This window comes from Suillus fuscotomentosus (genome assembly GCF_016647785.1).
Source record: "Suillus fuscotomentosus strain FC203 chromosome Unknown F5891scaffold_128, whole genome shotgun sequence".
Taxonomy (NCBI): Eukaryota; Fungi; Basidiomycota; class Agaricomycetes; order Boletales; family Suillaceae; genus Suillus; species Suillus fuscotomentosus.
This window is the reverse complement of record NW_024539640.1, coordinates 1-67,951: the sequence shown is the minus strand read 5'-3', so window position 1 is coordinate 67,951 and position 67,951 is coordinate 1. Positions and strand designations below refer to the sequence as shown.

The 67,951-nt window shown below is 46.7% G+C and overlaps 14 protein-coding genes across 14 annotated transcripts; 7 read left to right on the top strand and 7 right to left on the bottom strand.

Moving 5' to 3' along the window:
• The first annotated feature begins 6,242 nt into the window (after window positions 1-6,242).
• Window positions 6,243-7,399, top strand: F5891DRAFT_1069703 (uncharacterized protein). Its single transcript, XM_041363249.1, has 5 exons — window positions 6,243-6,496; window positions 6,551-6,771; window positions 6,823-6,949; window positions 7,001-7,064; window positions 7,118-7,399. The coding sequence occupies exons 2-5, from the start codon at window positions 6,665-6,667 to the stop codon at window positions 7,297-7,299; spliced, it is 480 nt and encodes a 159-aa protein (XP_041218081.1). The 5' UTR covers window positions 6,243-6,496; window positions 6,551-6,664; the 3' UTR covers window positions 7,300-7,399.
• Window positions 7,400-13,217: 5,818 nt separating this feature from the next.
• On the top strand, window positions 13,218-16,434 carry F5891DRAFT_90048 (Sodium/hydrogen exchanger family-domain-containing protein). Its single transcript, XM_041373454.1, has 9 exons — window positions 13,218-13,393; window positions 13,450-13,525; window positions 13,576-13,671; window positions 13,720-14,376; window positions 14,426-14,526; window positions 14,575-14,623; window positions 14,677-14,815; window positions 14,866-15,925; window positions 15,978-16,434. The coding sequence occupies exons 1-9, from the start codon at window positions 13,322-13,324 to the stop codon at window positions 16,395-16,397; spliced, it is 2,670 nt and encodes an 889-aa protein (XP_041218080.1). The 5' UTR covers window positions 13,218-13,321; the 3' UTR covers window positions 16,398-16,434.
• Window positions 16,435-17,073: 639 nt separating this feature from the next.
• On the top strand, window positions 17,074-20,466 carry F5891DRAFT_90031 (Sodium/hydrogen exchanger family-domain-containing protein). Its single transcript, XM_041373451.1, has 9 exons — window positions 17,074-17,414; window positions 17,468-17,543; window positions 17,598-17,693; window positions 17,740-18,396; window positions 18,446-18,546; window positions 18,595-18,643; window positions 18,697-18,835; window positions 18,885-19,881; window positions 19,932-20,466. Exons 1-9 carry the CDS (start codon window positions 17,355-17,357, stop codon window positions 20,343-20,345), a joined length of 2,589 nt encoding a protein of 862 aa, XP_041218079.1. The 5' UTR covers window positions 17,074-17,354; the 3' UTR covers window positions 20,346-20,466.
• A 172-nt stretch (window positions 20,467-20,638) lies between these two features.
• F5891DRAFT_1069672 (uncharacterized protein) lies at window positions 20,639-21,299 on the top strand. Its single transcript, XM_041363248.1, has 2 exons — window positions 20,639-21,049; window positions 21,102-21,299. The coding sequence occupies exons 1-2, from the start codon at window positions 20,703-20,705 to the stop codon at window positions 21,205-21,207; spliced, it is 453 nt and encodes a 150-aa protein (XP_041218078.1). The 5' UTR covers window positions 20,639-20,702; the 3' UTR covers window positions 21,208-21,299.
• Window positions 21,300-21,538: 239 nt separating this feature from the next.
• On the bottom strand, window positions 21,539-25,404 carry F5891DRAFT_1197654 (uncharacterized protein; the record flags this gene model as incomplete). Its single annotated transcript, XM_041368516.1, has 17 exons — window positions 21,539-21,629; window positions 21,681-21,850; window positions 21,909-22,103; window positions 22,165-22,314; window positions 22,365-22,769; window positions 22,822-22,863; window positions 22,927-22,992; window positions 23,047-23,112; window positions 23,167-23,232; window positions 23,287-23,325; window positions 23,399-23,542; window positions 23,599-23,795; window positions 23,849-23,902; window positions 23,954-24,053; window positions 24,758-24,979; window positions 25,036-25,271; window positions 25,323-25,404. The coding sequence occupies 17 exons, from the start codon at window positions 25,402-25,404 to the stop codon at window positions 21,539-21,541; spliced, it is 2,325 nt and encodes a 774-aa protein (XP_041218077.1).
• Window positions 25,405-25,471: 67 nt separating this feature from the next.
• Window positions 25,472-26,258, bottom strand: F5891DRAFT_1197653 (uncharacterized protein; the record flags this gene model as incomplete). Its single annotated transcript, XM_041368515.1, has 2 exons — window positions 25,472-25,869; window positions 25,922-26,258. 2 exons carry the CDS (start codon window positions 26,256-26,258, stop codon window positions 25,472-25,474), a joined length of 735 nt encoding a protein of 244 aa, XP_041218076.1.
• A 515-nt stretch (window positions 26,259-26,773) lies between these two features.
• F5891DRAFT_1197652 (uncharacterized protein) lies at window positions 26,774-27,775 on the bottom strand (the record flags this gene model as incomplete). Its single annotated transcript, XM_041368514.1, has 3 exons — window positions 26,774-27,304; window positions 27,359-27,571; window positions 27,626-27,775. The coding sequence occupies 3 exons, from the start codon at window positions 27,773-27,775 to the stop codon at window positions 26,774-26,776; spliced, it is 894 nt and encodes a 297-aa protein (XP_041218075.1).
• A 259-nt stretch (window positions 27,776-28,034) lies between these two features.
• On the top strand, window positions 28,035-30,795 carry F5891DRAFT_1131557 (uncharacterized protein; the record flags this gene model as incomplete). The annotated part of the gene is made up of 7 exons (XM_041364683.1): window positions 28,035-28,149; window positions 28,174-28,580; window positions 28,632-28,919; window positions 29,046-29,594; window positions 29,619-30,543; window positions 30,598-30,654; window positions 30,704-30,795. 7 exons carry the CDS (start codon window positions 28,035-28,037, stop codon window positions 30,793-30,795), a joined length of 2,433 nt encoding a protein of 810 aa, XP_041218074.1.
• A 7,600-nt stretch (window positions 30,796-38,395) lies between these two features.
• F5891DRAFT_986693 (uncharacterized protein) lies at window positions 38,396-39,323 on the bottom strand (the record flags this gene model as incomplete). Its single annotated transcript, XM_041377808.1, has 5 exons — window positions 38,396-38,437; window positions 38,740-38,978; window positions 39,037-39,086; window positions 39,137-39,205; window positions 39,256-39,323. The coding sequence occupies 5 exons, from the start codon at window positions 39,321-39,323 to the stop codon at window positions 38,396-38,398; spliced, it is 468 nt and encodes a 155-aa protein (XP_041218073.1).
• A 384-nt stretch (window positions 39,324-39,707) lies between these two features.
• F5891DRAFT_1131556 (uncharacterized protein) lies at window positions 39,708-41,142 on the top strand (the record flags this gene model as incomplete). Its single annotated transcript, XM_041364682.1, has 8 exons — window positions 39,708-39,796; window positions 39,853-39,996; window positions 40,062-40,170; window positions 40,220-40,413; window positions 40,461-40,593; window positions 40,649-40,777; window positions 40,826-40,971; window positions 41,025-41,142. 8 exons carry the CDS (start codon window positions 39,708-39,710, stop codon window positions 41,140-41,142), a joined length of 1,062 nt encoding a protein of 353 aa, XP_041218072.1.
• Window positions 41,143-43,815: 2,673 nt separating this feature from the next.
• Window positions 43,816-44,631, bottom strand: F5891DRAFT_964317 (uncharacterized protein; the record flags this gene model as incomplete). Its single annotated transcript, XM_041376085.1, has 1 exon — window positions 43,816-44,631. One exon carries the CDS (start codon window positions 44,629-44,631, stop codon window positions 43,816-43,818), a length of 816 nt encoding a protein of 271 aa, XP_041218071.1.
• Window positions 44,632-57,669: 13,038 nt separating this feature from the next.
• Window positions 57,670-58,694, top strand: F5891DRAFT_1069654 (uncharacterized protein). The gene is made up of 2 exons (XM_041363247.1): window positions 57,670-58,623; window positions 58,672-58,694. The coding sequence occupies exon 1, from the start codon at window positions 57,998-58,000 to the stop codon at window positions 58,325-58,327; it is 330 nt and encodes a 109-aa protein (XP_041218070.1). The 5' UTR covers window positions 57,670-57,997; the 3' UTR covers window positions 58,328-58,623; window positions 58,672-58,694.
• A 1,964-nt stretch (window positions 58,695-60,658) lies between these two features.
• On the bottom strand, window positions 60,659-63,131 carry F5891DRAFT_1069643 (major facilitator superfamily domain-containing protein). The gene is made up of 11 exons (XM_041363246.1): window positions 63,013-63,131; window positions 62,846-62,953; window positions 62,678-62,792; window positions 62,559-62,626; window positions 62,377-62,507; window positions 62,123-62,325; window positions 61,843-62,072; window positions 61,650-61,785; window positions 61,388-61,596; window positions 61,154-61,328; window positions 60,659-61,086 (listed from the first exon to the last, which is right to left on the bottom strand). The coding sequence occupies exons 1-11, from the start codon at window positions 63,022-63,024 to the stop codon at window positions 60,977-60,979; spliced, it is 1,497 nt and encodes a 498-aa protein (XP_041218069.1). The 5' UTR covers window positions 63,025-63,131; the 3' UTR covers window positions 60,659-60,976.
• Window positions 63,132-64,055: 924 nt separating this feature from the next.
• Window positions 64,056-66,932, bottom strand: F5891DRAFT_1069634 (major facilitator superfamily domain-containing protein). Its single transcript, XM_041363245.1, has 11 exons — window positions 66,472-66,932; window positions 66,314-66,421; window positions 66,147-66,261; window positions 66,026-66,093; window positions 65,847-65,977; window positions 65,585-65,787; window positions 65,305-65,534; window positions 65,111-65,246; window positions 64,851-65,059; window positions 64,617-64,791; window positions 64,056-64,553 (listed from the first exon to the last, which is right to left on the bottom strand). Exons 1-11 carry the CDS (start codon window positions 66,598-66,600, stop codon window positions 64,435-64,437), a joined length of 1,623 nt encoding a protein of 540 aa, XP_041218068.1. The 5' UTR covers window positions 66,601-66,932; the 3' UTR covers window positions 64,056-64,434.
• Window positions 66,933-67,951: the final 1,019 nt, after the last annotated feature.

Sequence of the window (67,951 nt, the reverse complement as noted above, 5' to 3'; positions counted from 1 at the left end):
AAAACTAATAAAGAAGGGGAAATAGTCAAATACAAAGCACGGTTAGTAGCCAAAGGGTACTCACAGATACCGGGAATGGACTATACAGACACCTTCTCGCCGGTGGTGCGCCTAGAGACAATAAGGTCCATGATGTCCACAGCGGCATGTCTCAATTGGGAGATACAACAAATGGATGTCAAGGGGGCGTACCTAAATGGCGTGCTAAAAGAAGAAGTCTATATGGAACAGCCCGAAGGCTACAATGATGGAACCGGCAGAGTATGTCGACTACGAAAAACCCTCTATGGGCTAAAACAGTCGGGCCGCGAATGGAACCTTGAGTTGAATAGCCGCCTAACAAACATAGGATTTAGACGATTAAAGTCAGATCCATGCACGTACATCAGAGAATCTGCGAAAGGAACAGAGATAATAACTGTATGGGTCGATGACCTATTATTATTCGCGGATACTCCGAGTCTAATGGATCAATTAAAGGAGCAACTCAAAAAGATACTAGATATTACGGACCTAGGAGAACCAAAAAAGATTGTAGGGATCGAAATCACTCGAGATCGACCAAATAGGTCAATCCGACTAACGCAAACAAAATATATAGAATCGATCCTACAAAAACAAGGTCTTCAGTCATGTAATTCAGTAGGGATGCCGCTAGATCCGAAAATTATACTCGAAAAAGAAGAGACTGACCAGGAGGGAAACCGTAATAACGGTTATGCGTCACTGATCGGATCCATGATGTACTTGGCAGTAGCTACACGCCCAGACATAGCGTATGCCATACAGCGACTTAGCACATTTACTGCAAACCCTGGATTAGCACATTGGGTAGCAGCAAAACGCGTATTAAGATACCTGTCTGGAACGCAAGAACTCGGGATAAAATATCAAGGGACCAGAGAACTTGACAAAAGCCAAATTCGATTTGTCGGATGGTCAGACGCAGACTTTGCGAACGATCCGAGAGATAGAATATCAATATCAGGATACGTCTTCAAACTTGGAGATGGAGCAATAACTTGGAGCTCTAAAAAACAAAACGCAGTTTCTCTTTCCTCGACGGAAGCAGAATATACTGCAATGGCACACGCGACGCGTGAAATAGTATGGCTCCGAAATTTATTTGAAGAGGTAAACTTACCTCAACAAGCTCCAACAATTCTCCACGGAGACAATATGTCCGCACTCGCAATAGCGCGAGACCCACAGTACCACGCGAGGTCCAAGCATTTTGATGTGAAAGACCATTACATCAGGCAAAAGATCCAAGATCGAGTGATTCAAGAACAGTACTGCCACACTGATGAGATGATCGCAGACGTATTAACAAAGCCGTTATATAAGCCGAAACATTGTAAGTTTATCAATGATTTGGGCATGAGCTCGGCTTGAGGGGGAGTGTTGAGGCTTACAAGCCGAGAACACGAGCCGAGAACGCGCGTGCTTACAAAGCACAACTAGCGGACTTGTTCTGAGTTTCGGAGAAAAACATATGATATATATTATACATAGGGAACTTCCGAAAAATAATCATCTTGCGCTCCTATTGCCAGACGCTTGCTTGTATCTAACCGTCATCGTAACTTTAATCTCGTAGCCTTGATCCTAAAAACATATACTAAACGAATGAAAAAGATAGCCGACGTTGACACGTCGTCTGGAATCTCCGTTTGGTGGCGCTCGCACCTCGAGCTGCCTTACTCTTCGGCCGTAGTCCCATTTCCTCCTTTCTCGGCCTTTCTGTCCTCGGGTTCATCGGCTCTCAACAAATACAGTGGCTCAAAAAAGTGTCCCAATGTTTGTAGCTTTTCATGTAATTGCTATATCATGTGTCGAGACATGGGAATATGACTAAGCTATAGGGAGATGTCGGAAAGGTCTGCATCTCAGCTTCATTTCGGTTCCCTATACCGTGGGAAACTAATGACATTATGTGAAGATATGAGTATTTTAATTTGATGACTCATTGGGACACTTTTTTGACTTTGAGTTTTACTAATGTAATCTCTATAATTCTAGTACTGTGTGTGACCTCCTTCTGCTCCAATCACTTCTGCCACTCTTCTAAACATATTCTCTATCAATTTTGGGTATTCCTCTTTGGTGATTCCATCATACTCTGCTATAACACTGTCTCATAGTTGGAATAGCCCCTATAGTGAATCTTGATATGCTACAAGTAATTTCTTGAGTGATTCTCAGGGGTATTCAATATGTTTGATGTCTTGGGTCTATGTTGAACATGATAGAATAGTAATATTATGGTCTTTAAGTTATTTGGTAGCCAATCTAGAAGGTTGCTCTATAAGACTTAAGATCTCTTAATCACTATATTCTAATTGGAAAGACTGCTGATGCTAATAAAGTGATTAAATTGATTATTTCCATCATTCCTATGACTATCTCTACTCAAATAGTCAGACAGACTCTCAAGACAGCCCATCTTAAAGCTATAATCAAGAAAAACAGATTCCTCTGTCTCCAACCTATAAAAATAAAAGACAAGATGCTACTTTCAAGTACAAATATCGGACTGCTAATAGCTGAAAGAGGTTTATCTAGTTAGATAAGGTTAAAATCAATAGGATGAAATCATATGGCAAGGAATTTATATTAAAATAGATAAGACAATCATTAAGATAAAGAAAAGTTAAATAAACACCTTAAGTTTCAAGACAAAACTTGATGGTATAGGACTATATGAGATAAAATGGAGTGGGAATCTTCTATGAAGCAAAGGGGAGGATGAATACAGAGTAGTGAATACTCATTTGACAGGAGTGTCTGCTAAGAAGCATGCAGAAGTTATGAGTTAATGAAGAAGATACTGTTTTGTGATAAGACAATGACCCCAAGTATACCTCTAAATAAGCCACCAATAGCTTGCAAACCATGATATTACTATTCTATCATGTTCAACATAGACCCAAGACATCAAACATATTGAATACCCCTGAGAATCACTCAAGAAATTACTTGTAGCATATCAAGATTCACTGTAGGGGCTATTCCAACTATGAGACAGTGTTACAGCAGAGTATGATGGAATCACCAAAGAGAAATACCCAAAATTGATAGAGAATATGTTTAGAAGAGTGGCAGAAGTGATTGGAGCAGAAGGAGGTCACACACAGTACTAGAATTATAGAGATTACATTAGTAAAACTCAAAGTCAAAAAAGTGTCCCAATGAGTCATCAAATTAAAATACTCATATCTTCACATAATGTCATTAGTTTCCCACGGTATAGGGAACCGAAATGAAGCTGAGATGCAGACCTTTCCGACATCTCCCTATAGCTTAGTCATATTCCCATGTCTCGACACATGATATAGCAATTACATGAAAAGCTACAAACATTGGGACACTTTTTTGAGCCACTGTATCTCATTTATTAGTATTACTCACGATAGGTTTTGAACACTTCAGAAAACTCGCTAAAGCTTGAAAACAAGCACAGCCGCATGCGGCAAATTTGGAAGTCAGGCTCGGCACCATGGCTGAGTTCGAAATATGCCTGCTGTTCGCCAACAACGCCTCCGTCGTTCTGCACGACTTGGAGGCAACCCTCCAGTGTGCTCTAGAGCGATGGATCCTGAGCCGTCGACATCTCAAATACAACCACCTCCCCCCGATCCAAAACCCAAGCTGACGATTCAGTGGCAGAGTGATGACACTCTCACTGACGTCTTGGTCACCTGGCTCACCGAACACCCTCCCGACTGTCGTATCTTATTCTACTCTGATGGCAAGAAACCACCTCCCTCTCTGGATTCAAGTTCTTCTGCTCGTCCCTCGGGAAAGGACAAGTCTCAGATCTACTCTGTTATTGCTCAGGTCATCTTCAAACATCACGCAAAATATGGGCTGGAATATGCAAACAGTCAGAAGAAATTTCGTGACTCTGTCAACAACCGTATCACAAGGTATGTCATGTTTATATTTTTTGTACTATGCGCTGATAAGATCCTTAGTCTCAAAAACAAATATAAGCCCCTTAAGGCTAAATTCAGCGCAACCGGTGCTGGTGTAGTCCCTCTTGATGACGCCTCCGCTAAAAATCTACAAGGTGAGCATTCTTATTTATTTGTTTAGCGGTTTGACCGATTCAAATTTGTAGAAGAAGTCTGTCGCGAATTTCCATGGTACAAGGAACTCGACGCCATCTGGCACTCAAATCCCTCCTTTGCAGCAAAAACTACATCGTCCAAGCCTGGCGTTGACCATGCTGGTGACATGTACGCGCTAGTACGTCCGCGTGGCAGGGCTGGCCCCTCCGCACATACCAGGGGTGCTACCAGGGCTCAGCCCCCCTCTCATGTTCTGCCTCCTCATAGCCGCCCATTTACTGATTCACAAATTGATCCTCGTCTGCTAGCACCTGCTGCTCCTGCTGCTCTCATTCCTTCGCCTGCTCCCGCTGCTCCCATTCCTTTGCCTGCTCCCGCTGCTCCCATTCCTTCACCTGCTCCCTTTCCTTCTGCTCCTCCCACTGCTCCCACTCCTGCTTTTCCTCATTTCCCTGCTCTTCCTATTCCTCCTGCTCCTCCTGCTCCTCCGGCACCTCCAAATGCCGACTTCGATACCACTATGGGCAATGTTCCTGATCTTGACGACGACGACGACGACGACGACTTATATTCCGCTGCTTTCCGTGCCCCTCTGGGCAATGCACTAGACCACTTGGATGACGACAATATGGACACTGATGCCCCGCACCCTACTTATGACCTTAACAGCCCTCCAAAGGTTGCCGGGAAAAAACGACAACTCCCATCATCGCCGTCTCCTCCTCCTAACCACCCCATCCCTTTTTCAATCACGCAGAAGTCACCCACTCCTTTCTACGACAGCCGTGCAGCATTCAGCGCTCAGGGGCCCTCTGGCTACGACGCACGACGCAGACCTTCGTCTATTGCATCGTCGTCGCCAGGGATGACTCGTAGCTCGTCGACACCTTCATCGACGACTCACAACACTTCATCATCAGATTTTCCTGCGTCTCCGACCCTCCAGACCTCAATATCAGCGCAACCGAAGACCACAGGGTCGAAGAAGAAGAAAGCAAAGTCCGACATTCAGGAGCAGGTTGAGAGGGTCAATGGTGAGATTGGGAGTATTCAATTGGACGTCACATCACGCCATAACCTCAAGCACGAGCGCTTCCTCGCGAAGCTTGATGTGAAGAAGGACTACCATCGCGAGACGAAGAAGTACGAGTATCTTCGCGAGGCGCGCGCACATGAGGCCATGCAAGCTGCCGCCAGCCATCAACGAGAGCAGGAGACCAAGGACGCGGAAATCCGCCTTCGCGAGACAGATGTCCGAGTGCACGAGGCCCAGGCCCTTGCGCTTGACAAGGAGGCAGAGATGTGGCGCCTGAAGATTCAATTTCACCAGATGACGCAGAGCGGTAGTACCGCTTCTGCGTCTGATAGCTGACATGTTTGCTGCTGTTGTTCCCCTTCCTATCATACTGTCCGCTAGCGGCTTATTTTTGTATCATCATTGCTGCTTTCTGCTGTCGCGTTTTTTTGCTGCTGTTGCTATCTAGATAATCTGACTTATGAATTTCTTTTGTAGTCTGTTGTTACCGGCTGTTGTTGTATCTCCCGGCCGGGCCAGCCCCACACACCTGTGTCCATGTTCCCGCCCTTCACACTGCTGTTGTGTCCCTCGCTGTCACGCGTCCAGCGTTCGAATGCTGGATCAAACAGAATCCCCCAACATGTTCGTTATCTCCTAGCACATGCTCCCGCCCTCTTACACTGCTTGTGTCTCCCTTGCTGTCACACATTCAGCGTTCGAACGCCGGATCAAACGGAATCCCCTAACTCTACCTCCCAGCTCATGCGCCCGCACTCTCACTCTCTCATACTTCCGTTCTGAATCTCGTGTTTCCCTCACTATCACACATTTCTTTTTTGTTATATCTCGTTCATTAGATACCTAGCTACATCTATATATTTTTGTGTAGTATACATGCCTTAAAATTTGACTAAGTGTTTCCAAGTCCGCTCTGATGCCGTGTGTGCCGTGTGTCTTGATGGCTTTCTGGCCGAGTTTGTTGAAGACTTTAGCGAGTTTGTTAAAGACTTTAGCGAGTTTTTTGAAGCTTTAGCGAGTTTTTTGAAGTGTTCAAAACTTATCGTGAGTAATACTATTGTTGGTCTGATTACGAGAAAGTAGTTGTCGCGTTCCTTTTTTGGTATTAAGACCTCAAGTTTGTTATTCATTGAGCTGCGGTTGCAAACTTAATCCATTCAATTTCGTTTCAGCTCCTTGCCAACTTGCAGCATTTTCTTGTTTGCGATGCAGCGGTGTGAGAAATCATACTATACAATCGAGGCAGGCGCGTTGGTAAAAATTACGTGCTGTGGGCTACTGTGGACACGCTGTCGTGGTTGCGAAATACTTGTCAGTCATCAGAACAATGACACAACCCCATGGCGAACCGGCTGAGTTGTTGCGTTTTTGTTCTGTGCATAAGACTGTAAACTTGTTCTTGTATATTCTTGACGTGTTCGCTAATGAGATGCACCTCCAGAAATCTCAAACGTTCATTATAAAGTCCAGCTAACATATCGAAACAGCTCCAATTTGAACGACTCTCTCTTACAACCCCTAACTTCTACCACTTAACACTTGCTCCTCCATTAACATGCATAACTTGCTCGCCGCCTGGTACAAGAGTACTGAAGCTCTGCTCAACTACTGTGAACCTGTGCTTGTATACGGAGATGCTAAAGATAGCGCACAACTAGCATTGTACGTTCATGCTCCATGTTTGCTGCAACGACTGATTCGAACTACCATTAGCCTCAGGGGCATGAACAGCGCAGTTCATTTTCTCGAAGGACATGTTGCTCATGACGACCAGAACGGCGTAGCTTTGGCGGAAGAATGCAGCTATCAAGTAGAAAAGTTGCACTACACACTTTTGGATGTGAGTAGACCGATTTTGTTGCGCGTAGTTAATGGCTTACTGTTTTCTTAGAAAGAACAAGAAGCCAAAGGTTTGAATGACCAAAGCTGGAGAAAGAGACTGGCGGTCATGGAATGTAAGTATTTTTGATGTGATAACAGACTGCGACTTGATTGCTCCCGTTTCTAGTCCAAGAGCAAAGGAAACTGAAGAATAGTTTAAAGGATGGCATAGCAGGACCGGAAACCGAGAAGGTCATATACCAAGAAGGCATTGGTTTCAATCTTGATTGCATCAGCACCCGTCTACTTCACCTTGCTCAAGCAAGTCCCCCAGAGATGCAACAAGTTGCCACCACCGTGATCCTGTAGATGGGATGGCTAGGACTATCTGTACCGTAATACCATAGACGTACTTGCGATAATATTCACATTTAGTATAGTTTGTGGAACATGCAAAGTTTAATTGTCAGCACCTTCAGTACGCATGTTGGTATGAACTCGCTGAGGATTGAGTTGCAGCTGTCAGCCTGAGCGCGATTTTCATGACGCTCTCCTCAGCCCGAATTCAGTCACGCTCGTGCTGAATGGCAAGGTACACTTAAAACGTACTTCTACGAGGGGAGCTCACAGTTAGCTGTTTGAGCGGGAATATTTCAATTTGACGAGTGGGCTCTGAAATCCAGCTGTAAGCGGATCTGTGTAACCACCGAGCTGGAAGTTAGAATTCAAGTACACAGGTTGACATACGAACGGGTCCAGATGCTTGTCAGTGCTTGGCGCTCGCCATTTGGCTTGGATAAAGACTGAAGGACAATGTACAGACCAGGTATTCGATTCAGAAGTTCAAGGATTTCCCTTGCGTGGAACGGCTCAGAAGTTGCTGTGAATGTACCCAAGCGTAGAATGGCTACACTGCGACTGTGACGGGTACATCACGGGTACGGGTAGTTGCTCGAGAGCAGGCTGAAATTGGATTCGATGAAACATTATATTTTCCTATAACCAACCCACCGCTGAGACGGACTACTGAGCAAATTCGTCCGCAACGTCATTTAATCTTGAGTGGGTCGAAGTTAGCGGGTTCGCCTGAACAGACGGGAAGGAGCGCAATGTCGTCCTCGTCAAAATTTCTGTTGTCACTTTCACTTTGCCATTGAGCGCGCGCCGCTCTGTGTCAAGGCAATAATAGAACGGAAATTCATTCTCGACCTGTTTGCGAGCCAGCGACGTGGGGTGATGAAAGTCTTCGGGATTGGTTTTGGTGTTACTTTCGAGGTAGAGCAGATTCTTCTGTTGACACGATATCCGCGTGTTGTGTATAGCATTGTCTAGGCAAATACTGAATGTCGATTTTGCGTAACTTGTTACTAGATGAGTATGCGGAACAGTAATATCGATTCACTTACTGTCATACTGTGGCAGTCGCCAAGCCAAGGGTTCACCTGACAGGACCACGGTGCAGTGTTCACATTAGGATGGACATTCTTTCGCATTACTTGCTGATACAGCTAGCCACCGAACTTCGTTGAGGTGCAGTCATACATTTGGGGGAAATGCCAAGGCGGACCTGGAGGCTGTCAGGACTCTGCAGCGGCTTCCGGTCATGTGATGTTTAGGGCTGGCAGAGTCAGGCCTCAGGTACAACTCATCGGCCACCCTGAGTCCCTGACTCCGAATTCATATCACCAGTTTAGGACTCTAGGGAAGACCGACCTAGCATCTAGTCTTATACTACCACAGACGACGCTTGGATGTTGTCAATAGTTGTCAAAACCCTTCTCTCTACAGGACGGTCCACTGCATCAGCTAGATGTGGTAGACAATGTACGTACGCGTCACCCAAAAACAAGAATTGCACTGTCTTGCGGCACCCTTCCATAAGATAAGATCCACATACCTGTTGTGACCCAGCCATTTCCTCACAAGCGAGGAAACTGCCACATCTTTCGTCCCAATAATAGGCTTGGACCTTGATGGCTCTCAGATTCAGAGTCCACATAGTGCGCTGGTCAGCAATGATCTGCTCATCTGATTATGACCTAGATGCATACATAGCACCGATAGGTTAACATGGTAACCGTCTCCTATACTTCCTTCGATTTTCAAAATGACTTGTGACCCTTTCGTGGATTCTCATACCGACGTCTTCCCTGAACAAGTGACTTGTGGCAGCCAGCCAGCCAGTACCAAATCCTAGGCGGCATGCTTAATATATAAACTGTCCACAAAGAGAGTTCCTTGGTCAATGGCGTTCAAGTTTGGGCCACACAGCCACGTATGGCCACAACCACTGCACATCCTGTAGTACAGTATATAAAGTGAGTTCCGTCTTTCGGCCTCTCATCATATTCCTCAGATCCAATTACAACAACAACAACTGAAAACCATGACTCTCTCCTGGAACAGCCCTAAGCCTCCCAAACGCGACGAAGTTACCAAGTGGCACGATAGCACCGACGTTATTCTCGACTACGTTCAGACCTATCTGAAGTATGGCAGCGCCACGGATGACGTTCAAAGCTCTTCGTAAGTTGCATCCAGCTGACGACTAACGATCTCCCTGACTATCCTGCCGTTTAGTCTCCGAGACATGAACGACGCGCTTTTGACCGACACCCGCCTTACCTATGACGAGCGACTGGCCGAGGCACAAACATATAATTATCAAGCTCAGTACCTTAGCATGAAGTTGCAAATAGTACGTCGTAGTCATCTCTCGTGGTCAATATGGCTTCATCATATTTGGCGTATTTTAGCTATTGAATCGAGAGAACGGCACGGACTACAAGGCGTGGGCTCGAAGATATGCTGTCTTACACGGTATGGATGGCCATCCCGTAGAATTTTAGGAGACTGATCACCCTTCTTCTGTCTAGACAAAGGTTATGGAGCAAGAACAGCTGCAGCTGATGAAGCAGCTTTGTCCGATCCCTATGTTGTCACTATCGATCCCCGAACCTTTGTGATCTCCCGGCCGTCCTCTTTTCGATGATAGGGCGTCGCACTCCGCTTGGATTCTTGGGCGACTAATATCCCAGTGTCTCGTTAATTCTGTATCGGCGGATGTGTCGAATCATGTGTTGAATACATTATTTGTTATTAACATGTACTACTAGTGTGAAGAACACCTTCTTCGTGTACGTAAACAGTTCATCTGTTGCAATAGAGGAAAGCAACAACATTTGTGTGGACTGCTCATGTTGCTCTGGATGTACGGGCATCAATGGTCATGTATTCCCAACCAAAAATTCTTGCCGTATAAATGGCGGAGGAGCAAAATTGCATTCCACTGTAGTACTTTCTCACGGCTAAGGAATCATCCATTCGCTGATGGAAGTTTTTTGGGGCCGAGCTCGACCCGACTCCGTTTTTGTCTTCAACGTCGCTTCGTTGACAGCACTAATCAGAACACGTTTCACAACGACGAAACAACAAGCCCGCCGACGTGGCCCGCCTATTCACGCGCTGCCATAGAAACACGACATACATAGTATTGTTTCAACAGAACAAGGACAACAGTGCGGCACAAGCGGTAGATGCTTCGACTGTCTGGGCATTCATCCATCTCCATCTCTATGGTGCCTAACTAGAAGAACGGTCCGTAAGTTACAAGAATTACCAAACCCACTTTTGTGGGCATGATTCCCTGCTACGCTGTGTCCCTTGGAACCTGATTGTTTTCGCTTCTGGAGCTATTTCTGCTGAGAAAGATATAAGATGCGCGCTCGGCCGGTTAATCTCCTGTCAACTTCAACAGCCTTTTTCTAAATTCTTCCCCCAAGCTCATCGCCTGTCATGTCGAAGTCGATCACGATTATCCAGAAGTTTGTGTATCATGGTGCTTCTGTGGAGTATGCTTCTGATTGTCCGATGGGCACGAGGGAGATGGTTCAGACGTGGTATCACCAGACTAGTGAGGTGCTGCGACAGTGTACTGCGCTGATGCGGCACGGCAACGAGAGCGATGTGGCACAGCTTAGCCGGTGAGTTCGTATGGCTTTTTCTTTTTCTAAGTAATGCACAGCTATCTCACTCGTGTGTTTACAGCATACAAGCGATGAGGACTGTTATGTATCAGCTTATTGATAAGAGAAATAGAGAAAGTCTTTCGAGGGCGGTGTCTCTGGGCGATATCTGCCTTAACCTGTCGTTTGAGTTGTACAGTCAGCTGCAGGAGGTGAGTCCAGTGTTTCGCTCGTGGATCGTTATTCTGATCTTTGCTGTTTAGAGAGAGTCGTGTGGGCATACTGGAAAATCTAGACGGAGCTCAGCTTATGCTACTATGACTGGATCTTACACACACATATAGCCAAAGAGGCACGGAGCCTTGCGAGATGCTGGTCGCTTGCCCTAGGTAATGAGTCTCTGATGATCTCCGATATCTTACTGAGCCATGTCATCGCAGCGCGTTTAGGGTTCAAGAACTACATTCCAGTAGTGCCAGCTATGCCTTGAGAGGGTGGCCAGACCCGATATCACTGCATTACACGCTACAGTTGCGTCAAGTTGTGCTTGTAAACTGTTCGAGCAGTACGTACGTGTACACGAGTTATTGCCAATTCCTGGTACCTGTTCATACATCGCGTGTTGTGGTAGTTTTAGAAGTAGAAGATCGTCACCGGTTGCCCCTTGCCTATCTTGTGCGGGGGATGCCAGCTGGCTGGCGATAACTTGTCAGTGTATTTATATCGTGAATAGATCAGGCACGTTATTGAATGGGCGATGGGCATTTGAATTGCCACGTACTCGTTTTCTATGCAGAGAGACCGACTTGCATGCGACACTACCTGACACTACTCGACATCGCGAACGCTGGCATGGGCCGACGAGAGGCTCACCGGGATCGAGTCCTCATTGAAGAGATTAGGAGGACGTAGCCTGAAGAAGTTGGTCGTATGATATGCGTAGTCCAGATTTAGTTGCAAAGAGCTGGTCATCCGGTGTTCTCTGCTGTATCCGCTGCAGTGCTGTGATGACTGACAAACTTGCTTCGAAAACGTCATAGCTTGCGGGGAACATTATGTGTGCCGCGGAACCTTGTTCCATTTTGTCTCGGAAGCTTTGAGAAGAACCTTCATGACATATAACCTATTATGAGTGGGGCGAGCCATGGACATGGGGTACCAGAGGGTACTAGTTATTCGGATAGGAAACGCTGTCGACGGCGACTTGGATCATGAGCGGGTACCTGTAGAGGCACCAGTTATCAGTAAACGGTCACTAACATCACGACCGGAAGCAAGGCGCAGTAGTGCGATGATAACAAGACATGTTTCCCACGCTGCTTGAGTCCTGACTCCTGAGTGAGATAAGGGTAAAAGATGAGTCTGCGTTTACGTCGCTGTCCAAAAGTCATGCTGTTCGGGCTGCAGCCTGGCACACCGAAGATCTGTGCTGTGATACAAATTTGGGGAGGTGGTCTTACTGTTGCACCTAACGACCCGGAAACAATGACCCTAGATCTAAGACTCGAACGACTCGAGTGAGTTGACGGTCGACACATGGCTCACACTTTACTACTACGGATAAGTCTATTCCACCAATCGCGTTGTTCCATCACCATGTTGCTGATGAAGTGGGGGGCAACCTTCCGTTTTAGGCAATCAGCGATATTCGCTGACATAATGAACCTTGTTGGGCGCAATCCTGCGCAGCGATCGAGATCATGACGACGGTGGTCACAAAAGTTCCGTCTGGCCGTTCGAAAAGAGGTACTTGAATGTAAGATTGTCCGAATTAAGGACATCTAATGACTTGGCGAAGTTGGCGTACGGGGATATTGGATATATTTTTTAGACTGCGAAATATACCCAAACTCCAATCAGTAGTAAAAGTTATATTGCGATGACCCGGACCCCAACCACAATACTCCAAGCCCAAGCCTTCTGTCAGCATATGAGCGTTTGAACTTTGGGCTATCTCTACACACTTGTGTCATGGGCCCCTGTTGAGATCAGATACCAAGGCAACTACTAAATAAGAAATGTGGCTGTACTCGTAGCTTGGGATCGTATCATTTTTTGAAGAAGGGCTCGCGATTCCATCAGTTTTGTAGTCAGGCCATGGCCAATGCCCTACTGTTGCTGTGGCAGAGGTCGTAGTACGAGTGGAAAAATCGAGGTATCCAGACATGTATTCATTTGTCAAGGGCTATATTTGGGGTGTTTGCCCCGGTGTGCCTGACTCGGTACCAGGGAACCCCTCCAAAATGTTTTGTTCCGCTTGACACACTGACAAGGTCACTGCTAAGCGTGCGCGTGAATACGTGGATCAGTGAGTTAGCTGGCGTTCTATATAAACTCCGCTCTCAAAAAATCCTACTAATACTCTGAGTCATCTCACCGGTTATTAGTACTACCTACTACTACTTGCGCTCATATCGATCCTTGACATGCCTGACTTCTCAAACGCAGTCGTCAGTCTTGGGTCTGGCCTCTGGAAGAGGGCAACAGCCACGGGCCAGGTGAACTTGGCTTCTACAACATACCTCCTATTCACAATAACTAAACCATCCTTCAGGGCGGCTTATTGTCAGGCATAGATCCTTCATCCTTCACCACTTCAGATCCTCTGAGGCTATGGATTATACAAATGGGTGAATATATTCTTTTCAAAGTCTACGTCAACTTTCTAAGCCAGCCGCAGGTATAATTATCATGATGGGGCAGCTGCTATCACTTGGTTTGGGAAAAATAAAACAGCCTAAAGTCATCGCTGAAGTCCTTGGTGGAATTCTCCTTGGTCAGCTCATTTCTCATGTCGTACCAACAGCTGCTCATTTTATCCTAGGTCCAACTGCAATGGGACGAATACCTGGTTTCACCCAGCACATCTTCCCCGCTCAATCCCTCCCCTATCTCTCACTCGTTGCCAACATTGGCCTCTGCCTCTTTCTCTTCATAGTCGGTCTTGAAATAGACGCCACCGTCATCAAGCGTAGTGTTCGCTCATCTTTGTTCATCGCTCTCTCGGCCATGGCTTTGTCATTTGGTCTCGGTGCTGGCATCTCTGTGCCACTCTACCACAACTTCATTCCTTCTTCCGTCAAGTTCACGTACTTCATGCTTTTTACCGGCGTGTCATTCTCTATCACCGCTTTTCCCGTCCTTTGTCGCATCCTCACCGCACTAAAGCTCCTAGACACAACCGTCGGCATCGTTGTCCTGTCAGCTGGCGTGTGCAATGATGTCGTCGGCTGGAGTCTGCTGGCACTAGCTGTGGCCCTCGTCAATGCGACCTCCGGCCTTACAGCTCTATGGATTTTGTTGACATGCCTGGCATTCGTAATATTTCTCATGTGGCCCGTTAGAATCGCGCTGCTGTGGTTTGCTAGGTTCACCGGAAGTACGGAGAATGGACCCACTATGTTCTTCATGACAGTTACCACACTATTATTCTGGGCATGTTCGTTCTTCACGGATATTGTGGGCGTAAATGCTATCTTCGGTGAGTGATGTCATCTGTTCCTGACGTTCAATACTTATCTAGGGTATAGGGGCGTTCCTGGCAGGGCTCATCGTTCCCCGCGAAGGCGGTCTTGCTATCGCACTAACGGAGAAGCTCGAAGATATGGTAACAATCATGTTTTTGCCTCTGGTATGGGTATCTGAATTTGTCACGTCGATAAGACTAATCAGTTCGCAGTACTTCACACTCTCTGGCTTAAATACTAACCTTGGATTGCTTAACAACGGTCAGTCCTGCCAATCATGACTAGCATTGATCATCCATGAACCTTTGCGGCAGGTATCACTTGGGGATTCACCTTCGCAATTATATGCCTGGACTTTTCTGGAAAATTCACTGCATGTACGATCACCGCACGGATAATCGGAATGAGTTGGCGAGAGTCAAGCACCGTCGGATCATTGATGAGTTGCAAAGGGTCAGTGGATTAATTTCCTCTATCTTATCTGGTCATTGACATTTTTTTAGTCTCGTCGAATTGATCGTGCTCAACATTGGGCTCAATGCCGGTATTCTCACCCCAACGGTGTTCTCGATGTTCGTCTTCGAAGCGTTGATCCTCACGTTCATGACTACACCCCTCGTGTCTCTACTTTATCCTCCCGAACGCCGGACTCTTGCAGTAGTTGGAGGTGTTTCACGGGCGTCACCTGGAGATTTAGACGAAGACAAGAGCGATCGTAAGTTTCCTATGACTGAGGATCAACCATGGCGCTCCCGCTTCACTGTTGTCCTCGACAAATTCGATCACATGTCCGGGATGTTGGTGGCCACTCAACTGGTGTGCCCGCCCTCTCTTGAATCATCTTCTGCCGTCCAATCAACTATGTCGACGAGGATATCTGACAAGATGAAAATGTCTGGGTTCAGCGTGGATACTCTTCGTTTGATTGAGCTGTCGGACCGTACCTCGGACGTCATGAAGTCCTCAGCGGTTGATACCCTCATCCACACTGACCCGCTCCTGAGTGTGTTCCGCACATTCGGGGAACTCAATGATATACCGGTTTCACTCTCGCTTTCAGTTGTCCCTTATGACGACATGCCGGGTACTGTGGCCCATCATGCCAAACGATACGGATCCCAGCTCGTCCTCTTGCCGTGGCTATCGCCATCGTCCAACTTCGGCAATACAAGTGAAGACCTGTCTGGCCCGCATAACCCATTCGAATCATTTTTTGGCGGATCAAAACACACTGGCAAGTCCGCAACCACGATTCATTCACAGTTCGTGCGCAGAATATTCGCGGAGAGCAAGGCGGATGTTGCGCTGTTCATCGATCCAGCCGGCACCGGCACTGGTAGTGCGCGGCATATATTTTGCCCATTTTTCGGCGGCCCAGATGATCGGCTTGCGCTCGAGTTCGTGGTGCAGCTTTGTACTAATCCCAGAATGAGTGCGACGGTTGTGAGGATGTCAAAAAGTAGCACTGAGACCGCTGCGGTTGAAAGGCCGTCGCTCGTACATCTAGATGGGAAAGAAAGTTTAGATATGCCGGATCTAGCGTACCAAATGCCTGTCGCTTCGGTAAGTTATGTTGTTTTTCTATCTCGGTTATTTTCTGATGCGTGCTTTGTAGAATCTTGCTTTTCCAGACACAGTTTATGGCCAGACCAACACGGAAATGCGGTTTCAATCCGAGACAGCTAATAATTTCCTGTGGGGGCGATACGCCAACTCTCAACTCCCGTATGACGCACCCTCCTCGCTGAGAGCTGCTCTTTCCCGGATCAAATTCTCCGAGTTATCATCACCGTTACCGCTACATTCTGCCATCCAGTTTGCATCTGCGCATAAGCCTGTTTTGATAGTGGTAGGGCGCTCACGGCGCCTCGCGGGGGAGGATCACACGTCAGAGCTGCACCAGATCCTCAAGGAGCGGGGTAGCGTGGGACAAGATGTCATTAGAAAGACTATCGGTGATCCTGCAACTGCGTTTGTTGCCTCGGGGTGTGCGACTGCCGTCGTGGTTCTCCAGGCTTCGAATGTTGATATTTGACGTCAAATCTGTATCTGAGATAATTGATTATTATCTTGGTGTATATACCACTGTACTGCATATATAGCTACCATCTAATGTCTTCGATCCATCTTGATGTAGTAGTCTAGTACCGCCGCATCAACCTTTGTATAATAGTGAAGTTCACAGTTGCTTTGGAGGATTGGTTCCCGGTCACTTTGCGCGCTGGCCAACACCGGAGTCGGAGTCTGATTTGCACTCGATGTCGACGAATCCAAAGGTCGATGCTGTACATATGGTTCATTCAAGTTAGTTTGATAGTGCTGGTGATGACACGAGATACAAAGTCTAACCGGAGAGAGACCCGGCATCTGCCGAAAGGAATCCAAAGTAAGTTGGTTCCATTGCGCTCAGCGCTCAGCGGAGTCAGCGTTGACATTCGCTGGTCCAAGCATAGTACTAGTGCTCATTCGTCACATCGCTCCACACCTGCCAACCGCATCTACGGGTGCATTGTCTTCCAGGTGGCATGATACCAGTCTACTAGGCTACGATGGGCATTAGACCAAATTTCAATTTTCCTCCTTCCATCTCACGAACGGCCGGACATTGTAGTCATGGCGGTTGCCATTACGATGCTTTGGCTAGCAGCTAGACGAGCCAGGATGGCTGCAGGGGTCGGCTTCATCCAACATGCTCAGTGATACCAATTATTTTTCATTGTCGGATATAATTGGACTACCTGTCATCTTCACCCCCTAAATCAAACCCGTGCCCTCGAATAGCATCTAGCCACGCAGCAGACTTCCCAGCTCCACAGCCAAAAGTTATCACAAGTGATCCGTAGTTTCATCTTTGGCAACTTCACGGGAGATCATAGAGGGACGTCTGCAATAAGTCGGCCTGCGTCATGTTGGGGTGGTGATGGAACTCCGCTCTTGCGGTTGGTATTACTAGTCAAGGTGAGATTCCATCACTTGTATCTATCTTTCTCTTATGTTCATGTTCCCGGATGCTTTGCTTTTTCGAATCTGGAAGAGGGAGACCACGGGCCAGGTAAATTTTTTTTCTGTGACGCACCATTCGCGCGCAATTAAAGGACACTGCAGGGTGGCTTATTGTCAGGAGTAGATCATACAGCGTTTACCACTGCTGATGCACTGAGGCTATGCATAATTCGAATATGTAAGCGTCATCTGCTCCAAGTGCGTCCGTGGTATCAATTTAAATCCATTACAGGTATAATTGTTCTGATTGGGCGATTGCTGTCACTGGCCTTGGGCAAGATCAGACAGCCGAAAGTCATTGCTGAAGTCCTTGGCGGAATCCTCCTTGGTCAGCTCATCTCATATGGTGCCAACAGCTGCTCATTCTATCGTAGGTCCAACTGCAATGGGACGAATGCCTGGTTTCACAGAACACATCTTCCCCGCTCAATCCCTCCCATATCTCTCACTCGTTGCCAACATTGGCATCTCCCTCTTTCTCTTCACAGTGGGTCTTGAAGTCGACGCAAGCATCATCACGCGTAATGCTCGCTCATCTCTCTTCATCGCACTCTCCTCCACGGCCTTGTCCTTTAGTCTCGGCGCTGCAATTTCTGTGCCACTCTACCGCGAGTTCATTGGTCCCCCCGTCGAGTTTGTCCACTTCATGCTTTTCACCGGCGTGTCATTCTCTATCACCTCTTTCCCCGTTCTTTGTCGCATCCTCACCGCATTGAAGCTCCTAGATACAACGGTCGGCGCTGTTGCTCTGACAGCTAGCATGTGCAACGACGTATTCTGTTGGAGTCTGTTGGCACTGGCCGTGGCTCTCGTCAATGGGACCTCCGGGCTTACAGCTCTGTGGATCTTGCTGGCATTCATGGCATTCACAGCATTTCTCATGTGGCCGGTTAGAATCGCGCTGCTCCAGTTCGCTAGGTTCACAGAAAGTTTGGAGAACGGACCTACGATATTCTTCATGATGGTTATCTTGATCGTGCTTTGGGCGTGTGCGTTTTTCACGGATATCGTGGGGATCAGTGCATTTTTCGGTGAGTGATGTGCACTGCTGTGATAAAGCGATGCAGACCTCATGTTCAGGTGCGTTCCTGGCGGGTGTCATTGTCCCCCGCGAAGGAGCCCTTACTGTCTCGCTGACGAGGAAACTTGAAGATGTGGTGACGATTGTGTTTTTACCTCTGGTATGGGCGCTAGATCTGCTGCGATCGATATGGCTCATTACTTAACAGTACTTCACCCTCTCCGGGTTGAATACCGATCTTGGATTGCTTAACACTGGTCCGTCCTGCCGATAGCGACCTACACTGATAATATACTGATGCTTTCGGCAGGTACGACTTGGGGATTCATCATCGCAATCATATGTCTGGACTTTGCTGGAAAATTCAGTACCTGTACGATCACCAGTCGGATTTCCGGAATGAATTGGCGAGAGTCAAGCACTGTTGGATCGTTGATGTGTTGCAAAGGGTCAGTTTTCTGATTTCCTCTATATTGTGTGGTCCTGACAGTTTCTTAGTCCCGTGGAATTAATCATTCTCAACATTGGACTTTCTACTGGCATTCTCACGCAAAGAGTGTTCTCGATGTTCGTCCTCGAAGCCCTTGTCCTGACTTTTATAACCACACCCTTGATCTTCGTTTTTTATCGTCCTGAACACCGGGTTCATGCGCTAGCTGGAGAGGTTCCACGTTGGTCGATTGGAGATAGGGACGAAGATATAGATGCCTCCCAGTCTCCCATGACTGAGGATCGACCATGGCGCTCCCGCTTCACTGTTGTCATCGACAAATTCGACCACATGTCGGGAATGCTGGCGGCCACTCAACTGGCACTGCCAAGTCCTCGAGGGACTGAGACATGCGTGAACGCTCTCCGCTTGATCGAGATGCCAGACTGTAATTCGGACATCAGGAAGTCTTCAGTAGTGCACACCCTCATCCGTGCCGATCCGGTTATGGGCGCCTTCCGCACCTTTGGAGAGCTCAATAACATACGCGTTTTGCGTTCGCTTTATTTTGTCCCGTATGAGGACATGTCAAAAACTGTCTCCGATCATGCGACGCAACATGGATCTGAACTCACCCTCTTGCAATGGTTCCCGCCATCGTCCATTCACGGAGAGGACCCATGTAGTCCACGCAGCACGAAAATCGAACCTACAGGTACGGGAAATCCGGCAGCCATGATCCACTCGCAGTTTGTGCGTAAAATATTGGCAGAGAGCAATACGGATGTTGCCCTGTTCATCGATCCGGGCACTTCTCTCTCTGGTACCGGTCCCGGGAGTGCGCGCCACATATTTTTCCCCTTTTTCGGTGGTCCCGATGATCGACTGGCGCTTGAGTTCGTGATGCAGCTATGTACTAATCCCGGGATTAGTGCGACAGTAGTTCGGATGTCGAAAAGTGGTGCTGCGTGTGTTGCGGCCCAATGGCCACCGATCGTGCATCCAGAGCCGGAAGACAGTCATGAAACGCGGAATACAGGATACCACGGAATGCCTATTCAATCAGTACGTTGACTGCATGTGCTTCTCGTTTTTTTCTGATGGAAGTCTTGTAGACTGTCGTTATGCCGAGCATATCGTATGGACAAACACACTTCGAATCTGAGACAGCCGATACCATCCTCTGGGAGCAATATGTCAACTCGCAATCCTCGTTTGACATACATCCCTCAATCCGCGCTGCCCTGTCCTGTATCACATTCTCTGAGCATTCGTCGTCGATGCCGCTACATTCTGCCATCCAACAAGCATCTATGCGCAAACCTGTATTGGTTGTTGTTGGGCGCTCACACCGCTTTGGATCGGGCGATCTCACGCAGGAGCTGGAAAACATACTGAAGGAACGGGGTAGTGTGGAGCGGGATAATGATACTAGGAGCACTATAGGGAATGCTGCAACTGCCTTTGTTGCCTCTGGTTGTGCGACTGCGGTGGTTGTGCTGCAGGCTGCTAATGTTAGCACTGACTGAAATGGCGGGGATGTCTGACTGGTGCAGATATTTAATATCATATATCAATACTTGTATATCGTAGTAACGACCTCACCTAGATGCGTGTGTAATGTTGATGAAGGGTTCTCGAGTTCCTACTCGGAGTGTGGATAACGGTCAAAGTATGCGTCAAAATTATCGTTGACATCAAGCAGTCCAATGATGTATTCACGCCTAGAAATGTCGATGAACAGAGCAAATCGAGACTGCTGCGTGCCAACAATAGTCTTAGGAGGTGATGCTGACAAATCGCATGAACCAGAGGCCTGTGAGTCACATCATGATCAGACCTCCTGCAACTTGAATTCAAATGTATAGTGAGGAATAGCTATCACCATGGATCCTCACCCACAGGCGGATTTTGCCATTGTCGAAAAGCGCATTCGAGCTGTTACAACCATGCTACGAAACATGGGCCGTCATAGTCTGCCGTTGGTGGATCCTAAACATGTCCCTTCCCTCTTACGCCACTTTGCCAATATTATCATCCACGATGACATTTCCAGCTCTAAAGAAAAGAAAGCTATTTCAGTGACAGGTGCCATTTTTCATGATGGGGTGAACATGAAGCTCCAGGCATTAATAGTCACCCAAAATCTCTACCCCTCTTCTCCCTTGTCCGAGTTAAAGTTAGAAGAAGTGACTAAATCTCACAAATTGTTTCAAGAAGTTGTCAACAATAGGTGCGAACTTCAATGTTGTCCATATTCTCTACAGGCTGCTCATGGTTCTTAGAAATGGTGATGTATCCCTCAAAGAACGCGTCTCAGATGTTTGGACAGCCTTGGCATCCTTCGACATCAGGAAAACCCTCCGCTACAAATTTAGGCTAAGTATGTAAAACTTTCTCTAATTTATGATAATTTCGATAAATTAGACAACTTAGCGGTTTAGAGAGACTTTTTTACTGCCCCACAAGGAATTCGTTATGCATGATAAATTAGTGATAATTATGTTCAACATCAGGCAAACTTACAACCAAGAATGCTTGCAATTGACTATCGGTACGAACACTTATGCAGGAATTTGAGTTGTACAAGAACAAATTAGAGTTTGATTAAACGGGGGTATACAAACATATTTATAGTATGAGAAGGGAGCATATTTATAGCGATACTGATAAACAAATTGTAAAGGTAAACAACGCGAGACCATGACTAGGACGTCCAGAACTACTCGTCATCATCCATGCCATCAAGGTCGAGGAAAGCCATAGCATCTTTGTGTGACACTACGGCAGCGGCGCCATTAGAGCAGAGTTTCCTTTTGAGATGAATTAGTCAATGCAGCACATTCACAGCACAATGAACTTACTGGACAGCCAAGAAAATGTTGGCCATCAACTTGTGAAACTTGCTCGGCGCATTCTCCTCCATTTCGTTGAGAAAGTTTACATGGAAAGTATAGACCTCGCTGAACTGGTTGCCTGTGAAATTGAACTTGGAGGGAGATTTGTTGGACTTCCACAAGAGCGCAGCATACACCTAGTAGTACACGCTCATTAATACATGGACCAAGAGTAGATCAAGAACAAAAATGTACCGAAGTGCTGGTCAAAGCAACCATCGGAATTGTTACCTCAGGCCGTTGGGCCTTGTTTCCTGCAATCTCCTTAAAACGGTCTGTGAATTTCACGCCAACTGACTTGGACCCATTGAAGTAACGTCCCTTCATTAGGTAAGGCAATATATCCGCAGAGTAAGGTTTTGTCGCCTGCGGAATGGGGTTGTTTTCCTCCTGAAGTGCATCCACGTGCAATGCTGAGAAAATCATATACAAAATAGAATATAAAACCTACATCAAAACGCTGCGCATAATGGTAAACGTGGCTCGCCAGCAGAGCCTTAGCAGCATCAACACAATCAGGACCAAGATGGTAATATGCTGTGACTTGTGCACAAGCGTCATCTTTTAATTCGGTACGAAACAGCGGCACTCGGGCATCAACCTGCATACAATATTATAGTACTAAGCACCCTATGAAAAGTTATGACTTACCAGAGATGCAAGTGCAGACGCATACAACTCGTTAGTCTTGAGGCGATCATAGATGGGTGTGACGCCACAGGTGCGAGCTGCAGTTAAGAGGGCATCTTGTGTAAATTGGTTTTTCTCGGTGATGTCTGGATAGCCATTGATAAAGGTCATATGAACCTTGGCTTCCAGTATCGCTCGTTGGACAACACATTGGGTGCTGTCATCCTGGTCTGTGAGTTTTAACTTTCCAGGCTTTGCGCTCCGTACAAGTTTGGGCCCCTGAGAATGACCATGATGGTCGTCGTCGTCATCATCATCATCATCTAGTACCAAAACATTGTTGTTTGGAGACTTCGGATCAGCATAGTCATTTGACGCAGCCTCGAGTTCCTCCACATCATTGGAATGATCTACCCAAACAGGTGTCTGCAGCGCATAACATCAATCAAAACAGGAACCATCAGAGAAGTGAATTTACCTCGTTTTCTTGTTTACGATCACGCGCAGACTGAGCCTTTGCCTGTTGAAGGTGTCAGTTAATGAGTATCATTTTCAGCACGGATGGCATCGAGGCAATACTTACCCTGGAAGCCATGGGAGCCTTTGGTTGGGCCGACGAGAAGGGGAAAGGTTCAGCTGTCTGCCTTGACTACGAGGCATTAGTTTTATTTTCAGCACGGATGGCATCGAGGCAAAGACTTACCCTGGAAGCCATGGGAGCCTTTGGTTGGGCCGACGAGAAGGGGAAAGGTTCAGCTGTTTGCCTTGACTATGAGGCATTAGTTTTATTTTCAGCACGGATGGCATTGAGGCAAAGACTTACCCTAGAAACCATGGGAGCCTTTGGTTGGGCCAACGAGAAGGGGAAAGGTTCAGCTGTTTGCCTTGACTATGAGGCATTAGTTTTATTTTCAGCACGGATGGCATCAAGGCAAAGACTTACCCTGGAAGCCATGGGAGATGGTTCAGCCGTCTGCCTCAACTATTGAGGTATAAGTTTTGTTAGCATAAATAGCAGAGTGTACTTCAAGTTGCAAGTTAAAAAATCGGCTGACCTTGGTAGCCACAGTTGATTTAGACAGAAATGATTCAGTTTTCTGTGTCAGCTTTGGTGCAGACTCAGATGTATGAGGCCAGGTTGGTTGGGTAAGCAGGAAGTCACGCCTTTCAGCCTCTGACATTGAGACAAATTTTGGTATCTGAGTGATATTGATTGAATGTGCGGTCAGCAATCTAGAACAGTAGTAGTACTTACTTCAGCTGACAAGAACTTTACGACGGACTCCGGTTCCTCTAAGTCATCGTCAGTTTCTGCGTCAGTATCCAACTCTGAGTCGCCACTAGGTTTATAATCAGAGATATCTTCATCTGCTAAAAACGCATCATTGATCGTGCAAGACGCATCTTGGGAGGTTCGAGCTGAAGTTAGCTGCTGTTCGGTTTCTTTTCGTGCTGCAAGTACAGATGCATCATGCTGAACTGACTTGAGGTAATAAAAGGTGTACCTTTCTTTTGTGGTGGCCCCTGCCTCCCAATACCCATGCTGCCTTCATCGGACTCTGCAGATGCGTCTGGTGAGTGCATACCAGTGTGTAGAACACTGCACTTACCTTTACACTTGCTAGCCTGAGAGATTGCTGAATGACTGACTCCCTTTGATGCAAGTGAATTGCATGCTTTCTTGGCCCGCTGTTGTGTTACGAGAGGGTGCTGTCTTTTTTGACGCATGTCAGTCCTCCAGACTAGTACAGTGTGCAGTAAGTGAGTTTATTCCGGGTCCGTTCAATTTTTAACAAACTTACCAGCATTCTCCATCGCCCTTTTTTTCGCGGGTCAAATGCCTGCAAAAATATGCAATTTGTTGTCTGGATTGGCAAACGGTGGTGCACAGTGAGCACTTATTTCGGCCAGATGTGATATCGCTAGGCATGCTAAAATATACCAATGAGTGAACAATTTTCAAAGAATGTAGATGCGGGAATACCTACCTGTCTGCCAGCTAAGATTGATTTATAGCTACTAGCATCCATACTTTTGAGGGTCCCTTTTGGATTAGTTCAGGTAGTACGTACGATATCTGTTCTTCAAGTCAAATATGGTAGCAAGTCCCGAGTATTGATACCGAGTGAGGCAACATGTTATGGGATAAGACGGACCGCACATGAGGACTCAGTCAGCGATGCTGTCATATCATCAGAGGAATGGAAGAACCGGCTCAGAGGTCTAAGTACAGTAAAGCAATACCAAAAGGCCTACTATGTGAAAAAAATGTCAAGTGGTGCTAATACAGTTGTTGACGGTCGCTGAGAGTGTCCAATTCTGCAACCGTAAGATTTGTAATTATCGAACGTAACCTTCTGTGCACCTCGGAGACTGCGAATGTACGCAAAAATGACATTGAACATCTCACTCACCTCAAGTTGCATGTGCGCGATAACGACCGGAGGGTGTGACAATTGCTCGAACAATATCAGCTTCGCGATTGCCCCAATAGCAGCAAAGAGGTAGTTGAACTCTTCAAGGGGGTCTTCGATGAATTCTGATAGTCCGGTACCACTGCGCCACACAAAATGAATTAACATTTGTAATATGAAGGGCTGGTCGAGGACTCCGTCTAAGATCGTGACATCCCCGGCCTAAATACATAAATGTGAACATTAATTTTTGAAGATGCGAAGGGAATATGACGTACAGCGTTGACAGTGAATCGATGCATGAAAGCTAATGGTTGAGTGGGATCGTTGATCAATGCGTTTATGACGCGCCTCCGGAATTCATCGGGTAGAATGTTGGAGTCTACAGGGGGGTAGATATTGAAAGCGAATGGAAGACAGGTCCGCACAACCTTAACGAGGTTGCTGAAAATGGAGGTCCATGTCCCAATCAACTGTTGACGTTGACTCGATGTCATAGGGTTTGAAACACGAACTAAGGAACTAAATGTTAGAATTAGCAACTTATATGTACAAAAAAACTTACTATTCATGCCATTCATCAATGGAGTCGACTCTGCAATTGCGAGATCGATGACTTCTCGCTTCTGCACATCACTGCCAGCCATTGCGTGCAAAGTGAGCAAGTATCATATGAGTCGGGTTTTCGCAGTCCGTGTGATCTGCTTTTGGACGTCAGCTGATACCCGGATGGAGACGGGTGCACTGAGTTGTTGAGGCAGGGTCGATAGAGATGACTATGGGGGTGACAGGGACAATGGGAGCAGCGAGGTCGGTAGGTGCAATTATTGTGGGGGTGATGGGAACGTCCACACTTGTCGCATGCTGCAGGGTTTGAGGGGTCGATGTAGTAGTTGTGCTGAGGGGCATAACTTTGGGTTCCAGCAGAGGATATGGCGCAGGGATCCGACAAGAGTGTTGTGTTCTCTTGACGGTCCCCTGCAGTGCCCGGGGAGGTGGTAAAGGATAGAGGGCGTCGATCTCTGCTGACCAAGGAATCAGTGTTGGGGCAGTGGTGCCGGCATGACTTGTTGATGCTCCGCTGGTGTTAGCTCCAGACTCTTCAAGGAATGCTTCAAGTACAGTATCAGTCGTTTAAGTAAACGTGATCGTAATAACACTCACCACTGAAGGCGAGTCCATCGAAATCAATGGTGTCCTGATCTCCAGAGACCCTGCCAAACAATGCAGAGCCTCTATATGACAATGAACTAGAAGGATATGCCTGACTGGCTTGAGGGTCGATGGAGTTGAATGGGCCATGGTGCGAAGCCTCAGGTTGGTCGATGAAGTCGAATAGACCCTGGTTTGGGTCACTTTGAGTGTCATCAAGGGAATCGAATGAGATTGTCGATCCGCGATGTGGCTGCATGTCGTGGAGGGACCAAAAATCTGTAGGAGGTGATGGCGGTGGCACGAAGGGAAGGGGGGCACGCACCATGAGCACCTCGATCTTGCGCATGCCTATACCTACAAACACGTGCAAATTAATAAATACCGACTGAATTGAGCCCAGTCACTGGGACAAACTGAAACTGATCAATCAATAGAGTAATGTTCAATTTGACAATTTTCACGCACTGATGGAGAAGTTCGTTGAGATAGTCACATCAAGCACAGGTTAGGGCAGTACAAATTGCATAATTTCTAATACAACATACTCAAACATAAATCGGTAGCAAGGTGCAAGGCTGAAAACAATGTAAGATCACCAAAAATGATCACTTTGACCACTCCAGTGACCGCAACGCGTGATGAGAATTTGAGAATTCGGGACTAGAGAAGTTTGAGTTATTGGGGGAAGAAATGATGAAGCGGTGATAGGGCTGACACGAGGATTTCGAGAACTGCGAATGATGGACGTCCAAAAGCGGGCAGAAAAATATGGATGGGAAACTTGGTACAAAGCTTAGTCAGGGCGGCAATCATATGGGAAGCGAAGATGCCTACTGTGATATGAAATACGTCTTCCACGCCTCACTCATCGGAGCCAAGATCCGACAAACTAAGGTGTTCATTCTCAACGTCATCTGATCCTTCAGGTGTAACATCAGAGTCCTTGTGGAAGGGTTCAGTGGTCTGAACCTCATTGCAGAAGCGGTGACGCATGGGGAAGTATCCAGTACAGTCCGTAAGAGATTGTGCGATACATTTGTCCAATATTTTCGCAACTTGATCAGTCTGGATATTGACAGTGCGAAGAATCCGGCATTCATCTTCATAAACAGCTTGAAGATAGTTCCTGTCATCATCAGCTTCCAGGTGCCCACACTGAGAAAAATGACTCCTGTAACGTTGCAGCTCCTCCTCAGCAGAACCAAAGCATTCTTTATTTTCAGCACGGATGGCATCAGCATAGCATGCAGTAAGATCGGCTTCTTCAGCCTCCAAAGTTGAGAGAAAGAGACGTTGACGTGCAACTTCGCGGGTCAGGAGTTTGGCTTTGTACCCTTTGTACAAAGTCGCAGTTTTCATTTGTGATAGACCATTCTCCAGCTGTTCTTCCAACTTTTTAAAGATGTTTTTAACACAAAGGAAAGATATGTGACAAACATAGCTTACCTTCTCCATTGCTTCAGGTGAAAAATCTAGTTGATATCCTCGGCTCATGAACTGGCCCGCGTAACGAAGCTCCAGAGGAAGGGGATCGGGAGGATATGGCAGGTACTTCCTGGAATTTCTATTGCCCGTGGACCGCTGATGAGCGGTACTTGTAGGTACGAGTGATTTTGCAGGAAAATACATTAGGGATTCCTTCAAACCAGGAGGCTCAGCCTATGCATCCCCTGAGACAGGTCAGAAACTCAGAGTTGAGGCACTTATGGATACCTGCATGACACTCGGAGAGGATATTGGGCTAGAATTAATGAGGGTTTCAGAACTGTGAGAGACAGGAGAGGGACTGCAAGATTGAGGAGGATCTAAGGGTGGGCTGCTTGCTTGAGCAGGAGAAGGAAACGAACTCTCAGAGACTGTCATCATCCTACACAGAGGGATACCGGCGTACCAATTCAGAGCTTATGATGTATATGGCGACATGTGTTGGGATATTGATGTATCAGCGGAGTCCGAAAGGACTCCATTGAATGGGAAGTCACGGGAAGTCCGAAGCAGCGTACCATCTCAACAGATCTCAATTCTCAATACAGACAAAATGGTCAATTGTTCTGGATGTCAAGAATCATTTTCAGTAACAGGCTACAGTCAACATTTAGCCAAGACTAGACAGGGATCTTGCATGGCTGTTCTCGCAGCTTCTCGCACTGCCAACACCCAGCCGAGGAGTCCATGGTCACCTTCACTGGCTCCCACAGAGGATCAACTTGAACCCATATTCGAGGACGACTTTTTCGGTACTTACGGAGAAGATGATATAGAGTGGCTGAGTGATGATAGAAATAATTCCACCGATGAAGAGGAGGGCCTGTATGACTCAGGCGAGTGGGAACCTCCCACACAGGATGAGAATGAACGGGAGCCTCCTGTAGATGAAGATGATCAGGGCGCTGAAGAGGTATATGATATTGAAGCTCGCCAGCAGATAGAAGAACATGTTGTAGGGCAAGATAATATCGTTGTCGTACCATATCCGGATGCACGCGCAGGTAAACCCATAACTGGACGACCTACTCGCTGTGCAAATGCCACATATGGACTTGATTCTGGCAGCACTGTAAACATTTATGCCCCCTTTTCCTCCCAAATGGACTGGGATATCGCCAAATGGGCGAAGCTACATGGTTCTAGCTCAACAGCATTTACTGACTTGCTTGAAATTGAAGGAGTAAGTGCCGGTGCACAGGTACACATTCTTGACTGACATCTATGTATATAGCTCAGTGATCGTCTTGGCCTCTCATATAAGAATTCAAAAGAGCTAGACAAGATCATCGACAACAACCTTCCCGGGCGACCGAAGTTCAAGCGTGAACAAATCATTGTTGCGGGGGAAGCATTCGATGTCTTCTACAGAGACATTATTGAATGTATCAAAGCGCTGTACAGTGACCCTGACTTCGCTGATTTTCTAGTATTTGCACCCGAGCATCACTACGCTGATGAAGATCAAACTGTACGGTTGTTTCATGACATTCATACCAGCCAGTGGTGGTGGGACATGCAAGTAAGCAAACTATCATAAATCAGCATCTACCTATTTTGTTAATATGATACTCTTTAGAGAGTGCTTGATCAATGACGTCCAGGCGCCACAATCATTCCCATTATTATATCGAGCGATAAAACCCAGGTGACGATGTTCAGGAATAAAAGTGCCTATCCTGTCTATCTCACCATTGGTAACATTCCAAAAGAAATTCACCGAAAGCCATCCCGTCGCGCCCATATCCTCTTGGCATACTTGCCCACTACCCGCCTTGAGCACATCGCAAACAAAGCTTCAAGACGCCGTACTATTTCAAACCTTTATCATGCCTGTATGAGTCGCATACTGGCTCCACTTAAGACTGCTGGTACTGATGGGCTGGTAATGAGTAGTGGTGATGGCGTGGAACGTCATTGTCATCCTTTGTTCGCGTGCTTTGCAGGTGACTATCCCGAGCAATTGCTCGCTACTGGAGTGAAGGCAATGGAATGCCCGAAATGTGACATTCCTACAGAGGAACTCGGGAGTAACACGGCACCATTTGAAATACGCGACCTTCACGCTGTTTTGGACGCTCTTTCCAGGATTGACGACAGTGACCTGGTGTTTGTACAGGCATGTCGTGAAGCTGGAATCAAACCCATTATACACCCATACTGGGAGGACCTCCCTCATGCAAATATTTTTCAGGCAGTCACACCTGACGTACTACATCAGTTGTATCAAGGTCTTATCAAACATCTGCTTGGATGGCTCGCACAAGCATGTGGTGCAGCAGAGATTGATGCACGATGTCGTCGCTTACCTCCCAATCATCATATTCAAATATTCATGAAGGATATCACCAGCCTCTCACGTCTCAGCGGTACTGAACACAGTCAAATATGCCGATTTCTCCTCAGTATCATCATCGATACTCGACTTCCTGGAAACCTTGCTTCGTCTCGCCTCCTCAAGGCTGTGCGCAGTCTTCTCGACTTCCTTTACCTCGCTCAGTACCCATGTCATAGTTCTGAGACGCTGCTTTTACTGGATGAAGCTTGTGCTCTCTTTCACGACAACAAGGAGATATTCATTGACCTCGGAATACGAACCAATTTCAACCTCCCGAAGCTCCACTCAGGACGCCACTACTTGACTATGATTCAAACTTTTGGGACAACAGATAATTATAATACGGAGTACACGGAGCGGCTACATATTGATCTTGCCAAGGATGCCTACCGTGCGACCAATCATAAGGATGAATTTATACAGATGACGAAGTGGCTAGAGTGGAAGGAGAAGATCGCTCGTCATGAGCAGTTCATAAAATGGCATCTTGACGGGGATCGTGCTCCTCATCATCCGCATCCACCTGACTTATGCTTTGATCGCACCCAGCAATTGACAAAGCATCCAAGCGCTAAAGCTGTCCCCATTCAAAAATTGATCACTGACTATGGTGCAACCTACTTCCGACAGGCCCTCGCTCGTTACATCGCACAACAACAGAATCCAAATGAGGTGATTACTCACCAGCGCCTGGAAAACCTTGCTGCAGGTATTCATCTGCCTTTCCACGCTGTTCCTGTGTATCACAAGATAAAGTGGTTGTCGACTGACGCTCGGGGACACAGCGATCCGCTTGTCGCAGTGGATAGTATACATGCTAGACCCCATCGCAATGCCTGACGCGAAAATGACGTGGTACCAGCATGCTTTGATACTGCACTTATCAATGATGGTACTGGTAGTTTTGTTGGGGTTAAAGGTATAACTTAAAGGCTTGTGTCGTCATGCTTGAATAATAATGTTTCTAGGCTTCCGTGTAGGTCAAATTCGTCTTGTTTTCTCAATTCCGGCATCAGCAACACAGTTTTTGTTCCCTCCTGTTAAGGTCGTACTCTCGTAAGATCGGATCCGAAGGACTTCGGCCTCAGCTCGTACGCTGTGCCCCTTTCCCAAGTACTGTCCCTTATTTCAAAGTACTAACGATAACGCGTCCGAAGGTCCGGACGGGTCTCGTAGTATATCCGGAAGTCTTCCGGATATCGGAAACGCGTATAAGGCTAATCCGGACGTATCCGAACTAGAAACTAACAGAGTAAAGACTACCCGAAGGTAGAGCCGAGGATATAGACTATCGGAATCTATCCGAAGTCTCGGAGAGTGACAAGAGTAAGGAGAACTCAAGTCCGGAGGACAGAAAGAGGACAAACTAAGATGATATTCGAACTGAGGTACTACAGGACATATACACGAGTTTATATACTATGAGGATAACGGAAGTATCAGTAAGCAAGGGTCCGAGGCTATGTACGAAGCATGTGCAAAGGTTATCAAACGCGAGTCGGAAATGAGACATAGGTTAACGGATCAGTAATCATACCGGTAATAAGCATAACCGAAACACCGGGAAGAGGAAATACCGAATAGGCTGTGTTTAACGTTATATGAAACAGGAAATGAATTAGAAAGCTTATCGTAAATCGGATCGGAAGCGGATCTATACATCGGACCGGACCGGATCTCAGGGTCCGAAGTCCGGAAGAGAAGCGTGAATATATGGGATATGACAGTATCCCCCCCTTAGGGCCGATCCCTAGAGGCACAAGAACCATCGGTCCGGACCGGACGAGATTATCGCGAGATGATGGAGAAGCGTCTGAGTTCGGAATCGGACAGGTATACTCAAGGGCGGACGTCCCAGGATGATTCTTCCTTTCCCACTTTTTACTCTCTATAACGCTCTATCGAAAATGTCTGGCAACACCTCCGGATCTCAGAAGACTGCTAAGCAGAAACTGCTGGAGCTTCAACAGCAACTAGCGGACGCTGAAGCTGCGGCTCGGAAGGAGGAGGAGGAGATTCGGAAGCGTCAGGAGGCGGAGCGGAAGCGTGAAGAGGAACGGAAGATTCAGGAGGATCTTAAGAGGATTCGAGAGTCCGAAATTCGGGTGGAGGCAGAAAACAAACGGCGCAGGGAGATAGTAGAGGAAATGGTGAGTTTCGGATGGTTATGATGGCTTTGCCTGACGGATGAAAAGTCTCGTGCCATTTCCGCTGACAAGGACGGATCCTGCAAGCGTTGCAGCGACAGAGGCCGGACTTGCCTTTGGACGGATGCGGAGAGCAATGCTCTGGTGAGTTAATCCGTGTTTTTTTTTTCGGATCCGAGTGTTTTGACGTCCGGATAGGTCAAGTCTTGTGATATCTGCCGGAAGGACAAGGCTACGTGCCCCGGACGACCCGGAACTGTCAAGGTGCCCAAGGGCAAGAAGAGGAAGCATGCTGCCGGATCTCCATCTCCGAAAGGTAAAGGTAAGAAACGTCAGAAGAGTCCGACTCCTGAAGATCCGGAGGAGATGGAGACGGAATACGATGATCAGGCTTGGGTGGCCGCAGCCAACAGTATAGTGGCGGAGCTGGCTAGGACTAACACCCTTTTGGAGAGAAGTATTCAGGCGGCGGAAGGCAGCAGGGCTGCAGCGGACCGGATGAGCTCCGGAATTGAGCTGTTCCTTCAGCAACAGAGGGAATTTCAAGCCATGTTGTTCGGACATATTCGGAAGGGATTTCGGACGTCTCCGGGTCCGGAGGAGGAAGATGAGGTGATGGAAAGGGCGTCCGGAAGTGATGCAGGCGGATCCGGAGAGGCGGATGGGTCTATGGAGATGTAGGAATTTCTGGTCCGTTTATGCTTCTTCTCTAAATGTACTTGTATTTCGTATGCACACTATGTACTTCAAAGTTGAATAGGACCGGGTTTGTTCGGATATGCAGCGTGGAAGTCCGAAACTAGTTCGGATGCGTTACCGAGCTCCGTAGCAAGTAACCATGAAGTCTCCTCGTCCGTTCCTTCATATCCGGACCATCGGACGAGGTATAGGAGTTGACATTGTCTTCTCCGACGGTCTAATTTTGAGTCCAAAACTTCGGATATCTCATATTCGGGTTCTCCGTCGACTTCGACCGGAGGCGGAGGCGATTGGATACGATTAGGAATGGTATTGAGTGTGGCTGGTTCTAATTGCGAGACATGGAAAACTGGGTGTACGGAGCGCATGGAATCCGGAAGTCGGATGGTGAAAGAATGCGTACCCGGACGAGCTATGATTTCGAACGGACCTAAGTTCTTTTCCGAGAGTTTCTTGGACGGACGGGTGGATCGGAAGTATTTTGCTTTGACGAAGACCGGATCTCCGATTTTCATATCCGGAGCAGGTTTCCGTTTGGCGTCCGCAGGTCCTTGATATCTTTCTTGTGCGTGGGCCATTTCTTCTCGGAGGAACTGATGGAGTTCGTCAAGGTCTACTGCATAGTCTCGTGCGCGGGCGGATGAGAGGTCACGTTCCGGATGAACGGATAGGTTCGGATGATATCCCTTATTGGCGAAGAAGGGTGATACTCCGGTAGTAGCACTCGGAGCGTTGTTATAAGCGAATTCTGCCAAGGGAAGTAGTTCCGACCAGTTATCCTGCTGATAGTTGCAGTATATCCGGAGGTATTGTTCAAGGGTTTGGTTCGCTCGTTCGGTTTGTCCGTCTCCTTCCGGATGATATCCGGACGTGAAGTGGAGGACCATATCTAATGCTTTTCCTAAGGACCGGAAGAAATGCGATACGAATTCTGTTCCTCGGTCCGAAGTGACATGGGATGGAACTCCGTGCTTGGAAAACACGTGGAGGACGAATAGACGAGCGAGATCCGGAGAGGTAATGGTGTCGTGGGTAGGGATGAATATAGCTTGTTTGGATAGACGGTCGATTACGACGAGGATGGCTGTAAAGCCGGATGAGTCCGGAAGGTGCTCGATGAAATCCATGGATATAGAATTCCAAGGCTTTTCCGGTATGGGTAACTGCTTGAGCAATCCGTAAGGTTTGTGTCTCGGAACCTTAGCTCGGCCGCAGGAAGTACAAGACTTGACGTAGTCTTTGACATAGGTACGGATTCCTGGCCAAGTGTACTCGCGTCGGATGATATCTAGCGTCCGGTTCTGTCCGAAGTGTCCGGACAACGGATGATCATGAGTATTCTGGAGGACGCGAAGACGGAGATTATTAGATTCCGGAACATATATACGGTTGTCGCAGCGGAGGAAACCACTATCGTCCACCGTCCATCTCGGATCCGAAGGTTCCGGAAGATGTTCGGATGCGATAGGGTCATTAGGAAGTGCGGTCAGGATGTCTTTCCGGAGCTGGTCGATATCAATCAGAACGGCTGCCCTAAGAACCGGAGTTACTAGAGTTGAGGCTCGGAGGGACGAAGCTAACTGTTCCGAAGTGAATACCGGACGGAAATTGTGAGGGTTAACTCGAGCGTAGTCCTTATCCCCCTCTTTGGGATAGACGTCCCAGCGTCTAGTAAGGGAATCCGGTTTAGCTCCGAGTTTTCCGGGACGGAAACGGATGACTAGGTTAAACTGATGGAGGAATTCCGACCAGCGGGCCTGACGGCGAGAGAGGAGTTTTGTGGTAGAGAAATACTCAAGGTTCTTATGGTCCGTGACAACGTCTATCGGCTCGGCAGAGCCTTCAAGGTAATGTCGCCACGTCCGAAAAGCTTCATGGATGGCTAGAAGTTCCTTATCGTGAGTGTCGTAGTTGAGTTCCGGAGCGGTAAGCGTCCGAGAATAAAATGCCACCGGACGAAGCTCTGAGTCCGGACATACTATGGAAAGTATTCCGGCTATAGCGTAGTCAGAGGCGTCGGTTTCTACGACTATCGGAACATTCGGAATCCAGTGCGTAAGCACCGGAGCGGACGTGAAAGCTTTCTTGAGTGTTTCAAAAGACTTCCGACAATCATCGGAAAAATCCCAAGTAACCCCCTTGCGGGTAAGACGGGTGAGCGGAACTACGATGTCCGAGTAATTGAAAATGAATCGACGATAGAAATTTGCGAATCCGAGGAAGGATTGAATATCCTTAACTTTCCGAGGTTCCGGCCAGTCAACGATGGACTGGATCTTCTCGGACGACATGGTCAAGCCGTCCGGAGATAGGATGTAACCAAGGTATTCAACGGATGTGGTATGGAACGCGCATTTTTCGGGTTTAGCATAGAGTCGATGTTTTCGGAGACGGAGAAGGACTTCTCGGACATGTTCCTTATGGGATGCAAGGTCTTGGGAATAGATGAGGATGTCGTCCAGATATACGATAACGCATACATCCAGCATATCAGCAAACACGCTATTGACAAAGCGTTGGAATGCAGCCGGAGCGTTAGTGAGACCTTCCGGCATTACCAACCATTCATATGAGCCATAACGCGTTCGGAACGCGGTCTTCCATTCGTCTCCGTCCGCTATCCGGACGAGATGATAAGCGGATCGGAGGTCGATTTTGGTATAGACTTTAGCGCGGCTCGGAGAGTCTAGGAGGTCGGTAATGAGAGGTAACGGATATCGGTCTTTCTTGGTAATCTGGTTAAGTCCACGGAAATCTACACAGAGGCGAAGGGAGCCATCCTTTTTCTTGACAAACAGGACAGGAGCTCCGTGAGAAGAGGATGAGGAACGGAGGAGTCCGGAGGAAATATTTTCATCAAGAAACTTCCGGAGGGCTGCAAGCTCAACTGCAGATAGAGAATAAATGGTTCCGAGGGGCGGACTAGTTCCTTCCTCTAACTCGATTTTGAGATCATAGGGACGATGAGGAGGAAGTTGGCTAGCTTTGCCCTTATCGAACACATCCGAGAATTCGTGATATTCCGGAGGAATTCCGGACAGGTCCGGAGGATCGGATGAAAGGGAAGCGGACCGGAGGTCTACACCGGTCGGACGAAGGTAGATGCTGAACTGTTCCGATCCTTCCAATTTGCAGGCCCGGCAAAAGGCAACCGCATTGATCAAGGAAATGTTGGGGATGGTTTTATCAGCGGAGGTTCCGGATGTAGTCGGAGGAGGTAAATCTTCCATCGGAGGATGCGGATCCGGAGACGGAAGCGACGTCGGAGGTGTCGAAGGCATTCCATGAGAAGTCGTTCGGAAATTGATGCTGCCCGAAACCCAGTCAATCAACGGATTGTGTAGGGTGAGCCAGCTATATCCAAGAACGATAAAACAAGAAGAATCCAACGGAGTAACGTAAAACGTATCGGAGGTAACTACACCGGACGGAAAACAGATAGGCAAATCTATAGCTTCGGAAATCATATTATTACAAGTACCATCAAACAAACGGAGAGAAAGCGGAGATATCGGATATGTAGGAATTTTATTTTTTCGGACGAAATCAGAGTCTATAAAACAGTGAGAGGAACCACAATCAATTAGTGAAGGAAAATCAGAAATATCAGGAAAAGTAGGAATAGAAACGTATGGACAAAGAGAGTTCGGATCGGAAAGAGAAACAGCATTGAGACGTAGCTCCGTTGCACGGGTAGAGTCAACGCAACCCTCATCCCGTGCGGAGTCGGGAGGGTTGCGGACTATTTTTTTGCTTCATCCGAAGCCTCCGGTTTGTCTTCCGGAGTTACTACTGCAGCGCGGCCTTTGGCAGCGCGCGAAGTAGACTTGGTGCATTCCCGAGCCGAATGGCCGGGTCCACCGCAGAATAGACAGAGTTTGTTATCCATCCGTCTCTTACGTTCTTCGGACGTGAGCTTCCCGTCCTTTCCTAACTTGGAGGTAAGGTCCGGAGGTTTAGAAACGGAGGATGATGCGGAAGTAGCGGGTTTGTCGGATTTGTACCTCGAAGGTCCGGACGAGTTGGAATTCGTCCGATCGGACGTGGTTTGCTTAGGAGGAATGGAGGTGGTGGGTTTAGTTTCGCGGGCGACTTCTCCCTTCCGTTCCCAGTATCGAGCGTCGATAGTCTGGGCAAGGATCTTGTATTCGGAAAGGGTGGAAGGTTTACCCATGCGACTGATTTCGTCTTTGATACGAGCCGGAAGTCCGTTATAGAATTGGCGTCTTAGGGCACCGTCACCCCAGCCACGGACTTGTGAAGCAAGACGCTGAAATTCAACAACATATTTATTAATGCGTTGTCCGTCACGCATATGAAGTTGCTCCAATTGCATTTCCGCATCTCCGGACGGATCGTGCGGTCCGAAATTGGTTTGGAGTTCAAGCATGAACGCGGAGTAATCATCCATCCAATCCGGACGATCATCGTCCTCGTCGGCTAGGAGATCCGGTTCGAACCACTCGAGTGCCATACCCTTAAGGTAGGATTGGGCGAAGTTGACTTTTGCCCGTCCGGAACGGAAGGCTTTGGGTTTGCTTTGGAAGTGGAGCTCGCATTGGACGAAGAATGCACGAAGCTTCCGAGGCTCAGTGCCATCGAAAGTATCGGGCTCACGGATCTTGACTTTAGAATCTTCGGACGAGGTCGGACGACGATTGTTGCGTGCGAGATTGTCGATGGCTTGAGAAAGCCGAAGCATGACACGGTCTTGTGGGTTTAACCCGTCAAATTCATCATCGTTGTCATCCGGTTCATCATCCGGATCACCTCCGAAGTCATCCGGAGGGTTTCCACCAGGAGTATCTTCATCGTCCGGAGGTCCTTCGTCATCCGGATCACCTCCGGCAGGAGTGCGCGTAGGGGTTTCCGGATGCGGACGATTCATGAGTTGCGAAATACTTTGAGCAGGACCGCGTGATACACGGCGCTGAGAGAAACTGGTGAAGGCGTTAACTACGGATGTCGGATCGCGTCGGGTGGACGAAAGTCCGACAGCGTGCAAAGCGGCTTGGTTTACTTTAGTAGGAGCCATGATATGAGTAAGTGTACTTGGAAAGGTGTGAGTTCGAATATACTGTTAGGGTCGTACTCTCGTAAGATCGGATCCGAAGGACTTCGGCCTCAGCTCGTACGCTGTGCCCCTTTCCCAAGTACTGTCCCTTATTTCAAAGTACTAACGATAACGCGTCCGAAGGTCCGGACGGGTCTCGTAGTATATCCGGAAGTCTTCCGGATATCGGAAACGCGTATAAGGCTAATCCGGACGTATCCGAACTAGAAACTAACAGAGTAAAGACTACCCGAAGGTAGAGCCGAGGATATAGACTATCGGAATCTATCCGAAGTCTCGGAGAGTGACAAGAGTAAGGAGAACTCAAGTCCGGAGGACAGAAAGAGGACAAACTAAGATGATATTCGAACTGAGGTACTACAGGACATATACACGAGTTTATATACTATGAGGATAACGGAAGTATCAGTAAGCAAGGGTCCGAGGCTATGTACGAAGCATGTGCAAAGGTTATCAAACGCGAGTCGGAAATGAGACATAGGTTAACGGATCAGTAATCATACCGGTAATAAGCATAACCGAAACACCGGGAAGAGGAAATACCGAATAGGCTGTGTTTAACGTTATATGAAACAGGAAATGAATTAGAAAGCTTATCGTAAATCGGATCGGAAGCGGATCTATACATCGGACCGGACCGGATCTCAGGGTCCGAAGTCCGGAAGAGAAGCGTGAATATATGGGATATGACACGCACACGGTAAGCATATTCTCAAGTCTTTTCAGTGTGCTACTTTAATTCAAAACTGGATATTAGATGACCGCGCGGTCGCGCCCCCATCCTGTAAGTGATATCTTCATAATTGTCAAGTTCCTCGTTCAAGGGCGCGCATTGGTTGTAGTAACGTCAGTCGCAGTCTTGACTTTCCCGTAAGGATTTTCATTCCGTCATGCGCCAGCAAATTTTCTCAACCTTGTAACCTCTATTTGTTTCGACCCGCTAATACATATTGGTAGGCTATGTACAGTCGCACGGTCGAGCACGCACCAAAACGTCTACTTTCGACATTATGGTGCAGGAAGGTCATATGGGCACACCTCAATCATCGCAAGCTCTTTGTTGAGCTTCATTATCGAAACACACAAACTCTGGCGAGAAGCCAGGAGAAGGAGCGCCTTCTTGAATTTGATCAAGGTGGGGTATATCGATGTCATCCGGCATAAGGACCTCGAGGTTCTCGGCGCGGTGATACTCTTCCAGCCATCTGTGTCTGTACACCCTCACCCGTTCTAAAAGGTACGCAATATTGACTTCTGCACCGCTTAGCTGTTCCTTGATGCGACATAGCTCAGATTCTAGTTCGTCCTTGCATCCATCGGTGCCTAGGACATGTTTTTTAGATGTGACGTACGATTTTAGGTCTGAATTGTTAAATCTTACCTGTAGCCTGGATTCCTGCATGGATCAATTGCTTTATTTCAGGGGATTGCCTGGAAGGTAATGTTGGTTGAGTTGTTTTCCGAAACACTTGATTACTCACTCGCAATCAGTGCTGTATAGCTCGTCTACATCAGAGCGTCTCAGCATGTGCGTCGAGGAAAGTTTAAAACTGAAGGTAATTTGATACGTTTGTTGCGGAATATTATCTGAAAAGCTTACTTTAGTGTGAAAGTGCTTTCAACGTGGGTGCGGGGTCGCGGACCCTTCGAAGAGGGTGAGTAGGACATGTATGGGGCGTCAAATAATGAGCTAGTTGCCTGCAGTGCACGCAGGCTTATATCTGCTGTCAATGATGACACACCTTCGTTATGACACCTATGGCGCTCGGTAAGAGAGGCTGTTAATTTTTGGATAATTACGATACCTATGGCGCCTGGATGAGTAGGCTTTTTCTTGCATCTAATTACGATATCTATGGCGCTCGGATGGGCGGGCTTTTCTTATATATAATTACGATATCTATGGCGCTCGGATGGGCGGGCTTTTTCTTATATATAATTACGATATCTATGGCGCTCGGACGGCAAGATGTTTTCGTCACATGTGATTGGACATTCAAACATATAAAGTACCTCGTTTAGTACCTGGTATTAGACCCCCAGTTCGGTTTTATGAGCAGCGACGAGAATAATCCCTCTTCCGCCGATCCTTCGCGCAAGCGTAGTGCTTCAGCCCTTCATACGGGCCCGCGTAAAAAGGCGTAAGTCTCACTCTTAGAGGCGAACTACTACTTTCTTGACCTGCCGCTTTCACCAGGGCTTCATCAAACCCGCTTGTCCTTCATGGCCGACATTTTGGCCGCACAGTGTTTTCCCTGTGCAACTATCCTGCTCTTCTGACTGCTGGCATACTTCGACTTGAAGAACTGCAGGACTCTCACATTGAAGATTACCCAGCTGAGTGAGTACAATTCTGACAATTGCATGGCCAGGAAATGAAAAAAGGCTGATGTCGATCTTTGGCAGTGTTCGACGGGAACATAGGGTGTTCATGAATCTAATAGATTCGTATCCGGGTCTGTTAGACCGTCTGACGAAGGGTGAGGAAGAAGATATCATTCACGTGGGAGAACTGGTTTGTTCTTTCTTTTTAAAAAAAAGATGGTTGTACTCACCGTCTGCAGCTAGGTAAAGGAGCCTCTGGTGCACGAGGCGATGATACCAAGACCCTCAAATCTGCCGTACTCGAATGGCTTGTACCCAGAGGACAGGTAGTCATACCACCCCTCTCCCGGAACATTAAGTCTGACCGCGGGTTCAATCATGAAGTCACCGGCGCGTTGCTTTGCCCTGCAGGCCTTGATTGGTCCAACATAGAGTAAGTCTTTCCAGCTTCACATTAACTTAACCTCATACCCTTCACAGAACTAAACAGGGCCTGAAGAGCGGCGAAACCGCGGTTAGTGGTGACCAGTGGCCCGTATTCTTATATGCCGGGTATGAGTATGATTCTGAAGATCCGTGGAAGGGGTTACTGCGCAGTGAGATACTCATCTTCGTGAGCTTGTGCTTGTTTTATTAACGATGAAGTTCTCAGTCCAAGTTCTTTCTAGGGTTACAAACATGTCTTTACGTCTCCAAGCTCGGTAGATAAGGAGCCAAAGGCCACGCGCTCCGGCAACGCTTATCTTCACGGTATGAAATGTGTGACTCAAGGATCCTTAGCTTATATTGCTACGCAGGCACGCACATTTGATTGTACATGCTTTCTCTCGCTGATGTTCCTTTAGGTACGCTTCTCGTTAAGCTCTTCGTCGGTATTTTCGTGTACCGACACAGTCACGGACTCCGAAAATTTTTACCATAGCATTCTTGACTTGTTGGAGGATCCTGATGAGAGTGAGGAGGTGGCTGACCTTATGACATGGTGGACTCGGTTTGTGATTTATCTCATCAACTTGAAGCTATCCGAGTTAACACCTTACATAGTCGCATTTTTCCTAATTCTTCTTCTTCGCTGCGCAGTATCAGCAAAAATAGTGCGCTGTCAAAGATTCGGGAAAAACGCGCTGCCTTGCGAGAACGGGCCGCCGCTGGTACCAATTAATTCGTATATTTTCGTAGCTGTACTATATCCTAATACAATTGATGTGGTTTCCCTACGCGAAGCTATAATTACGAACAAAATGTGAAATCTCGATCCAGATGGTAGTTTCCTCTGCAACAGAAGCTGTGAATGTAATAGTAGACATCCTCGGCCGAATACCAGCATCTTGCTAGGACTTCATAACCCAATGCCAGTGTTCAGCTAAGTGTTGTGGATGGTGGCTCCTGCCATCGTAATCAACTTGATAGGATATGATAACTCAATGTCATCCCCTGACACACTGTCATAGATGGTGTCTTGCACCATCATAAACTGCAAATGTCAGGGTAGTTGAAGACCTGTCATCTTGATAGGGTTTTGCAACCCAATGTTAGAGCTCAACTCAGTGTCCTTATTGATAACCCAATGCTACCCCCCTACACACTGTCATGGATGGTGACTTCTGCAATCTGAGGCTGCCCATGTAAAGCCAGACATGGTTGGTACTTGATCAGCATCTTAATAGGGCATGGTAACTTGATATCATCTCTGGGCATACTGTCAGTGATTGATACACCCTGCAATTGGAAGCTGCCCCTGTAGCAGCAGACATGCTTGATAAGTAAATCACCATATTGATGGACCATGACAAATCCATATCACACCCTGGCACACTGTCATTGATGGTGGTTTCTGCCGTTGGAAGCTACCTATCCAAAGCTTGATAGGCTTGGTAGAAAATCACCAGATTGATACTTTAGTACAAGTCAATATCATTCATTTGTCACAATGTTACCCATTATACAATCGGCCGTCGGAAGCTACCTATCCAAAGCTTGATAGGCTTGGTAGAAAATCACCAGATTGATACTTTAGTACAAGTCAATATCATTCATTTGTCACAATGTTACCCATTATACAATCGGCCGTCGGAAGCTACCTATCCAAAGCTTGATAGGCTTGGTAGAAAATCACCAGATTGATACTTTAGTACAAGTCAATATCATTCATTTGTCACAATGTTACCCATTATACAATCGGCCGTCGGAAGCTACCTATCCAAAGCTTGATAGGCTTGGTAGAAAATCACCAGATTGATACTCCATTACAAGTCAATATTATCTCTTTGTCACAATGTTGCCCATTATACAATTGGCCGTCGGAAGCTACCTATCCAAAGCTTGATAGGTTTGGTAGAAAATCACCAGATTGATACTTTATTACAAGTCAATATCATCTCTTTGTCACAATGTTGCCCATTATACAATTGACCTTCGGAAGCTACCTATCCAAAGCTTGATAGGTTTGGTAGAAAATCACCAGATTGATACTTTATTACAAGTCAATATCATCTCTTTGTCACAATGTTGCCCATTATACAATTGACCGTCAGAAGCTACCTATCCAAAGCTTGATAGGCTTGGTAGAAAATCACCAGATTGATACTTTAGTACAAGTCAATATTATCTCTTTGTCACAATGTTGCCCATTATACAATTGGCCGTCGGAAGCTACCTATCCAAAGCTTGATAGGTTTGGTAGAAAATCACCAGATTGATACTTTATTACAAGTCAATATTATCTCTTTGTCACAATGTTGCCCATTATACAATTGACCGTCGGAAGCTACCTATCCAAAGCTTGATAGGCTTGGTAGAAAATCACCAGATTGATACTCCATTACAAGTCAATATCATTCATTTGTCACAATGTTATTCATTATATATTGGAAGCAACCCATGCAAGAGTAGATACATCTGACAACGACACATCAGTGTGCCAGTACATTGCAATTTGATACCACAGGCCCATCAATATTATAGCTTTGGCAGATTCTACCTATGTAGTCTACCTATCTATTCCTTTGTCATGTGGTCTACAATTGTGATACATATTATTGATATTATACATTAGATAAAGCTAGCTAAAGCTTTGTCATACTGGAGCCAAATGTCTGATGGCACAACAAGGATCTGGATCGTCAGGCAATGAATTAGATATGCTATCATCCAAGAATGCGAGCAAGCGATGTTGAAAATCCGTATCTTTGTCTTTCATAACTCGGTCATGGATCTCATTCGGATCCAAAGCTCCCTCCAACCACACTAACATATGACAATGTAAAGTGCCACGACCCTGCGCTTCAACGCACCCATAATAACCTTTGACTAAACCCAATATTCCACCCTCAACATCACAACCTGAGGGATCAAAGCCTAACACACATGAAATAAACGCTTTCATATAGATGTTGAAAAACTTCGCTCCCAAAGCCGGATTCCTTGCGACTTGGATGGATTGCTCAAAAAAATTGGGCACGTCAGCATGTAAAAGGTTATCAATGTCGATATCAACACCGGAAAGGAATTTCACCACAGGACTGTAAACATCTGCAGGATTTATGGTAATATAGAAACTAGGCAGACCATGAGCCATCATCATACCTCGTATCTCATTCCGCATATGGAGTCGAGCTGCAGCTGATCCTCGCACATGTGACGAGACAACTTTCACTTGTTGCATAAGACTGAGAACCTTGCGCTCTTCATCAGAATAGGCTGTTTGATTGTCACCCTGAGCTACACGCTCGGACACCACATGGACTGCTTCAGGAGACACCATTGCAAAATTTCGAGCAACAGACGAGAAATCCGTACGACGAACCTTCAGGCTTGAATGCAAAAGAATTTCTCGTCATTGCAGTACATTGAAAACGGTGAACAAGAACGAATAATGCTCTTGAAAACGTTTGTCTGTGAGAGAAAATAAGTGTTTGACATGCTTTTTCATGGATATCCTTGTGGTGCGAATCGAATCCTCGAAGCCACCCAGACCATAAGGGAACAAGATCGGATAAATCATTGGAAATAACTGCGGATTGAAGAACTCATTGACAGGCTGAGGACCATGCGGAACTTCGATGTATCCTCCACCACGCTGTTTCACGTGTCGTAACGCAGCAGCTCGTAACTCATTAGCAGGGGCGTGTGCATCCACATCTGTAACTACCACGTTAGAAAATGGCACAGGAATGTCTGTAGCATCGCAATGATCAACCATGCCTTCAGAATCCAAAGACGGCGCATCATATTTCGAAGTGAGAAGATCATCAGATTGATCAGACAACACATGTTGAATATGCACAGGCAATGTCTGTTCTTCTTGTAAACTGTCGAGAAGCGTATGATCAATGACAACTTCAGCATACAAAGGATTATGTTGCACAAGCCATTGTAAAGCATTACGCACACGCTCACGCCTGATTATCAAGGGTCTGGCCTTGGTACGTAACCACTCTGCTGAAGGTGGTTTCGATCCTACAAAGATCACACAAACTGGTGTGGAAACGTCATCAAGAGTACAAGGAAGAACATCTAGTAATGCAGAAGGATTCTGAGGATAAATAATAATATGACCTTTGAATCCCCGTTGAGAATATGGCAATTGGAGGCCCTGATTTTCTTCTTTCAAATGAACCACCCAGCATTTAGCGCGACAACGAGCAATCATGGCCTCTTCAATGACTGTGAGATCCCGTAATACATTTGGAACAGGGCCAAGATAATGATGATTGGCTAGAGCAGTGGAAGGAAGCTTGCCTTTCCGCAACGACGAAAGACACGAAACACATATAGCCAAAGTAATGCGATGTTCATCGTCGTGATGCACGCCATGATCGTCAATAAGAACATCCACCAAAGCATCATCAACGTGTGTCGTGGCAGAAGGAAAAGATGTAGAACGTAGCCACCATGGATCCAAGTTTCCACCCTTGCCATGGAGACGTCGATCGGGACGCCGAAGAATATCACAATCTAGTTCAGAAGGTGTAACCAATTCACGCTGGCGTACAGGACACGCCTCTGCACAGCATGCGCAGGTAAAAGTCGCAAGAGAATCAACCGATATTTGCTCACGAAATGCACAGCGCACCTTGTACTTAATTCCGTCATCCACTAAACGTGGCCACGCTTGTCGAACTTTCTCCTTGGTCTGCTCTGCGAGGATAAATTGCGCATCTTGTTCTGCACTTTGCAACTCAGCGTGTTTCCCCTTCTTTAACATAGAAAGGAATGATCGTAATTTCTTTCTCAGCACACGCAAATTATCACCTGTGGAATGCTGAATGTTATGAATGCGAAAAAGACGGCGAAGAGGTCTTGCAGACATCCGAGAACCTACGACATCCAATAATTGAATCTGAAGAGTTACTGCATCCATAGAAGAATCACAATGACAAGCAGAACATACACGTGAACAACCTTGGAAGAGATCCTTGCCGTGCAAACAACTGCCGTCGGACAAATGGTGCATCAACATCTGCAACAAAGCTTCGCGGGAACATGCCGATTGAAATTGAATACCATGAATTACAGCGTATGCATGCAATGAAGAATGAGATAGATTTTCGAAACCAAGAAACAATTCGTTCAATACGACGTCGTCTTCCGAAGACTTGACACACCGATGGGACAGCAAACGGATCAAGTCGGCACGATTCGCGTGGACGAGCGAGCTTTCTTCTCCAGCAGCACGAACAATGTCTTTAAGAGAAGCCACCGATAATGTCGATGATAGAGAGATCGAGACCTCTCGAACGACATAACCCAGAAGAGAAGAAACGTCGGAAAAACCTTGAGAAATAAGCCCGCAAGCCTTGGGACCGCTTTGGCCGGCTCCCGCATGAATACAAACTCCAGACAGCAGATGTCGCAAAAGGTGGTGTTTCGTTTCAGCAGGTGACAATTGCATTTGAAGACCATGATCCTGAACCAAAGAAATTAATTGAGTAGCATCAGCAGAAAACAGTGACTGCGTCGGAGAAGCTGAAAATAGCATATCACGAATAAGAGCTTCTCCTTGCACACAATCACGAGATTTTGAACCAGTCGCGCAACCGTTTATGGATGAACCGTGAACTGAACCGTTATTATCAGAAGATACTACAACATCAGTGATTTGAGACATAACGATACGTCGATAGCAGATGAGTATCAAGAAAACGAGGGTATGAACGTTTGAACCACGACACTAATCAGGCGTGCACGAACCACCGTGAGAACTTATGGCCTTTTAGAAGCAATGAATTTCCAAAACACTATGCCGCGTATAATCGCGAAAAAACCTGACCCTAAAAACCCACTACCTAAAGGTAGCGGGAATAGTGCGCTTGGTATCCGATTCGGTCTTAGTACCATATCTTTATTCAAACTTGAAGAACGCCGAGTCAGTGCTAGTGATTGAGCGGACAGTGATGACCATGATAAGGCGAGTTATATTTATTCCTGTGTTTCTTTTCTTACTTTTCTGCTGCCATGCCACAGAATAAAACCTTGTTAAAAGTTATCAGTGGGGTGTTACACCTCAAGTTTGGCCAGCAAGGCCAAAAGAATACAAACACTTGTTGATGATGCTTAGACGCTTGATCAATGACGACACGGTTTCACTTACGGAACTCCTGAACTGATACATGTGCACCGCAGGACAGCAAGAACATTTGAAAATGTGTGGAAAACTTTGAGTTGCCGGCATGATGACATCACGAACGACTGTTGGGACTCTTCTGATGGACGAATATCTGCGTGCGACGGTGATACTAGTTTGCAGAGCCACACTCCAAAATTAAGTCGAGGGTTTCACTCTTTCCTTCAAGTTCATATCACATCACTGGCGATGCAAGCGGTGCGGTGATATATCTACCTGAATGCTATCGTTATACACAGTCCCCCACTCGCTCAGACCTACCCCTCGAAAATGACCATAGTCTCAAATGATTCCAGTTGGTGGCCGCTGGTCACTTGGTCACTTGTTTTTAGTTATTGGGCAGGTTCGTCATCAGTTTGGTGATGTCTCGATCTAATCCTTGACTTGGCGTTTTTGCAGTTGCCGCCGGCATCGTGGTGGTATATGATTGGGGTGAGCGGGATAGTGCTCGGAAATTGCTGACATTCTTACTATGATCACTCTAGTACTAACACTCGGACAAGAGGTAGGTCGATGTTATCGCTGGAGCAGGAACTCGCTAAGAACGGTCATAGATTGAACTGATCTGGGTGAGTGAGAGAGTCCCATATTAGAAGAAAAATAAGAGAATACACTGAATTTGCGACAGAGGCAACATTGGTCTCTTATGACAGTGATGTATCTCGTTGTTCGTACCTCATGTTATACCATAGTGGGTTGGCAAGTTGTGCTGACTCCAGAATGTTCCAGATACGTTATATTGGAATACCATATCATGTGTACGTGTCGAGACCAACGAACTGGCACTGCTAATAGCTCATCTTTGGGAATTAGTGTCAATGTTCTGAGTATGTCTCATATATACTGTGTTCAAGTCTTCTGACAAGACAGCACACAGAGAATATGCCATCGGTCTCGCTGACAGATACAGTAAGTAGCCCACAACCATCTATCCATATCCAATGAATACGCTTATTTGTAGGGGTGAGTGGGATTTTGAACATTGAATGTGGCTCAACACAATCATTCAATAGGTGTGAGTCGGAACATTGATCCTACTACGAGGACGATCACTAATTGTGCGTTTCAGGCAATATTGTGAACTATGCATTAGTGGTGACAACTGCGGTTTTAGCTGTCATGTTGGGCGGTGAGCTGCTATCCAGCTGCAATTTCTCAGTGATATTAACCTGACTGAAACATGATGAAAGTCATCATGATTGCCCGGTTATATGCCGTGTATCAGAGATCTAGGATGATGCTTATATTTCTTATGATGATCTTCCTAGCTATTATCATCGCCTGCGTAGTGATGGGGGCAATAATACTCAAGTACACAATAGCAGGTAAGCTTTAATTGTTGACCTGAACACAGCTTATTGGACAAACACCAGAGGAGCTGATACTCTCTGGCACATACATGTGCGATTACGGATCTGGGGGGGAGACCAGCTTATGACCCCAATGATTTGGGTGCTCATGTCCTTTTGGGAGGTCCTTGTGCTGTGTCTTTTAGTTCAGATTTCTGTGAAACACTTCCGTGACCTGCGACGACTCGGCCCATCGACAAGATCGACCGTCAGGGACTGTTTCAGAGTGCTGATGAAATCTCAAGCGTTTTATTTTGTAAGGTGAGCTTGTAATATGAATGTAGTAATATTTTTCTGCTCAAGTTCCGCACGTGCTAGCTTTGTCTGTATGTCTTGCCCCCGGCTTGGTTATATCTCTCCAAAGCTCTCGGTGCGCTGACCCGTCGCTGGCATCTACATGGAACTACCGCTCATCATTTCTGTAGAATTTACATTCTATGGAAGCTCTGGTACTCAATGGTGTTCTTGAGATTTTCTTGGCCGTCCATACATTTGTGCTGGGGCCGCGTCTCCTTCTCAGCGTTAGAGAATACCACGCCAAGATCGTGGCCGACTCTGATACTGCAACAAGCATGACTTCGATTGCCTTTCAGGAGCATGGACATGTCTCAACTAGCAGTACTGTATGACACGGGCACGGGAAATGCTTGCCGGGTGCTTTGCTGGGAGGGTGGACCTACATACTCAAAGTTTCGTCGTGGTATTTATATAACTCATGTATGTTCTGGTGTAGATTGGAAGAGTGTCAGTCTATGGTAACCGATTTTTTGTGTTGATTAACACTGGCACTAAGTTGGGCTAATCTCCGAAATCATGTATGTCTTGCAAATATCCCAGTCTGTCGGTTATCGATACTGACTGGGAATGGAGTATAACCTGCCTAAACAATTCCAAAGTTTACGTTTAAACTATGTGCTATGTAGGTTCGCGCTTGCACAGTGCATGTTTGGGCTGCGAGCCTTCAGACACGTCTTACAAACTTTATAAGATACTAACCGCATGGCCAGAAAAACCGCTCGATCTTCCTGGTGCCTCAAGTGAGTGTGTACTCAGGTGTGGCTGAAACGGGAGTACCTCAGTTTAAGTTGAGCGGCGCGTGTGCAGATGCAAGTTGTACGAGTGTCACGAGAATCGCGCGCGTGGCGAAGACAGAGCGTAATCGGGAGTGCTAGACGGGAGTCTGAGAGCGACAGAAAGTGCGCGGGCTGACAGGAAATTGATCGGAGACTATCTGATTGAATAAAATTGGTTGCATAGCGTACGTTTAATTTGACGAGAACACATACAACTTTGACGGCTGCTTGTGCCCTTCGATCAAGATTCACGCTGATGACACGCTTCACTTTTGCTTGCGGGCGAGACATCTACTCCAGAGCAAGAATGTTGATAAGCGTCATTTTGGCAATCGAGTCCTTCGAATCATAGTGTCGCTCTCAAGGTGCCAGTGAAAACGTGGTGTGTGTTGACACGCTCGTCATATCTGGAGAGGCGCTTTGAGTTCCTCTTGACCACAATTTACAGCTACTCAAATACTCACCATCGACTTGTGTGCGATTCCCTATCGCAAAAAAAAACAATATTTTCTTCCCTTTCGAAGTCATTCGAAGCCCTAAAGATAGACCTGTTCTCCTCCCAACCAGTTTCTTCTAACAATTTTGAGATCGCTACCGCATCACAGAGCGGGTATCTCAAGAGACTACGATCTGTCAAACGCGTCCGTCCTCTTGTTCAGTAACTATAGCCGCAGCTGGTGGCCTCCAGAATTCGATTTGTTTGCCTATTCGCCTGGCTTTTGCAGCGATGCGTCGTTGAGGCTCTTTGAGTCAGAACAAAATCTTTCAGGCAAGGAGTTCAGCTGGCAGAACCCGGACGCGAGGGGGGCCCTTGTTCCTGTACCACCACCAGCGGTCGGAATTCCCACGCTGAAAAAGCGGGCAAGGTCGAGCCAAAAAGCTCACAGTACAACCTGGCCCCCCAAATAATCACTCTTGCCCACATGCCCTCAATAAAATCAATCAAGCGCTATGATAACGGATACCCCAGACAACTAAGCACCGCAAGCGAAAACACGCTGCCACTATCTCCCAACCAAATTGTTCCCTAACACGCCAACGTAAAATAACCACAGGCATACAAACCGGAATGAAAACCAGACGCATCTCCCGACAAAACCGAGTACGTATGAACCTCCCCCATCAAAACATGTTAAACAAAATGAGAAACATGAACCCCACTATCACCTCTTCCGAGAGAAAAACGATGCAACATGCCTGATAAACTCCCTCATCACATTAAAACTAACACAAAATCACACACAGCCCAAATACTAATGAAGCTCACACCCTAAAACGAGGCCACCTACCCTAATGAAACCATGACCTATATAACACAAGACCCACCGACCGAACACCCCAACCACTTCAGCGACGATGAAGGACCAATCCAGCGCAAAGACAGCCAACATTAGTGCTCGTCCGTCCCCCATGGGAACTAGACAATCCCTTCCCAGACATCAACGCTCTGGCTCACAATTCTTCCCCCCCAATGTCCTGGCAGATGAAGGGGACAACTCGACAGAGATCGCGTCAGCCCCCTCCACCCCATCCCCGACCCCAAGGGCTACCATCCCCCCAACATCTATCCCTGAGCCCACCACCACCCTCGTTACCACCCCCAATCCACCCTTCGTCCCAACATTCGACATGGAAGACGAGATGCTCCCTACCCCTCACCCACACAGCCCACCCTACCCCCCATCTGACGCAGACGATGAAGTCATGACAGACCATTCCCCCCCATCGACTAATCTGACCCCCGTCCTGCCGAAAACCTCTATACCTGCCCCCTCAACCGAGGAAGACCTCCTTCGAGCGCACCTCGCGGTAGCTGAAACCAACAGATCCATCATCAGATCAAACGGCATCAATTCTTTAACGGTCATACCTCAGTTCACCCCAGTCCCCCAGGGCGGATTCCCTCACATCCATCTAGCTCATGCAGCACAGCTCTTCGATTTCCAAGCCGCCAAAGTGATCACAGCATGGTTGAAAGTCCCACACCCAAAGATCCTCATTAGAGTCTTCGACCACGATGGAAAGAACCCTTCAGTGAAGGGCCCTATCCTCGTCGAGCGCTTGCGCAGAGCAATCACCGAAATAGCTCACTTCATTCATCAAGACGAACAGAAAGTTAAAGTCTCCCCACCATGCCCAGAAGCCAACTGCGCTGAGACCGACCGGCCTCTCAGCTTCCTAGCATACAACATCTCGGAGGAGACGAAGACTTTAATCTTGAATCAATGGATATGGTCTTCAACAGACATTTCCTTTGCGGCACATCAATTTAGCGTTAACTCCCCCCTCTCCTTTTATTCTGCCTACACGGCTTCTCTACGACGGACACCAACACAGTCAAGTCCGCCGTCCACGACACATGGACGGAGGACGTGACAAGATGGGACATTGGAGATATACTCTCTGAATGCGAGATCCCCGAAGAAAAAGTTCACATCGCGGCCTGGGACCTCATCAACTCTCTCTGGGTTGAACGCCTTGACTTCAAGGCCAGCGGTGGAATCTCTCTACCCCGCTACAACATCTTCGCTGTGAGCCCTACAAGCAACCCCACCGTTTGGACTAAGTTAAGAGCCTACCTACACTCTCTCACTTACCCTTCGGAACTCGAAGGCAGCGGCACCGCAGTCAACTTCATTCCATGCCCACTCTGTCACTCAATCGCTCATCCTCGTGGACTATGTCCCTTCCCCAATGTCCCTCTCTGGAACGGTCCCAAACACAACGCCAACCCGAGACCCTCCAACACGAACACGAGGGGTAGAGGAAGGGGAAGGAGAACCCCTGCTTAAGCTCTACATATAGACCCTGTCGCGACCAGCTATCTGTACATGCACCTGTAACCACCTGAACATCTTACCTCCCTAGCTACATATCTCGTTGCCCTACCTCCTACAAGCCTTGTATCCCTGTACTCGAATATAACCCCCGCTCCCCAGAAAAACTAAAACTTGAAGGATACGAAATGCGGCCTTAACTCTGACCTTAAGCTGCAAACCCTCGTAAGCTAGATCCCTGGGATGAGATCTAACATATTTACCCATGACCCAAATATACTGGTCGCAGTAGCGGGACAGGAAAGTCATGGCAGTCCCAACGGCAATTGCCAAAAACGGAGGCCTATTTAGGCCAAGGATTCGTCGTGCTGAGAAGCTGAAGTGACCACGAAAGGTATGGTGAAATCAGAGTTTACCAATCCAGAAGTGCGAACATATATCCACCGTGGCTATCCGGGATATGGTAGCCCTCACCTCCTGATGGTCGTATCGGACGGTGCAGTAGACCGACCACTTCGTCTCAAAATATTAACTCAAACTCTCAATTCGGTTCGTTCCCCGGTCTTGGTCTAAGCCTTCCGAGTATTGGAGGGGGAGGATTTCAAACCGCCGGATCCTCCCCCAATGAGAACACACGGGAGATAGGAGGTGGATCCTCACAAATGCCAAACCAGGCTATCCTAAACCAAAGCGGCACCACACGCAGAAAGAAAAAATTGAGAGCAAACATTCATATTGCAACCCTGAACATCAAAGGGCGAGCATCTCAACATCTAGGACATAGTAACATATCAAAATGGCCTATAATACAACATATTATGAGAGAGAAAAAGATTGGAATCCTATGCCTACAAGAAACTCACTTGAACGACGAACATGAGACACAAATAGAGACCTTGTTCTCGAGAAGACTGAAAGTTATCAATTCAAAAGACCCTAACCGCCCAGGAACATCAGCGGGAGTCGCTTTTGTTATAAATCAAGAGCTTACCAATGCCGACAATACCGAAACCTTCGAACTTATCCAAGGAAGAGCGATGGCCCTCATAATTAAATGGCATAATAACGAAAAACTTACCATCCTAAATGTATATGCCCCGAATAACATCACTCAACACCCAGAATTCTGGGAAAAGATCAATGAAAAATGGCAAGAAAATAACTTACCGCACCCAGATTTCATGTTAGGCGACTTCAACCTAACAGAAGACCCATTAGATAGAGCACCAGCGAAACTAGACAATGAAAACGCAATCAGCGCACTAAGAGACTTAAGAAACCGACTAAACGTACAGGACACATGGAGAGAAACACACCCATCAGAAAGATTATTCACCTTCTACAGCAACACAAACTCACACTCGAGACTAGACAGAATCTATGTCTCACCCAGACACGACCAAAACATATGCGACTGGACCTCATGCACCTCAGCAGTACCGACAGACCACCGAATGGTCTCAATACGCTTCGCTCCAGCAAACACCCCATTCATAGGACGAGGACGTTGGTCATGGCCGCTAGGTCTAATCAATGACCCAAATCTAATTAAAAAAATAAGTGACCTCGGCAGGGTAGCACAACGAAAAATAAAAGAACAAACCGAACGAAGAAACGAAGACCCGAACCCACAAAAAATATGGGAGGACTTCAAAATGCAAATAAGCCAAGAAGCCCGCAAAACAGCCAAAGATCATCTTAACAAAATAAGACAGCGCACCAAAAAGCTGGAAGACGACCTTAGGACTACAGTAGAAAACAACGACATAGACACGAACGAGCTCACCAGACGCCACAAAGCCTGGCTTGAAAGCGAAATCAACCACCTAGAAAAGAAGAGTCATAAAAACTTACAACTCCACTCACAAGCAAAATGGGTGGCAACAGGGGAAACAATAAGCAAATACTGGTCGAAAATAAACAGCATCAAAAAACCAAGAGACGTAATACACAAACTGAAAATACCAAATACAAACCGTTTCGCCACACACTCGGACAAAATGGCGGACATCGCAAGAGACTATCATGAGAACCTTCAGAAAGACAATCAGCCCCCAGAAACAGAAGAAATAAGAGAAAGAACAAGAGATCAGATAAAGAGAGAAATCCTGCAACAACAAAAACTTGAAAACCCACACTCACCGCTACATAACCTCCTAAACGAGAAACAGATACATGACGCACTATATACATCAAAAGCGGGCAGCGCAGCAGGGCTAGATGGAATTCCTTATGAAATCTGGAAACACCTAGACCAACAACACATACTAGATCAACAACAAGAACGACCTAGCTTTGACATAATTAAGACACTTACGATGATAATAAACGATATACAAATACACGGCATCGAGGAACAATCAGAATTCGCCCTCAGATGGATGTGCCCGATCTACAAGAAAAAGGACCGAACAGAGATAGAAAACTACCGCCCCATTACACTCCTAAATACAGACTACAAGATCCTAACAAAAGTGTTAGCAATGCAACTAGCGAAAGAGGTACATACCCTCGTTCATCCAGACCAGAGCGGATTCATCCCGAAAAGGTCAATCTTTGATCCGATACGTCTAGCGAAAGTCATGATAGAATACGCCGATATAGCAGAGGAAGATGGAGCCCTGATAGCTCTAGATCAGGAGAAGGCCTATGATAAAATCAAACATGATTACCTAATAGAAACATTAGAAATGTTCAACCTCCCGCCGATGTTTGTTCAAACAATAAAAGCACTGTATAAAAATGCCTACACGAAGGTCGCAATAAATGGCATAATGAGCTCACCTTTCAAAGTGACAAGAGGCGTCAGACAAGGAGACCCGCTATCCTGCTTACTCTTCGACCTAGCAATAGAACCATTAGCATGCTCACTAAGAAACTCAGAACACCTACAGGGATACAACGTCCCAAATATAACAAACAAAATAATAGTCAATCTATATGCCGATGATACGACAATATTCCTGAATAAAGATGACAGATACAGTGATCTCGAGAGAATTCTATCAAAATGGTGTTTAGCTTCCGGAGCCAAATTCAACCTAGAAAAAACGGAAATCCTACCTATTGGCTCAAAAACTCATAGAGAACGAGTCATATCCACTCGAAAACTAAACCAAAATGATCAGCCGCTCGAGAACAACATTAAAATTGCACCTGATGGCCATCACATAAGATCTTTAGGTGCATGGATAGGAAATAAGACAGACGATGCGACACCCTGGGAACCCATCTTAAACAAAATCAACAACGCACTTAAAATCTGGAACAAAAGTCACCCGAACCTAGACGGAAAAAGACTAATAATACAAATGATAGTCGGAGGAATGATGCAATTCCTCACAAAGGCACAAGGAATGCCTAAACATATAGAATCAGCGTTAATAAAAATCACCAGGAACTTTATCTGGAATGACGCGCGCTCCCCTCCCATTAACCTGGAACAACTGTACCAACCAAGAGAATCTGGAGGTCTCAACCTACTAGACATTAAATCCAGGAACGAAGCAATTGAAATAACTTGGGTTAAAACATACCTGGAAATAATGCCGACACGGCCAACCTGGGCCTACGTCATAGACCTGCTGATAAATAACCTAAAAACGAAAAAGAACGTCAATGACGGGAACAAATTAGACAACTTCTTTCTCCAAAATTGGAATCCACCGACCAAAGGGCCCAACTCAAAACTCCTTCCCAACGAAGCACTAAAAATAGTACAAACTGCCAAACAACATAATATAATCTTCGCCCCAATTAAAATGTCCAAAGACATCAAAAAACAACTTCCGGCATGGAATAACATAGGCGCCCCAAAAAATACGTACCATAAATCCAAAAACAAATGCCTGCAAGAAACACATAACATAAAGAACATTAAAAACCTGATTAAATGTAGAAAAAGACTGACGCGCCTAAGAGGAGACCCGCTCCACATCCCACAAAAAACCTGTGCATGCTCTGACTGCAAACGAGATAGAGCCAAAGGATGCAAAAACCCTCACAACTGCGCACAAGTAGCCAACGAAATCTTGAGTAAACTAGCCCCAAAATTCGACACGAAATCAAAACCAAGGAAAGACAACCTATCGTTGACTCACCACAGAAAAGAGAAAAACAATCAGGCTCACATACGCCGCACGGGAGAGATACTCTTTGACCCGACAATCACCATAAGATCTAACGTAAATGAAGGCTTCAGAATCTTTGCAAAACCAGAACTTATATCACTCACCCCGGCACACAGGCTGCGAGCGCCGATAAGAGGCCTAAATCTAATACAAGATAAATTAACAATCTACACAGATGGCTCGTGTATCAACAACGGGAAAAAGGATGCACGTTGCGGAAGCGGAATATGGATAAACGAGAATCACCCAAACAACCAAGCCATCAAGATCCCAGGCAAGAGACAATCAAACCAAATCGCTGAAGTAGCAGCAATCCTCATAGCACTACAACAAACCGCTCTATATATCCCTATAACCTTCGTCACAGACTCCAAATACGCCATAGAAGGATTAACCAAAAACTTACCAGACTGGGAAGACAGAGGATGGATAGACGTCGAAAATAGCGAATATTTAAGAGCAACCACCTATCACCTGAGAAAAAGATCAGCTCAAACATCGTTTATATGGGTTAAAGGGCATAACGGCCACCACGGTAATGAACAAGCCGACCGGCTAGCAAACAAAGGAGCAAACAAAGCAAACGAGGACATAATTGACCTCTCAGTACCGGACGAATTCAACCTACAAGGTGCAGCACTGTCAGAAATTACGCAAGCAAGAGCATACAAAGGAATATGCACAAAAGCTAAAATAAAACCAAGAACAAAGACCACTAGTAACCTTGATATCACGAGATATGCGATACAGACCCTAACCGGTCACCTAGAAGAGGACGCAGCGATCTGGAGAGGATGCAGAAATAAGGACCTACCACGGAAAATACAACAATTCCTCTACAAAACGATACATGGTGCATACCGTATCGGAGAATACTGGTCAAACATCCCCACCTATGAATACCGAGCGAAATGCTCACACTGCCAAGCAGAAATTGAAACATTTGAACATATTATGATTGAATGCCCAAATAATACACGCACCACGATTTGGAACCTCGCGAGCAACCTCTGGCCTGCGAGATATGGAGCATGGCCCAGAATAACAGCAGGGACCATAATGGGCTGTGGAAACATTAACAGAATCCCAATAAACGGACAAAATGGAGGAATCCCAGATGAACAACAAAATAACAATCAGAAAGGAAGATCAAGACTTCTAAGAATTCTGATATCGGAATCGGCGCACCTAATTTGGACTCTAAGATGCGACAAAACGATAAACGGAGTACAACACTCCGAGCAAACAGTAACCAAAAGATGGACAACAATAATAAACAAGAGACTACAGACCGACAGAATCACTGCCAAGGTAATCATACGGAAAGAGGCGTACAGAAATCTAGTCACAGCCACCTGGGCTGACGTAATCACAACAAACACAAACCACAACAAAAACTGGGCTATCGCCCTTGAGGTTTTAGTGGGTATCATACCACCCAGGCCCTCTACGAACGAGGCTCCCAGGTAGTCATAGAGTCCCACACACCCACCAAATGGTAGGAGTGCGTAAGTGCATTTTCCCTCGGAACGGTGTTCCTAGAACACCGCTATAGCGCGTACTTGTAGAGCTAGACTTAGTCAGTTGCTGCAAATACACATCGCTTGTCCAAAAAAAAAAAAAAAAGAACCCGGACGCATCACGTGGTCATAAAACTAAATAGCTGGGAATTATCATTTGATCATCGACAATACATGGCAATAGTCTGATGGAAAAGATGATGATGCGGCTGCCAGGTGTCTTGAGTTCAACTCAAACAACTAGCATCTTTTTTTCAAAGTACCAATCGTCGACTACATTCCTTGTTCCGATTGATCTGGAGGACTTCTCATATTGCCGACCCCATCTCCGCCCAGCGCCCCCGAGATTGAAACGGGTCGGATTGCAGCAGGCCCTCCTGAGCGGGTTACATTCTGCAACGACTCTAGACAACACGTTCAGGGTTCTTGGGAGGCTGGCCAAGCTGAAGTGCGCCAACCTGTTCGACTCTTCCCCAAACTGGCTTCGAAACCTCTTTACTCTGTCCCTACGGTGGTGCATGAACATCATGTGTAATCACCAGCATGATGAGGCTCTGGATAACCTTCTGTCATCCAACCGCAGGTTTAGCTGCTGAGGATTACATTATCCGAAATTTCTCGAAATCGAATATCACGCTCAGCACTGGGTTGATACCGCGCCCCTATAGCGATATGCTCGCTCTGATTCCAACTCCGTTCGTCGTTTTGGTTATTGTGATGAATCCGGCCGGATGGTCTAGGGATCTATACACCCGGACAATCGGACTCATCATTTCCTACGGGCCAACCAGGGCATCAAACCATCCGGAGTTCCCGGACTCTACTCGTGGCAGCTGTTGCAAGCCAAACTCAATCGGATGTGACTCGAAATGACTCTTTCGTCGTTTTCTGGCCTATTGATTGTCAAATCAAAGTTTCTTCTCGGTTTATCAGCTGGCCGATCCTTTTTGGTGCTAGGGAAGGAGTTCATCTCGATGCGCCTACATTCTCATGCTCTCTTCCTCCTTACACTTCTTCCCCTCAGCAACACACCGTGGTCTTCATGCACCGCATTGCTCCCTGAAGTGATTTTCCGGTGCAATATTGCCTCATGCCGAGGTATATAGTATCTCCGAGGTGAATTGTCGTGAGTATGGTGATCACGATGACGAACTCGTGAGTGTTTAATTGTACACATGTTCGCTGTGTGCTCGGATAAAGATAAATCCATCCTGCAGGAGAGGGTGGAGTTTACGAAAAAATTAATCGTGTATGCACCACGATGGTGCATCATGTGAATTGACGAGTGTAACGGGCTGGAACGAGCTGCATTGTTCAGCTTCCGATTCAATTTTTAGTGTCCTAATTTTTTATTCCAGATGACGATCGATGAGGCCTTGCGCAGCTGTTGAAATGAAGCATGCACCCACCTTGGCCTGCTAAATTACATCACCGTGACGAATAGATGACAAACATCTGCGGACTGCGGTATTACGCTCATGGCGTTCGCCTCGCACAGTGCCATTGAATATTTCAACTCTAGTACGTCGAATTCAATTTCACTATGAGCAACGAGTACGCAAACAATGGCCAAAAGGGATAAAATGCTTGTAAATGATTGTTTCATCTCTTTTGATTTTTTTAGCGATTATGTCAACCTGACACGCACGCAAAGGTGTAAAAGTAGTGGGTCGTAATAGGTAAATATTGTTCATTCTCCCGGTGCTACAGATAATTATATATGTGCGCTTCCCAGAATATCCGACAGTCTCAAAACTGTTTCCTGTACCTACACCCAACAACCTAGCTCCGAAGAACTCGAAAAAAAAACACAACAAAAATGGCGAACGAAGATCGAAAACATGCTGAACGAAGTGTTTTGTAATAAATAAAGTGAAGTGGTGGTATTACTCGTTAAACCCTGTGCCGTTGCTTAAACACTACAGAGCATGTGACATTGTCCTGGTTATCAAGGAGCAGTGTCTGGAGCTACAACCAACAACGGTGACTACCATCGTTTTCCGAATCATATAATCATTTCCACTTACGTTTGTATATGAATGGAACAGTGTGCATCGCGTTCATGCAATGATGCAATAACAACCTCCGGAGCTCGACTGTGACTCCTCCTCCACTGGTGCTGACGACGCAGGGCCCCTCTCACCGTCAACGGACAGAATAGCAAAGATGTTTGAGAACGAGTCCATTGCTCTGGGATAGGGCGCGACTTGTACGAGTAGTCGAAGGTGTTGTATGAGAGATGGCAGTTGGATAAACTGCTGGTGAACGGTGAGTGAGTCGACCAAGAACGCATTGTCGACGCCCTTATATACCTTTGAACTGTAACAATTTCACCATTGAGAAAACTTGGCGAAATTCCGCATAAATCCTCCGTCCTATTTCATCGTAGTATCACTGTCCGACTGAGCACTGTCACACGCCCGCCATTGAGATTCCATCGAGGTAGACAATAGACTTACAAGCCTAACAGCGAATACTCATGAGATATCACTGTATCGTGTGACGATTCCGATGGGTAGGGGGAGAAGCATGACAATAAGGTCTTCCTAATCAGGCAGCCGTTGGAAGTAGTATTCATTGCACGGTTCAACGTTTCAAATTTCAACTCTGTAATGATGACGAATGTTATTGGACGTGCCTTGCACCCTAATGTATTGTTCGCCGAGATTGGTCGACCATACTCTGGAAGCTTGAGTCTTGACCTGGGGCGTGAACTTTATCGGCATCTGCGCTCCGAACATGATCCCAGCCAGCCTGAGTCACATCAGGCCTCAGGAGTCAGGAGTCGGGACGTGACCCACCAGTGTTCTCAGAGCACGAGTCCCTGATCATATGACGTACCACCAGGTTGCGCCACGATTATCCCGAATCCTACGATGAACCCTATGAAACAAAAAGAGGCTCGCAGCGTCAGGACTCGGAAACACGTTTCATAGGCAATCTGGCAGTGTCCACTGGATGAAACATTGCGGGACTAACACATATTCGAGTTGGAAGAATACATCTATTCGACGTCGACAATGCCACAGCCGGAGTCACTACCAGGCTGTAGATAGGCTTATGACGTATCTGATTGTCGTCCTGAGACTAAACTCCAAGAAACCATCAGTCGAAGGTGTGCAGGCCCGGCGTAGATGCTCACACACAAAGCGTTTCAACTTGATCAATCCATCGCGAGCGGTGCATGGCTCATTCACACGAGTCTCAAAGAACACTGAATTTCATTCTACGCGCAATAGTACGAAGACATTCATGTGTTGATGCCTTGTCATGTACATTTTGAGGGAAAAGAATTTGAATACGGCCACTGCATGTTGGATATTGATAATGCTTTACGAGTAAGGACAGAAATGTGCTGCGAAAGTGTAGGTAGCATAGAGCATTCGTGGTGGTAGACAATTACTGCAATGTTGAATTGTAGTTTAATTCGGGGACGAGGGTACCTCAATTGAGTGGAAAGTGGAGGTGGTGGGATCGTGGTAGCATAGCATCGTGTGTGGTCGTTGGTAGCTATGGGTGCGACTAGTTGTCCTCAGACTCGACTATTGTCTTATCACTGGCAGCATGCTGGAGGGTTTTCTTGTCTCCAACAATCCCAACACCGTGAAGGCAGAGCGCTGCCAGCAGCGCAGCTATTCACCACAATAATACAAATCGTCAACAACGCACTCTCAACCAGGCCGAATTTGCAGTACTCACCCATAAGCGCAAATGAAGCACAGGTCCATTGCGCAGACCTATAACCTTTAAGCTGTGCGGAACGGGGCGCGTTGGTGCCAGCAGAGTTGAGGGTAACACCAACGTCAGCAGACTCGTTTTTGACCACGATGTTGAACACAAGCGTAGATACGGCAAGTCCGACTGCAATGCCGAGCTATTCCAAAGAAATTGACCTTAGTACAGGACAGTATTATCTGGTTTGACGCTGCTTGCCTGTGCCATAGTTTGAAACATAGCTCCAGCAACGCTGCGCTCGTGTGGGAGCGCGATTTTGGCGATGAAAATCGTACCAGAGGAGTACACAAAATCAGCTCCGAACACGACAAGAACCGCGGACGGGAAACCAAACGCCCAATACGTTACGGTTGGGTCAATCAGCGCAAACAAGATAGCGGCAGATGCTGTTAGTAGCGTTCCGCTCACTGGACGACAAGTTAGCCCCACATGTTACAACGATCCTCGCACAAAGCCATACCTGCAAAGATGATCAAAGGCAATTTGCCAACAAACATTGCAACCAAGACGTTGCACAAACATCCAACGACGAACATTGGAATGAACCGGAGCATAGTTTCTATAGGTGAGAGCAAAAGGTAGTCTTGGTAGTACAACTTGAATAGAGCGAAGTCAGCGTTTTCATTCCTCCGAGTGGAGAAACATGGACATACCTGAACCCAGAAGCTCCAGCTCATGAAACCACTCCAATTGAGGAATGCAATGACGAGAATGACAGCCATCCTGCCCTTTGCTCGCGTCCAAAGCGAAAGACTCATCAATGGCGGTGGTCTCCATGCGGACGGTGCTCTGGATGGATCATCTAAACCTTGCTCCAAGTGTCGCTCCCAAAGAAGAAACAGCAAAACCATGATAATCCCGACAATTAGAAGAGTAATAATGTCTGGCAATGATTATGCAATTCAGCAATACATGACACAGAAGAAGTCTTACATGGAGTTTTCCAGCCCTGAGGAGCAACTTCTCCTTGACCAAGTACAAATAAAATTAGAACCAAACCGACGGTGACGAGGGTAACACCGATCCAGTCGACAGCTTCCGCCGAAGTAACATCCGCATCGAATGAAATCATACCGGAAATACCCGTGAGAGCAGACATTGCTGCAACCAGATAAAATGGAGAGCGCCAGTGCGTCCTTTACGAGGACATCAAAACTTCAGCATCTGATATGAATAACATAACGTACGATGTTATCTGTGTGAGGACACCGCCGATGATCATGCCAAATGCGCCGCCGACAGGAGCGCCTGCTGCAAATGTCGCGAAAGCTACTGAACGCATTCTAGATGGAGGGAATGCGTGGGCCAGGATACCGAGCTGACAAACTGCATGAGAATTCGAGTTCGAAGAAGTATACAAAATGCTCACTGCGGACGGTATCGTAGCGGCGGCACCCATGCCTTGGAAGGCGCGCAAAATGACGAGGGTAGTACCACCTGTGATGACAGTGTAAATGGCTAGAGCTGACGGACAAATGTGGCACTCACTTTGTGCAAAGCCACAACCAAGAGAAAATGCGACTTGAGAGAAAGTACCGATCATGAAGGCCTTCTTCCGACCATAGATATCTGCCAACCTGCCAAAGAACAAGAGAAAGCAACCCTAAGAGGGAAGTAAGCCTGAATGTAGAAAGATCAAGAGAAATAATGATGCACCGAACTGAGGGAATAGGCCGATACGAGCCACTGCAGTTCCTCTTCCTTGATATTGAGGTCCTTTTCAATAGTCGGGAGGGAGATAGAGGCAGAACTGGTATTAGTGACCTATGAATAGCAAGCCATCATAAAAAATATCGCAGATTATTATTACAATGAAGACATACATTGACCACCATCGCAGCGGTGCATGTCGCGATGATGAAGATGGATCGCCAAAGACTGCGCTGTACATCATGTTGCTTGGCCTTCTCCAGGCCACTGAAATCTTGACGGATTGGTGAACGGGTAAGCTCCTTGGACATTACTTGTCGTGTTTCCCGGAAATGATAGTACAGCGCTCGAGGGAGGATAGCCTGAGATTCATCATGGGCCGCAATCGAACGACTAAACTTGAGTGCTCGTGTTGTTCGGGTCAAGAAAAATCCCCGCTAGCTCGTGCGGAAGCAATTTATGTGTAATTATTGATTAACCGGATCTCGGTCGAACATTCATCGACATCTGCCGAATACCAGAAGGAGAACTGATCACGCGTAAATTGTAGCGGCGAGTGACGGTGTAGGTGGAGTGTCTCGACTTCCCCTGTGTCAGAAAAACCTAAACGTACCTCGGAAGACTTCTATGGTTTCCAATAACGTTGTAGTAGAGACTTCCTGGTACAATTAATGAATAGTTGGTAGTCATAGAGGTCAAATTGTAATCGATGTGCTAAAAATGACAATTACAGCCAACAAATACGTCATGCTACAATTCGAAGTTGAACCCGATGATCAACATGGTGACCGCTCGGTTTTGCAAAAACTTGCCGCCTATCTGACCTTCTCATAGGAAACAGAAATTACCTTGCAAAATCCATGGTTGCATGACCATATGCAAGAAGAGTAGGCACGATGGATTACCATGGCATGGAGAGTATTGAATACCGCCGGCACAATCGGCAATTCAAACACCGTGCTTCTGCAAAAGCTTCTCTCGACCAGCCTGGCTACGCGTCGGTTTGTGCTTGGCCATATTATGACATTATGTTTCTCCTTCGATATATCCTTACGCTAGTGACTATAAAACTATGAGTACAGTGCTCTGAACATCTCACTTCTTTTCCCGAGATTAACGGCCAGTAGATACACTGTTTTCCTGTCGCAATGCCAGTAGTTGAGTCATTTTGCAAGTTTCCTGATGTAGCCGAGGGGTGCATGACATCACAAGAAGATACGAGTCTCAAAGAACACTATATTCCATTCTATGTGCGATGATGGCGTGGAGATACCTTGTGGAGTACATACCAACCAGTGGTGAGGAAAAAAGCATCTGTACGCAACCACTACACGTCAAATAAACTAATCAAGAAAGCAACGCCAGTCGCAACCATGCGTCGTGCAAGATCAAGAAAAAAAACACGAATAGCGCTTTACGGATAAAGACAGAGTGTTAGAAACGAGTGTAAATAGTATAGATCTTTCGCGGCAGAAGAGAATTAGTCCAATGTCGAATTGTAGTTTGATTCGGAAACGAGTGTACGATTGAATAGAGAGGGTGGGATGATGGCGCTGTGTGTCGTCGTTGTTGGATATCTGTATAGATGGGTGGATCTAGCCGTCCTTGGATTCGAATCGCTCGGCTATTGTCTGATCACTGTCAACATGCTTGAGGGTCTTCTTGTGTCCAACAATCCCAACACCGTGAAGGCAGAGAGCTGCCAGCAGCGCAGCTATTCACCGTGACAATACACATCAACAAAGCACTCAACCCAGGCCAAATTCGCAATACTCACCCATAAGCGCAAACGCAGCGCAAGTCCATTGCGCAGATCTATAACCCTTCAGCTGTGCGGAAAGGGGGGCGTTGGTGCCAGCAGAGTTGAGGGTAACACCAAGGTCAGCAGACTCGTTTTTGACCACGATGTTGAACACAAGCGTTGATACAGCAAGTCCAACTGCAGCGCCAAGCTATCCCAAATAAATCGACCTCAGAACGAAACATTAACAGTCAGTTTGATGCTGCTTGCCTGTGCCATAGTTTGAAAAAGAGCTCCAGCAACGCTTTGCTCATGTGGGAGTGCGATCTTGGCGATGAAAATCATACCAGCGGAGTACACAAGATCAGCTCCGACCACGATAAGAATTGTGGACGGGAAGCAAAACGCCCAATACGTTGCGGTCGGGTCAATCAGCGCAAGCAGAATGGGGGCGAGTGCTGTCAGTAGCGTTCCGCCGACTGGACGACAGGTCAGCTTCACGTATTATGATATTTCTCACAAAGCCGTACCTGCAAAGACCACGAAAGACAATTTTCCAACAAACATTGCGACCAAAAAGTTGCACAAACATCCGACGACGAACATTGGAATGAACCGGAGCATAGTTTGCATAGGCGTGAGCAAAAGGTAGTTCTGATAGTACAACTTGAACAGAACGTAGTCAGCGTTCTCGTTCCCCCAAGGCAGCGGGACATGGACATACCTGAACCCAGAAGCTCCAGCTAGTGAAAGTACAGGAATTCAGGAATGAAATGGCGAGGATAACAGCCATCCGACCCCTTGCTCGCGTCCAAAGCGAGAGACTCATCAATGGCGGTGGTCTCCATGCGGACACTGCTCTGTATGGATCCTTTATACCTTGCTCCAAGTATCGCTCCCAAAGCAGGAACAGTGAAACCATGATGATCCCAACAGTTAGAAGGGCAACAATGTCTGGTAATAATTATGCATTTTAGCAATACGTGGCACAGAAGAAATCTTACATGGAGTCTTCCAGCCTTCAGAAGCAACTTCTCCTTGACCAAGCACAAATACGATCAAGACCAACCCAACAGTAACGACGGAAGCACCGATCCAGTCGACAGCTTCCGTCGAAGTAACATCCGCGTCGAATGAAATCATGCCGGAAACACCCGTTAGAGCAGACACTACTGCAACCAAGTAGAATGTGGAGCGCCAGTGCGACCTTTATACAAACATCAAGAAATTAGCGTCTCGCATGAACAACTTGTGCTTGTGACGTACGATGTTATCTGTACGAGAATACCACCGATGAGCATGCCAAATGCGCCGCCGACAGGAGCACCTGCTGCAAATGTTGCAAAAGCTATTGAACGCATTTTAGACGGAGGGAATGCATGCGCCAGGATACCGAGCTTTTAAACTGCATGAGAATTCCGGATCAAGATATACAAGATGCTCACTGAAGACGGTATCGTAGCGGCAGCACCAATGCCTTGAAAGGCACGCAAAATAACGAGGGTAGTGCCACCTGTGATAATAATGTAAACGGATGGAGCGGACCGATAGATAGGTGGCACTCACTCTGTGCAAAACCACAACCAAGAGAAAATGCGACTTGAGAGAGAGTTCCGATCATGAAGGCCTTCTTCCGACCATAGATATCCGCCAACCTGCCAAAGAACAAGAGAAAGCATCCCTAAAGGAAAGTAAGCCCGAATGCAAGAAGATGAAGAGAAGCAATGACGGACCGAACTGAGGGAATAGGCCGAGATGAGCCACTGCAGCTGCTCTTCCTTGATATTGAGGTCCCTTTCGATATTCGGGAGGGAGATAGAGACAGAACTGATATTAAAGACCTATAATCAATAATAAATAGCAAGCCGTCATGGTTACAATGAAGACATACGTTGATCACCATTGCAGCGGTGCATGTCGCGATGATGAAGATGGAACGCCAAAGACTGCGCTGTACGTCACGGTCCTTGGCCTCCTCCAAGCTAATGGAGTCTGACGAACGAGTAAGCCTCTTGGACATTACTCTTCGCGTTTCCTAGAAATTTGTGAACAGTGTAGAGTGCGAGGGAGAACGGTTCAATATTCATAATCGATAAATTGTCGCGACCTAATATATGGATCGTATGTGCTTGTAGTGTTGGCAGAGCCCGGTAGTTTTTTTTGCCAGCTGGTCTGTACCTGGCTAACGATAGAACGCGAATGGCAGAATTGGTGGAACTCCAGGTGATCAGAGACTCGCGCGAAAAGGTGATTTTGTATTCGATAGCAATGCTTAAAACCACTGGGAGGTCCCTCGAGCTCAGGCAGAGTCAACCTACAAGAAATTTTGATAGATTGGATTCGTGGCGACTGACACATGTCTAAATTTCAGTATTATGTAACTGGCATTTGATATCAGCGATGATGTTTTTCAAGGCTCTAATTCTATTCAGCCCACTATACCCTATAGTCATGTAAATCATCATTCAATTCGAGAACTGATCACCCGTAAATTAATGGTCTTGTAGCTTCCAAATAGAACATTCAATTAGGCAGACTAGTTCTACCGTCTGCTCAAGCCTCGGCACCCGGTGCATCGATAAGAAAAAAAAACCCACGACGAACGCCATAATGTCAAAAACTCCACCGCTGTCTAACTCGGAGTTGCAAATCGCTCTTACCGGCTGTGCTGATCCTCAGGCTTTAAGCTTAAGCTTCACCGGATATGGTCCATCCTAGCTGGCGGCCGCCCGCTCACTAGCACTAGCGCTATTTTCCAGTACCTCGAAAAAGCTCCCAACAGTTCCGCTATTACTGGATACGCATGCGGTACCGCGCTCACATCTCGACAACTCTCGCTCTAGTGCCAAAATACAGCTTCGAGATCGTGACAACGATCTGCCCAATGCATCACCCGAGCTTCGCCGAAAGGCTCGGACGCTTATTATGAACAAGACGGGCATTTGATGTCGGTGGGCTTGTCGGAGCGAAGGAATTTGATTTTGACGACTTGTAACCGGAGCGGGTTGAAACGCTGAACAAGGGAGTTAACTAGCATGTAAGTGTCGGTTATCTCCACTGGGACCATCGTTGATGGACAATTTTACCGTTAGAGTACTCGGCGGAAGAAGTTCGGACTCAGTTCTGCCCACCACCGTGCGCGATCATCAAGTAGTCTCACATAGCCCAAGTCAAATCAGACGTTGTGTGAAAGAAGGAACAAACGTTCCTCAACCTTTCAGGATGAATAAATAACCCGATCATCGTGACATCGCCGCAGTACCAACAGATGTAATGTTCTACAGGTAGAAAAAATGACCGCAACCAAAAAATGCAATGTCAGAGTCCAAAACGAGAGGGGTGTGCGAGTACAGTAATAATTATGAATAGGG

Bases quoted from the DNA above. Each gene is read 5' to 3' on its own strand.
- F5891DRAFT_1069703 (XM_041363249.1), top strand. From the start codon at position 6,665: ATGCATAACTTGCTCGCCGCCTGGTACAAGAGTACTGAAGCTCTGCTC. The intron at 6,772-6,822 runs GTACGTTCATGC...AACTACCATTAG, and splicing joins GATAGCGCACAACTAGCATT to CCTCAGGGGCATGAACAGCG. The intron at 6,950-7,000 runs GTGAGTAGACCG...CTGTTTTCTTAG, and splicing joins TGCACTACACACTTTTGGAT to AAAGAACAAGAAGCCAAAGG.
- F5891DRAFT_90048 (XM_041373454.1), top strand. From the start codon at position 13,322: ATGCCTGACTTCTCAAACGCAGTCGTCAGTCTTGGGTCTGGCCTCTGG. The intron at 13,672-13,719 runs GTCAGCTCATTT...ATTTTATCCTAG, and splicing joins CCTTGGTGGAATTCTCCTTG to GTCCAACTGCAATGGGACGA. The intron at 15,926-15,977 runs GTAAGTTATGTT...CGTGCTTTGTAG, and splicing joins ACCAAATGCCTGTCGCTTCG to AATCTTGCTTTTCCAGACAC.
- F5891DRAFT_90031 (XM_041373451.1), top strand. From the start codon at position 17,355: ATGTTCATGTTCCCGGATGCTTTGCTTTTTCGAATCTGGAAGAGGGAG. The intron at 18,397-18,445 runs GTGAGTGATGTG...CCTCATGTTCAG, and splicing joins GGGGATCAGTGCATTTTTCG to GTGCGTTCCTGGCGGGTGTC. The intron at 18,836-18,884 runs GTCAGTTTTCTG...ACAGTTTCTTAG, and splicing joins TCGTTGATGTGTTGCAAAGG to TCCCGTGGAATTAATCATTC.
- F5891DRAFT_1069672 (XM_041363248.1), top strand. From the start codon at position 20,703: ATGGATCCTCACCCACAGGCGGATTTTGCCATTGTCGAAAAGCGCATT. The intron at 21,050-21,101 runs GTGCGAACTTCA...CATGGTTCTTAG, and splicing joins CAAGAAGTTGTCAACAATAG to AAATGGTGATGTATCCCTCA.
- F5891DRAFT_1069654 (XM_041363247.1), top strand. From the start codon at position 57,998: ATGATGAGGCTCTGGATAACCTTCTGTCATCCAACCGCAGGTTTAGCT.
- F5891DRAFT_1069643 (XM_041363246.1), bottom strand. The intron at 61,786-61,842 runs GTATGTCCATGT...GCTCTATTCAAG, and splicing joins GCTGGAGCTTCTGGGTTCAG to TTGTACTACCAAGACTACCT. The intron at 61,597-61,649 runs GTATGGCTTTGT...CTTGTCGTCCAG, and splicing joins GCCTTTGATCATCTTTGCAG to TGAGCGGAACGCTACTAACA.
- F5891DRAFT_1069634 (XM_041363245.1), bottom strand. From the start codon at position 66,600: ATGTCCAAGAGGCTTACTCGTTCGTCAGACTCCATTAGCTTGGAGGAG. The intron at 65,978-66,025 runs GTGAGCATCTTG...GCAGTTTAAAAG, and splicing joins CCGCTACGATACCGTCTTCA to CTCGGTATCCTGGCGCATGC. The intron at 65,247-65,304 runs GTATGTCCATGT...GTTCTGTTCAAG, and splicing joins GCTGGAGCTTCTGGGTTCAG to TTGTACTATCAGAACTACCT.